The sequence below is a fragment of the Rhinoderma darwinii genome, chromosome 11 (assembly GCF_050947455.1).
Source record: "Rhinoderma darwinii isolate aRhiDar2 chromosome 11, aRhiDar2.hap1, whole genome shotgun sequence".
Taxonomy (NCBI): domain Eukaryota; kingdom Metazoa; phylum Chordata; class Amphibia; order Anura; family Rhinodermatidae; genus Rhinoderma; species Rhinoderma darwinii.
In genome coordinates this window covers 82,596,122-82,668,210 of record NC_134697.1, presented here as the reverse complement: position 1 = coordinate 82,668,210, position 72,089 = coordinate 82,596,122, and the positions used below count along the sequence as shown (strand labels likewise).

The 72,089-nt window shown below is 43.9% G+C and overlaps 1 protein-coding gene across 6 annotated transcripts; it reads left to right on the top strand.

Annotated features, from left to right (window-relative positions):
- Positions 1-16,457: 16,457 nt before the first annotated feature.
- On the top strand, positions 16,458-47,014 carry ERLIN1 (ER lipid raft associated 1). 6 transcript variants are annotated; one of them, XM_075841839.1, is made up of 12 exons: positions 16,458-16,536; positions 26,868-26,981; positions 27,146-27,227; positions 31,545-31,591; positions 31,803-31,864; positions 35,166-35,291; positions 35,468-35,545; positions 35,631-35,685; positions 38,017-38,108; positions 40,417-40,506; positions 42,091-42,170; positions 44,726-47,014. In XM_075841839.1, exons 1-12 carry the CDS (start codon positions 16,466-16,468, stop codon positions 44,918-44,920), a joined length of 1,092 nt encoding a protein of 363 aa, XP_075697954.1. In that variant the 5' UTR covers positions 16,458-16,465; the 3' UTR covers positions 44,921-47,014. The 6 variants fall into 6 exon arrangements, with proteins under 6 accessions (XP_075697954.1, XP_075697956.1, XP_075697957.1 ...); XM_075841841.1 differs by lacking the exon at positions 16,458-16,536 and adding an exon at positions 17,167-17,252; XM_075841842.1 differs by lacking the exon at positions 16,458-16,536 and adding an exon at positions 17,167-17,264.
- Positions 47,015-72,089: the final 25,075 nt, after the last annotated feature.

Here is a 72,089-nt window from a genome sequence, read left to right as displayed (position 1 = left end):
TTTACATATGCACACGCTTGCAGGCCGTGAACCAGTGCACACGCCGTCTAGTGAACACTACAGGACAGAGTGAATGCATGTGCTGGCGTCTCTGGAGAGGGAGATGTCGGCAGGAAGAGGAAGCCCTACAGGAGGCAGGTAAGAGGAGTTTACAGTCCGTGACTGCGACCGCAACAGGCTGGATTAGTAACGAATATTAGAAGGTCATCAGCAAAATCTGCAAGTTGGTGTTGGGTTTTATCAGTGTTTATGCCCCCAATTTGTTTCTCCTGTCTAATAAGACTGAAAAAGGGGTTCAACTGTGATAATAAAAAGAAGTGGTGAAAGTGGGCATCCTTGTCGAGTACCATTCGTAATGGACAAAGGTGGGGATAAGGTGTCATTAACCAAGACTCTAGCTGTAGGAGAGTTGTACCTGAACATAACTGAATTCACAAACTCAGGAGGGATACCATACTTCACCATTTTTCTAGACATAAATAGCCAGTCAATTCTATCGAAGACCTTCTCGGCATCTGTACTGAGAAGGACTAGAGGTAGAGACTTGAGTCTGGCATATTGTATTACATGTAGCAGGCGGGCCGTACTATGTCTACCCTTTGGATGTATTAAAGAGGGAAGAAACGGTTTGAGCCTTTGTAATTTAGCATACAATTTCAGATCGTTGTTCAATAATGAAATCGGCCTATTTGTGGATAACAGTTATCTGAACAGCTGGCATTTGTTTCGGTGAAGGGTCTCCCCTCAAGGCTTGGTTACATACATCTAAGAGTCTTAGTAGGAGGGACTCTTGAAAGGACTTGTAATAAAAGGCCAAGAAACCGTTTGGACCAGGGCTTTTATGAACTGGGGTGCTCTTGAGGGCGTTCTCTAATTCTTTGTGTGTAAATGGAGACATAAGCGTAGAGGTTTGGTCATCATTCAGACTAGGAAGTTTTAGAGAACTAAGCCAAGTGTCACGTAGGGTTCGTGGACCCACTGGGCCGTACCGCCTTGGCGGTATGGCAGCTGGCCCAACAGGGCGCAGGTTAAAGTCTATAGTTCGTATAGGGTACCTGTGGCAGCTTGGACATTAGCAAAGCAGGCTCGGCTGGGACTAGGCAGCAGGCAGACGTCAGGCGTGGTGAAGCAGGACAGGCGTGATATACAGCACAGCACACGACAGCACGGGATACAGGTAACAGGAACACACTAGGAGACCATCGCATAGACAAACTTAGGGTACGATAACAACGCTCAGGCATAGAAGCAATGGGCTGAACCCCTCTTATTGTCCAGGGCACTCATGGGCTAATAGGGCACTCATGGGCTACGGGATCCGGCCGAGGTGAGTGGAAGTGAGCGCTGGCGTCTCCTGAGGAGGAGACTTGGGCCAGTGCTCGCCGACCCATGACTGCGGCCGTCAGGGGGAGAGTGAACCTGACGGCTGGCAGCCGCGGACATGACACCAAGTATTTATGGCCTGTTCCTGAGGGGAAGATGGTCCTCGAAAATGATACAATTTTGGATAAAATTCACTGAATTGAGCAGATATTTGGGCCGTAGTACGCAGCATCTGGCCATTCGGGGACTTAATGGAATGTATGAAGGTTTGAGGCTTCCGTTTTTTGAGTTGTGACATCATAAATTTTGACACTTTATCTCCATGTGCATAGTATTTAAAGTGGGCCGATAGATATAGTTTCGCTGACTGGGCATTTAAAAGTTTTTTTATTCAGTTTTATCATGTTCTAGGAGTTCTGAGGTCAAGGCTTTTTAATGTTTCAGTTCTAGGGAATGGATTTTGTCTTGTAGTTCAATGAGAAGTGATTGTCTACATTTTTTTTACGTATGCTCCCAGCGCTATAACATGTCCCCTAACAACCGATTTGGGAGTTTCCAAAGAATACCTGGGGTAGTATCTGGGTTTACATTTAATTCAAAATATTCAGCAATCTTATCAGATATATTTTGTATGCTTGTCATTACTCAGTAAGGTTTCATTTAGGCGCCAGGTAAGCATTGGTCTCAGGAGGCCAGTAGTCTTAAAATCCAGAAAAGCCGGGGCGTGGTGTGATAGGAAAATACTACCTATACTAGATTTAACGCAGTATTGCAGAAGGTGTTGCGGTGCAAAGTTATAGTCTAGGCGTTGATATGATTTATGAGCTACAGAATAATAAGAAAAATCTCTAGCATCGGGGTGCATAGCTCTCCAAATGTTCACAAGGCCTGATGATGTCAGTCTAGACATAATTTTCCTTAAAGCACTCCCTGATAGGGCTGAGCACTGGGAAGAAACGTCTACACCTGGGTTAAAGGTGACATTGAAATCTCCCCCTAGTATCACAAAACCTTCCGAAAAGTCCTGAAATCCAGTCAAATCCTTTATTATCCAGGAAACTTGGCCAGTATTAGGTGCATATACGTTGCCTATGGTAAAACTTGAGAGCCAATGTTACCTTTAATGAAAATATATCTCCCATTATCATGCACAATTGAATCTCTCAGAGAAAAACGGTGTACTTTTCCTTATGGCTAGGCTAACGCCTCTGGAGGCTGAACTAGTAGAGGTACTAGGAAACCATTTGTCAAACGTCAGATGTGAAAGTCAGGGGGTATGGGAAGTCTTTCTGTAAGAGGGCAATATGTGTTTTTCAGGAGGTTACAGATCTGGCTCCTTTTCTTTGGAGCATTAAGGCCTCTAACACTGAGCATACAGTTAAAGAAGTCATGTGTAACCAAAGAAGTTGGTCAGGTCTACTCTTATAAAGTACTTGGTATATGTTACCATGATGTAAGAGTATATTACAACGTATCAATTGAGGAAAAGGAACAGGTAGGTGAGGGAGGGCAAAGGAAGAGGGGGGACGGGGGGACACCAACATTCAACAAGACACGCAAACTCTTGCTCAAGAAAAACATAAGTAACCAAAGGGTACCGATAGGTCCACGATGGAAGCCATATAGTGGCTATTGTAACGTCTATGTCCACGGTCCGTCGTTCACTCTAGCTCGCAAATGTTTTAGGTCTTGTTTAATTTAGTTGACATCTTGGATAACTGGAGAAAGGTTTCCGCTAGGATATCTTTCATAAATGTTCTGGAGACCGGCAGGTCTTCAGTCATTGTTTGGTTATCCATTTCAGATTCTCTATCACCATCCGAATCCTCCATACCTGCAGTTGGAAAGTGTTTGTGCTTTGCTCCCGCGAATTTCTCGTCCGCTTTGGCGGATGACAGATTAGTTTTCCTCATATATTTATCAATGTCACCTCATCCAGAAGTAGTTTTTGAGTGAGTTACGGTGTCCTTAGGATGGTCTTTGTGCGATTTGATCATTTTTAGAATTGTAGATGATTGGTCTACTCCTAGGCGGTTATGAACAAAAGTCACATTACAGATAATCAGCACCATTTTCAAATTACACTTCTTTTGTAGGAGAAGCAGATATTGAAAGGGCCCCAAAATCCAGAAAAATTAGAGCAGCGCTCTATAGTATTATGGCATTCAAGGTGGCTAGCAGAAATGAAGTTTCTGCACTAGTTTTGCTGACAACTACTATGGTTATCTGGTTGTTTACAGGCAGGTGATATCTCACTTTATCACTAGGGCTAGGCAATATGTGCTGACCACTACTGGTAGCATAAAAATCAGCGTAGATAGTGCCTCACTCAGTGCCCCTTGTAGATGGTGCCCCCTACTGCCCCCAGTAGATAGTGCCACACACAACTCTATGTAGATATTGCCACACACTGCTTCCTGCAGATAATGCCACAGTGCCCCCTGTAAATAGTACCGCATCCCCCCTGTAGATATTGCCATATCCTGCCCCTGTAGATAGTGCCACACAGCCTGTACATAGTGCCACAGTGCCCTCTGTAGATAATGCCACGGTGCGCTCTGTAGATAATACAACAGTGCTCTCTGTAGATAGTGCCACACACTGCTCCTTGCAGATATTTCCAGTTTCCTGTAGATAATTCCACATTGCCCCCTGTAGATAGTGCTACATACCCCTGTATAGTGCCACACACTCCCCTTGTAGATAGTACCATGCAGCCCCCCTGTAGATAGTACCACACACCCCCTTGTAGATAGTGCCACACTCTTCCCATTATAGATAGGGCCACACTCCCTTTATAGTGCCACACACTCCCTCCTTTATATAGTGCCACACACTCCCGCGTCTTTATAGATAGTGCCCCACACTCACCCCCTTTGTACATAGTGACACACATCCCCCCTTTGTAGATAGTACCACACTCCCCCGCTTTGTAGATAGTGCCACAGCAGGCTCCCTTCTCTGCCATAGTATTCCATTGTATTGGCGTCCTTAGGGCGTAGATACAAATGAATACGGCAGTCGCCAGTTCAAGTTGCTGGGACGTGGCCCGACACAGTAATTTGCCAGGATCGTCTCTGTAAATTTGGGACTGTCTCTGCATATTCGGGACTGTTTTGCAACTATGCACAAGTGCCCTTTCCCATAGTAAAATAATGAAAAAAACTGTAATATGGTGTAAAGATTGGATAACAAGGATCTTTCTGAAGAATTTAAGTTGTTTTTTTGTAGGGAATACAGGTGTTAGGGATCTGCCAGGTACTACGTCTAGGTATACTCCTGGGATTAATCAATCCACACCTGAGGCCAGACCTGTTAGACTGACACCGTCTCCCACCAACCAGGGTGGCAGGCTCAGGAGTGGGAGAGCCTATCGCGGCCTGGTCAGTCGGAGTTAGCTCCGCCCCCTGTCCTTTATTACCTGCCGTGTTCTCTTCCTCAGTGCTTGTAATTTTTCTGGATTCCTGGCCCCACTGCTGCTTGCTCCAGCCTGCTTCTGCCGTGCTTCTGCCTTGCTGCAGTTCCGCTTAACCTGCTTCGCTTTGCCCCTGGCTTGCTTCCTTCTCCGTGCTCACGTTGGTATACTCCACTTCATCCTGGTCCTGACTATTCATTCACCGCTCCGTTTCCTCGCGGCGTTCCGTGGGCTACTGCCCCTTCCCTTGCGTGTTCCCTGTTTGTTCTCCCGTGCACTTAGACAGCGTAGGGACCGCCGCCCAGTTGTACCCCGTCGCCTAGGGCGGGTCGTTGCAAGTAGGCAGGGACAGGGCGGTGGGTAGATTAGGGCTCACTTTCCCTTCACCTCCTTCCTGCCATTACAACAGGATGTTCACTATCTCACAAGAGAATGGCCCTAAAACACAATATAAGGAGGCAGTCTTTTTTTCCAAGGTTTTTAACGGGTTGTCTCATCAGGGACAAACACTTGCACATTGCAGCCACCATGGCAAAATCAGCCATCAGCAGACAAGTATCTGTCAATTGAGGAGAAGCCACTTTGAGAATTTTATGTATATGGATCTCTGTGTCCACCAGTATTTCCAGGAACTTGAAAATCACCTCCAGAATGCCTCTCATCTTTGTTACACGTTTCTTGGTCGTCTGCTTGAAGAAATAATCCTTCCTGGGTCTGTAAGGTGCCATTTGCCACCAGTTTGATTGATAGGGTCGATCAATTTTAAAAGTGTTTTAGAAGGTCAGTATTTCTGTCTCTGGTGGGGTTGAAAGAGGGTCAGGGGACCTATGTGTAATGTCAGAATATGGCTTGGTAGAACCTTTCGGTGCCATATTGGATGAGGCAACAGCTGGACCAAGAGGAGGCAGAAGATGGAAATAATGCGAGGGTCCGATTTGTTGCCTCTCTTTTTGCTACGTTTGCTCATGACTCAAGGTGATGGGAGGCCAAAGACCACTGGCTGAAAGGTGAGGAAAAAGGTTACCAGTAGGTAAAATGTGTTCTCAATGCTATTCAACTTATGCTGTTTGGGTCCTTCTTGATAACGGTTTGTGATTGGTAAATGGCTGCTATGCCAACACTCTTTTTTTATTTTTTACATTTTTATAAGTATTGTATTATGAAAATGTAATTTTCGTATTGCAATACCTTATTGATCAGTATTCTTCAAGGAATGAATGTCAGTGCTGGCACAGATTTAGAAAAATATTTAATTACCATGTGAGCACACCCATTTGTAAAGGCAGGAATAGTATAGAAGAAGATCAGTACTAACATGTTGAGTACTGGTAGAAATTTAGTATTGGTAATCTTACATAAAATATATGTTGTAACGATAATTAAAGGGCACAATCTTTATATACGCATGCAAAAAACGAAATACAAGCACATCTGTATAAGTGATCATATCATCAATTTAGGACGAAGTTCTATATAGTACAAAGGGTTACACATGCAATGTGGACCCCGGCTCGAACACAATAATGGGCCCCTAATACGAGTGGACCCCAAAGGTCAAGCAGAAGACAAATCACTTGCCTATTTCTTATGGGTTGATTCACCGATTTGATCTTATTGATGCTATGTCTTGCCAATGACAACAAGAAAGATTACAATGAAATTAAAAAGGACTTACACAGGTTCTGTATGAATGGAAGATGGGCCCTATAAAATAATTGATCCCATTTATGACTACTCAAGTTGAGTTGAGAAGTTAATAATAAGTCTTTAGCATTCGACACAAAGTAAGAAACACAGATCTTTTGTTGTGTAAGGCCCCATGCACACGACCGTAAACATCGTCCGTAATTACGGACCCATTCACTTCTATTCTCCATGGACACCTTCCCGTATATTTATGGGAATGTGTCCGTGCCGTAGAAGCTTTCTCGCAAAAGATAGGACATGTCCTATTGTCATGGCGCGGGGTGTGGACCCACTGGGCCATACCGCGTAGCGGGATAGCAGCTGGCCAAACAGGTATAGTACAAAGTCTATAGTGCAGAAAGGGTACCTGAGGCAATGCAGACAGTAGTGGTGATTCAGACTGAAGATAAGGCTCCGACAGTAGACGGACACCCGGCGGGGTGTGACGCAGTTGATGCAGCGGAAGACACAACTTCACTTCGACTCTAGACGGCACAGAGGCACGGTAGCACAGGATACAGGGTACAGGCAACAGGAACGGGTAACACTGGGAACTGGAAAACACTAGGAGACCATTTGCAAGACAAACTTTAGGTATACAACGCTCAGGCAAAGATCAAGAGAGCAGAGCCCTTTTATAGTCCAGCAGTATTCTGGACTGATTGCAGACTTTCTGCAATCGTGCGCGCACTGGCCCTTTAAGGCCGTGCATGCGCGGGCGCACGCGCCCTGCGGGAGACAGTCTCAGATCCAGGAAGTGAGTGCCGGCATCTCACAGGAGGAAGACGCTGCAGGGAACTCACGTGTCCATGGCCACGGCCATCGGAGGGTAAGTCAGAACGACGGGCCTAGGCCATAGACGTTACAGTATCCCCCCTCTTACGCCCCCTCTTCTTGGGACCAGAGCGGGAGAGAAAGTTTTTCACGAGGACAGGGGCATCGATGTTCTCCTCTGGCTCCCAAGACCTCTCTTCTGGACCGAATCCCCTCCAATCCACCAAAAAAAACGTCCTTCCTCCCACTTTCTTGGGGGCCAGGATCTCACTTACTTCGAAAGTCCCTGACAAGGCCGCCAAGAGCCACTGCGGAACTAGGAGTCCTAGAGTAGCGGTTCAGGACCACGGGCTTCAGCAGGGAGACATGGAAAGTGTTAGGGATCTTGAGGGTAGGAGGCAGCCGAAGCTTGTAAGACACAGGGTTAATCTGTAGAAGGATCTCGAAGGGTCCGAGGAACCTGGGAGCAAACTTGCAGGATGGCACACTCAGCCGGATATTCCTGGAAGACAGCCAGACCTTCCTACCTGGATGGAACTGCGGAGGCATCCGTCTTCTTGCATCTGCCTTTCTCTTCATGCGGTCCACCGCCAGTAGAATAGAAGATCGGGTCTGCAGAAAGTACCTGAAGGTAGAGTCAGCTGCAGGCACCTGGGACATAGTAGAGACAGGAAGAGGTATTCGAGGATGTTGGCCGTAGACGATGAAGAACGGACTGGAGGTGGTGGACTCACTAGTACGGTTATTATAGGAGAACTCAGCCCACGGGAGAAGCTGCACCCAGTCATCATGCCGCCTGGAGACAAAGTGCCGCAGATAGTTCTCCATAATCTGGTTAACCCTCTTGACTTGACCATTGGACTGGGGATGATAGGCCGAGGAGAAGTCCAACTTTACACCGAGGAGACCGCAGAGTGCTCTCCAGAACTTCGAGGTGAACTGGACCCATCGATCCGAGACAATATGCAGGGGCAAGCCGTGCATACGGAAGATGTGTTGAACGAAGAGGTCGGCCAGTCGAGCAGCAGAAGGCAGGCCAGTCAAGGGAACAAAATGAGCCATTTTAGAAAATCAATCCACCACCACCAATATCAGACTGCATTCCGCAGAGAGAGGCAAATCTGTGACAAAGTCCATAGCAACATGCTGCCAGGGGGCATCCGGCACAGGCAGTGGTTGGAGCAGACCAGCTGATCTGGAGCGGGCAACTTTGCTGCGCATACCGTACAGGAGGAGACAAAGTCCATGACGTCTTTGGGCAGCGTGGGCCACCAAAACTGACGGGCAATTAGGTCTTGGGTCTTACAGGCACCAGCGTGACCTGCCAGCTTGGATCTGTGACCCCAGCCAAGGATTCTACCTCTGTTTGCTAGAGGTACAAAAGTCCTTCCCGGAGGAATGTCTCTAACTTGCAGAGGGTTAACAGAGAAGATGCAGGAAGGATCATGTAAAGGATTTGCCTGACACAGGTTCTGTGTCGACGCCCGGGGTTAATCAGCCTTCATCTGCTCCAAGGTCTGCAAGAGTGACACGATCTGTTACCAGTCAGGCTTGCAGGCTGAGGAGAGGGAGAACCTATCACAGCCTGGCCTGACGGTTCTAGCTCCCGTCCTTGGTCTATTTCTACCCTCACTTGCAGCCTGTTCCTTGCCTGTGATTGTCTTGTTTCGTGGCTCTGCGATTCCTGCTATTTACCTTATTAACCGCTGCTTCATATTGACCCTGGCTTGACTGACTATTCTCCTGCTCTGATTTTGCTACCACGTACTCTCCAGGTTTGACTCGGCTCGTTCACTACTGCCTGTTGCTCACGGTGTTGCCGTTGGCAACTGCCCCAACTTCCCCTTTGCTTCTGTGCGCCCTTGTCTTGTCTGTCTTTGCACCTATTGAGTGTAGGGACCGTCGCCCAGTTGTACGCCGTCGCCTAGTGCAAGTAGGCAGGGACTTAGTTGCGGGTAGATTAGGGCTCACCTGTCCGTCTCCCCACCCCGATTCATTACAGATGAATAATATTCTGTGGGGACTCCACAGTATCTTCTGTTTCAAACGACCTAAACAAAGCATCGGCCCTCACATTCTTGTTGGTAGTGGAGTTCGAACCGGAACCGAGCAAAGAACAACGACCACCTGGCTTGACGAGGATTCAGCCGTTGAGCCGTCTGTAGATAGGTCAGGTTCTTGTGGTACGTGAAGACCAGGATAGGATGAGCTGCGCCTTCCAGTAGGTGTCTCCAGTCCTGCAGGGCCAGCTTGATGGCCAGTAACTCCCGATCCCCAATCGAGTAGTTGCGTTCTGCTGGAGAAAACAGCTTAGAATAGTAGCCACATACCTCAGTCTTGCCTTTCGAACCTCTCTGGAACAAAAGTGCACTGTCACCAACAGAGGAAGCATCCACCTGTAATGAAAACTGTAGGGATACATCAGGGTGATGAAGAATAGAGGCTGACGTGAAGGCCTTTATTAAGGTTTTAAATGCGGCTTCTGCTTCTGGAGTCCACACCTTGGCATTCATGCCCTGTTTAGTGAGGGTAGAGATGGGGACTGTCAATGAAGAGAAGTTGGGAATGAACAGCCGGTAGAAGTTGGCGAATCCCAGGAAGCGTTGTATGGACCTTAAGCCTTGGGGGCGTGGCCATTCCAGGACAGTCTTTACCTTCTCAGGGTCCATTTTGAGACCCTGATCAGAGATTATATAGCCCCGGACATGACTCTGATGAGTTACAAGATCTGGGGAAAAAAATCAAAATGTCATCGAGAGACACCACAACACAGACATAGAGGAGATCACGAAAAATGTCATTGACAAATTCTTGAAACATCACGGGGGCGTTACACAGGCCGAAGGGCATGACCAGGTATTCGTAGTGTCCATCACGTGTATTAAATGCAGTCTTGCATTCGTCACCTTGATGAATCCGGATTAGATTGTAGGCCCCCCGTAGGTCTAGTCCCCCCCCCCGTATGCGATCAAAGAGTTCCGAAATCAAGGGCAATGGGTACCTGTTCTTCACCGTGATCTGGTTGAGGCCCCGGTAGTCAATGCAGGGTCGACAAAGAAAAACCCGGCTCCAGCCGGGGTGAGGATTTACGTATGAAGCCCCTCTCCAGATTTTCCTTAATGTAGGCTGACATAGACTGGGTCTCAGGCAAGGAGAGAGGGTATACTGTACCGCGAGGAGGGGATGAATCAGGAACCAAGTCGATAGGGCAATCATATGCTCGATGTGGTGGCAATGTCTCCACTTCCTTCGTGTTGAAGACATCTGAGAACAGAGAGTAACAAGGAGGCAACCCTGCCAATGACTGATGCGGATGGATATGCACCAGACAGCGGTCGAGAAGCTTGGGTCCCCACTTGAGAACCTCTCCAGAGTTCCAATCCAGGACTGGGGCATGTAGATGGAGCCAAGGCAAACCCAGCAGAACGGGATTGACAGCCTTGGGCAGGACGAACAGGGAGATGACGGCTTGGTCACAGACAAAACTGGGTCAGGCAATGGCAGTCCATCTACCGAGGCAACGATCAACGGCCTTTCCAGCAGAACAGTGGGCAACTGAAGATCCACAAGGTCTTGGCAGATGAAATTGGCTGCAGAGCCAGAGTCCAGGTAGGCAGAGACCGGATTGGGCCTCTCGCCAGTGATGATGGTCACAGGAGTGAATAGTTTGGAGGAGAGTTCTCTATTAAATGCAGTATCGCCCAGGGTTGTCTCTCCAACCAATCCTAGGCGTTGTTTTTTTTTGGCTTCTGAGGACAGACGCACGACATGGCCAGCAAGACCGCAATATAAACAGAGGCTAGAGGTGCGTCTGCGCGGTTTCTCTTGAACGGAGAGTTTAAGCCGATCCACCTGCATCGGAGCCTCAGGTGGAGCAGTAGGAGAAGGCAAGAAGGGTTGCTGGAAGTTGGGCGCCAGTCTAGGAAGCCGTCTCTCCTGTTGAACTTCTTGAGATCTCTCTCTGAGCCTTATGTCCACTCTAGCAGCAAGTAGAATCAGGTCTCCCAAGGCAGCTGGGAGATCTGGAGCAGCAAGTTCGTCCTGGATCTCGGGCGATACGCCATGCCAGAAGGATGCTACCAAGGCCTCATTGTTCCAGGACAGTTCTTGTGCCAGGGTCCGGAACTGGATGGTGTATTCACCCATGGAGGCGTCCTCCTGGCGAAGATAGTTAAAAGATAGATGGTAGGCAGATGGTTAAAGACAGTACGTAATAACCGCATGAACCCCTGGAAGTCTCGTGTCCCTGTCGTTCCTAGATTGGGTACGCCCACGCCAGTGCCTTGCTGGCAAGTAGAGACATAATGAAGGTGATCCTGGCTCCGTCCGAAGGAAATGCTCGGGTGTGCAGAGTGAAGTGGATATGGCATTGGTTCAGAAACCCCCTGCACGTACTTGCGTCTCCAGGGAACCGAGGTGGCAATGGCAGCGAGAACCGAGGATCCGAACCGGAGCTGCCAGGAGGTGTAGCAGGAGGGTCGATCGGAGGAGCTTGAATAAGAGAAGCGAAGGAAGTAGCTAGCGCCCCTAGCTGCTGTGCCATGGAGTCTACTGCCACCAGAAGTTGATCCTGTCGGCCTGCATGGCTGGGGAGGGTGCATCTGGCCAAACAGGTATAGTACAAAGTCTGTAGTCCAGAAAGGGTATCTGAGGCAATGCAGACAGTAGAGGTGATTCAGGCTGAAGATAAGGCACCGGTAGTAGACGGACACCCGGCAGGGTGTGACGCAGTCGATGCAGCGGAAGACACAACTTGACTTTGACTCTAGACGGCACGGTAGCACAGGATACAGGCAGCAGGAACGGGTAACACTGGGAATTGGAAAACACTAGGAGACCATTTGCAAGACAAACTTTAGGTATACAACGCTCAGGCAAAGATCAAGAGGGCAGAGCCCTTTTTATAGTCCAGCAGCATTCTCGACTGATTGCATACTTTCTGCAATTGTGCGCGCACTGGCCCTTTAAGGCCTGATTTACACGAGCGTGCGTTTTGCGCACGCAAAAATGTGGCGTTTTGCGTGCGCAAAATGCACTTAACAGCTGCGTGTGTCATCAGTGTATGATGGGCGGCTGCGTGATTTTCGCGCAGCCGCCATCATTATGACACTCCGTTTGGATGTTTGTAAACAGAAAAGCACGTGTTGCTTTTCTGTTTACATTCAGAGTTTGACAGCAGTTGCGCGAATCAGGCAGTTCGCACGGAAGTGCTTCCGTGCGACCTGCGTGGTTTTTACGCACCCATTGACTTCAATGGGTGCGTAATGCGTGAAAAACGCTGAAATATAGAACATGTTGTGAGTTTTACGCAGTGCAGTCACGCTGCGCAAAACCCACGTACTGTCTGCACTGCCCCATAGAGTAATATAGGTGCGTACGACACGCGTGAAAAGTATGCGCGTCGCACGCTCGTATATTATGCTCGTGTAAATCAGGCCTAAGGCCGTGCACGCGTGGGCACGCGCGCCCTGCGGGAGAAAGTCTCAGATCCAGGAAATGAGTGCCGGCGTCTCACAGGTGGAAGACGCCGCAGGGAACTCACGTGTCCATTGCCGCGGCCGTCGTAGGGTAAGTCAGAACGACGGGTCATGGCCATAGACGTTACACCTATCTTTTGCTTTTTACGGACCGAGCTCCCATACTTTATAATTGGAACACGGCCCACAAATGCGAACGACTGTCCGTGGCTGGCCATGCCCGTAATTACGGACCTTGATTACGGGCATGGGGCCTAAGATATACTGTTTTCCCTATGGAATATTTTAGTTGTGTACGATGGCAACCATCTCACTTCAAGAAAATTCAACGGAATGTGTGTGAGTTCCCAATTTTCTCTTTCCCTCCCTTTATATAATGGAGAAAGGTCAGTTGAAATGGTAAACTCATATTTGTGCCATTTGTGGACCAGGTAGAGAGTTAAGAATATGTCCTCTTGCTAAGGGGAATAGTGCTTTGCCAGCATATAACAGAGCAGTACCAAGGAACAACATGTATAGGTAAGGCCCCCTTAGCATCACATTTTTTCCTTCCGTCTGAGGTATATACGTCTGACGGAAGGCTGCAACGTATCCCACTGTATACGCATACTGTTAGATATGCCGCCCGATAGACCCCCCCCCCCCCCGGGCAGAGAGAGAGGGAGCGACCTGTAGTTTTGTGCCCGGGGCAGCTCCTGACGTTATTGTCCATATATACAGTGATGTCAGGAGCTTTACAGTGCCAGAGTTCCTGGCCAGAGCCTCAGAAGCGATCTGGTCGGATACTCCGGCCCCGGGCAAGCTCGTGATGTCACTGTCTATATATGAATAGTGGTGTCAGGAGCTATACAATTGAGCTGTCGTCTGTAGGGGTTCCATCTTATCAAGGTTCTTTGGTATTTACTTTTCCATTTTACTTTACGTAAAATAATCCGTTTTATGCACACTACTTTTCTGTTCTTTCTTGTATTACTAATAGAGTATATAAAAATGTTTTTTTCGAAACTAGACAGCCCCGTTAACTAATAGTGGGTTGGCACAAAGTAAACTCCAAATAATGTGATTTTAATTTTACTCATCGCGCCTATTCTAGAATTGTTAATTTTATTGACCGAAACTTGAACTAAATACCCTTTTACATTGGCCAATGATCAGGCATGTGAACGCTCGTTCCCGATAATTATCCTGCGTAAACAGGGGAACGATCAGCCGATGAATGAGCAAATGCTTGTTCATCGGCTGATCGTAATGTCCCGTCCGGGTTTTTATCGCATCCTCCCGGAACTTTGCACTGCGCATGCGCCAAAATGTACATGTGCAGTGCAAAGGAATAGTAGGCCGCGGCCGGGCATACTTTCACATTCTGCTTAACTTCTGCAGAATCTGAAAATATACAGGTCGCTGCCAAGTGGGGTCAGTGCCGAGAGTGGACCAATCCAGTCACCTGACCTCACGTCAGCGACATGTTGTCAGGTGACTGCACTGGTCCACTTCCCGGCCATCACCGACCGCAAACAGAAGTGGACCTGTCACCTCCGCCGCATCACCACCTTGGCTCCTCCTAACGGTAAGGCTTTATTCAGACAAACGGGAATTACGTCCGTGCAACGCGCGTGATTTTCACGCGCGTCGCACGGACCTATATTAGTCTATGGGGCCGTGCGGACATGTGCGTGATTTTTACTCAGCATGTCCGTTCTTTTGGCGTTTTGCACGAATCACGAACCCATTGTAGTCAATGGGTGCGTGAAAGCCACGCAGGCCGCAGGGAAGCACTTCCGTGCGAACTGAGTGATTCGCGCAACAGCTGTGAAAAGGATGAATGTAAACAGAAAAGCACCACGTGCTTTTCTGTTTACAAACATCCAAATGGAGTGTCATAATGATGGCGGCTGCGCGAAAACCACGCGGCCGCGCATCATATGCTGCTGCCACACGGAGCTGTCAAGTGGTTTTTGCACACGCAAAACGCCGCGTTTTTGCGTGCGAAAAAACGCCATGCTCGTGTGAATCCAGCCTTAAGTCACGTCAGACAGATTGGAGAGTTGTAGCGGTAGGCTACCACTACCGCTCTGTTTGCACTTTGCAGTGTGGCCCTAAGTACAGGGGGGGCTGTGTGGCACTATTTACAAGGTGGAGCTGTGTGGCACTATATATACCAGGGGGAGCTGTGTGGCACTATTTACAAGGAGGGCTGTGTGACACTAATTACAAAGGGGAGCTGTGTGGCACTATATACCAGGGGGAGCTGTGTGGCACTATATACCAGGGGGAGCTGTGTGGCACTATTTACAAGGAGGGCTGTGTGACACTATTTACAAGGGGGGCTGTGTGGCGCTATCTACAAGGGGGGCTGTGTAGCTCTATCTACGAGGGGGGCTGTGTGGCGCTATCTACAAGGGGGGCTATGTGGCGCTATTTACAAGGGGGCTGTGTGGCGCTATTTACAAAGGGGGAGGGGCTGTGTGGCGCTATCTAGAAGGGGGGCTGTGTAGCGCTATCTACGAGGGGGGGCTGTGTGGTGCTATCTACAAGGGGGGCTGTGTGGCGCTATCTACAAGGGGGGGCTGTATGGTGCTATCTACAAGGGGGGCTGTATGGTGCTATCTACAAGGGGGGGCTGTGTGTGGCGCTATCTACGAGGGGGGGGCTGTGTGTGGGGCTATTTACATGGGGCACTTTTTTTGTGTTGAGCACTGAGGGATCATTATTACCATCTGGGGCACTGTGGATTACGTTTGTTTAGAGGATGGGGTATGGGTGGGGAGGGCGCTGGAAAAGCGAGAAACCAAAATGTCTGTGTCAAATTCTGCAGAGAAGGGTCGCGGCTGGAATAAGTCATCACAGTGGTCTGGGCTGGATGCTGAAAAAAAGGGAAAGTCAACGACTCTATAGCTGGGTTCACACAAGCATGTGACGTCCGTAATGGACGGAACATAATTCGGGCGCAAGTCCCGGACCGAGCACACTGCAGGGAGCCGGGCTCCTAGCATCATAGTTATGTACGACGCTAGAAGTCCCTGCCTCGCTGCGGGACAACTGTCCCGTACTGTAATCATGTTTTCAGTACGGGACAGTAGTTCCACGGAGAGGCCGGGACTCCTAGCGTCATACATAACTTAGTACGCTAGGAGCCTGGCTCCCTGCACTGTGTTCGGTCCGGGACTTGCAGCCGGAATACGTTCCGTCCTTTACGGACGTAATGACCTCGTGTGAACCCAGCCTATCTGAGAAAACATCACCTAAGGCCTCATGCACACGACCGTAAAAACTCCCGTTATTACGGGTCGTAATTACGACCCGTAATAACGGGCTCATAGACTTCTATTGGCCATGGGTACCTTCCCGTTTTCTCACGGGAAGGTGCCCGTGCCGTTGAAAAAGATAGAACATGTCCTATTTCAAGCCGTAATAACGGCACGGACAGTCCATAGAAGTCTATGGAGCTCTCGTAATGACGGGTGGCTACATGTGTGCACCCGTCATTACGGCAGCGTTGCTAAGCAACGTCAGTAAATAGTCACTGTCCAGGGAGCTGAAAGAGTTAACTGATCGGCAGTAACTCTTTCAGCACCCTGGACAGTGACTACCGATCAGTATAAACCTGTAAAAAATAAAAATAAAAGACGTTCATACTTACCGAGAACTTCCTGCTTCCTCCAGTCCGGTCTCCCGCCCGTTGCCTTGGTGACGCGTCCCTTTCGACATCCGGCCCGACGTCCTGGATGACGTTTCAGGCCATGTGACCGCTGCAGCCAATCACAGGTCAATCACAGGCTGCAGCGGTCACATGGACTGCCGCGTCATCCAGGGATGTCGGGCTGGATGTCGAGAGGGACGCGTCACCAAGACAACGGCCGGGTAAGTATGAATTTCTTTAACTTTTATTACAGAAAAGGCTGTCCCTTCTCTCTATCCTGCACTGATAGAGAGAAGGGGCTGCCGATTAGTGCAGTGCTATTTTGCCGCCAAAAACGTGCCCGTAAATACGGGTGGAATACGTGTGACACCGGACCCATATTTACGGGCACGGGTTCGTAAATACTGGTGCAAAACGGGTGGAATACGTGTGACACCGGACCCGTATTTACGCCAGTATTTACGGGTGGGAAAAAATACGGTCGTGTGCATGAGGCCTAAGTTAGCGGGAAAGCTACAAGCGGAGCTGTGATTGGTCAGTCACTCCTAGCACACTGCACATGCAATGATATTGTAATATGTCTTTAAACCTTTTTAGCCGTGATTTTTAGGTCAGTTGTCTGAAGACGTATTTGTGAGTTTCCTGTCAGAACCCACTGCCAGCCGCTTCTCCTCCACACATCACATTCAACTTTGCAGCAAGTGTAAATAATAAAAAAAAAAGTTGCCCCTCATGTCCAAAACAGAGTGCACGCCCGATAACACGTGCAACATTACACACGCCGCGTGCCCGACATCTCGTCCAATCAATGAATCTCCCGGAAGTGGCGTTTTGCAGACGGCGGCCGGAACTTGTTTCTATGGTTACAGAGAAGGCCCTCTAAGGCTTCCGTAGCTGGAGGTGCGCCGGAACGCATAGTATGAGGGAGTGAGACCCGGTGAGTTTCTGAGTAAGTAACGTGGGTACGCCTCTGAGTCACGTGGAGCGCCGCTCTCCGGCAGACACAGGTATAGACGGTACGGGACGGAGTAATACTGGAGGTAGCGAGAGACCAGCTGCAGACTGCTGTGATATCGGAGTCGCGGTTTCTGACAGGTCGTGTGTCACGTTCTCGCTTTTTGGTTATGGTGTAGTTCTCTGTGAGCAGGCTGCCGATCCCCCTGAGCTTACCAGTGCTGGCGGTCTGGAGTGCGTGTTGGTCGGGTGGCTGTATGAAGGGCGTCACGTGCTCAGTATTTGCCTGCACAGAGTGCCCTGTGGGTGCTGCCCTTCGCCCTGCCATGTTTTGTTTCTTTAGGTTTGCCCGGCTGACGCTGGTCTCATTGCATCAACCAGCGGCTCAGTCAGCGACATTACGGTGCCAGCAATACACGTTTTAATCCAGACTTTTGTTAAAAATAATCGTCGTTTAACGCTATAATCGTAGTTTTACTATTGTGGGAGAATCCTGCGTACACACAAAATTTCCCATGATCTGAATGTTTTTTCTATGGAATATTGTTCATATCGTAGGTAATATCTTTTTGTGTGAGTGCTTTTTGTTGTCGACCGTTCCGACTTAAGGATTTATTATAAATTTATCGTTTCGGTGGCCTTCCCTCACAATTTTCAATATCTCTGCTTGCTGTTATTCAATAAGAGCCTGTCTTGTTAACAAAGGTACACGACTCGTTTCCAGACCAGAGACTAATAACTACTGTAACTATAATCAATAAAGACAATTGTAAAAGGCAGAAAAACCCTCTAATCTGTCCATCACGTGACCGACACCGTATATTATCCCCTAATAGTAAACTATGGAGGCTCCTATTGCATGACTGCAAGCAGAGATCTTGAAAACTGTTTAGAATTTAATACAGTAAGTTTATTGGAAAATGCTAGAACTTTTATAATTCTACCATGAAAGCTTTATTTGCGCCAATTGTAATACCCGATTCCGTTCTGGTCTCCCGCTAGATCAGACATTTGGCGGTAAGAGATGACATGAGCGTGCTGAACAGTGCAGTATCTATGGCAACCATACGACATGTAGAGTATGTAGGAGTCACACACAAGACTCTACAGGTATCGTACAGTTGTTTAGACTCTTGGGTTATGTTCACACAGGGCGGATACGCTGCGTAAAAGCACACCGCGTATCCACCCTGGGCGCCGCAGGGAATTCCGGATGAAAAACCGCGCCGAACTGGTGCAGTTTTTCAGCCGGAATATTCGCTGCGGAAAACTGCACATATAAAAGGTTCATACTTACGTAGCCATGGAGACGCGTCCCGCAGGCCAGCCTCCCCTGATGACGTTTCATCTCATGTGACCACTGCAGCCTGTGATTGGCTGCAGTGGTCACATAGGATGAAACGAGGAGGCCGGCCTGCAGGATGAAGAAGCGCAGAATTCTGGCTTTTGTTTTTCTGAGTTATAATTTTAGGGGTGGAATCGCAGCTTTTCCGCCGCAGAAATCATAACATTTGCTATTTGCGGTGTGTTTTACCTGCCCGTTGAATTCAATGGAGAAAACCTGCAGCAAATAAGCCGCGATCCCGCAAATACAACTGACATGCTGTGGATTATAAAGCTGCACCACAGGTCAATTTCTCAGCTTTTTTTCAGCTCATTATTTACGCATTATTTGGTCAAATCTTACCCACTCTGCTGCTACTGTATGTTGCGGAATATCTGCAGTATTTACACTACGTGTGAACTGACCCTTACCCTGCGGCTCTCCATTCCTGATATCCGCTGGGATGGGAGAACAGACTGATAGTGACAGTTAAAAGGTCTCTGTCACCACATTATAAGTGTCCTGTCTCCTACATAAGGAGATCGGCGCTGTAATGTAGGTGACAGTAATGCTTTTTATTTAGAAAAACGATCTATTTTCACCACTTTATTAGCGATTTTAGATTTATGCTAATGTGATGCTTAATGCCCAAGTGGGCGTGTTTTTACTTTAGACCAAGTGGGCGTTGTACAGAGGAGTGTATGACGCTGACCAATCAGTGACCAATCAGCGTCATGCACTCCTCCCCATTCATTTACTCAGCGGATAGGGATCCTGCTAGATCCTTATGTGCTGTCTTATACTGACACATTAACAATACTGAAGTGTTTAGACAGTGAATAGACATTCCACGGGATGTCTATTCTCAATCTCTGCACTTCGTTACTCTGTCTGTGGTAGTTACAGCAGAGGAAGCGTAATCTCGTTGTAACCTGTCATTTACCGCGAGATCACGCTTCCTCTGCTGTAACTACCACAGACAGAGTAATGAAGTGCAGGGATTGTGAATAGACATCCCGTGGAATGTCTATTCACTGTCTAAACACTTCAGTATTGTTAATGTGTTAGTATAAGACATCACATAGTGATCTAGCAGGATCCCTAAGTGCTGTGTAAATGAATGGAGAAAAGTGTATGACGCTGATTGGTCACTGATTGGTCAGCGTCGTACACTCACCTGTACAACGCCCACTTGATAGTAAAACACGCCCAGTTGTCCATTGAGAAACTAGCATAAAGCTAAAATCGCTAATAAAGTGGTGAAAATAGATAGTTTTTTAAAATAAAAAGCATTACTGTCACCTACATTACAGCGCCGATCTCCTTATATAGGAGATAGGACACTTATAATGTGGTGACAGAGCCTCTTTAAGGCCCTTTTAGATGGAGCAATTATCAAAGGAATTTTTATGCAACGATCGTAGTAACAGCGAAAATCTTTAGCAATTATTGTCACGTGTAATAGACGTCTTTTGAACGTAAACTACTCGCTAAATCATCACTAGTCGCTCGTTCATGAAAGAATGTCTGCCCGTTTGATAGGAACCTTATTAGGCTGGGGCTACACGGCGACTTTTGCCTCAACACAGCAAGCCAAAGAGCACTGTTTTATCTCTGTTCCGCACTGGCTGCATCGTAGTAATGAAAGTGAGTGGCCACGTTGCGACCCGCAGGTTACCAAAACACAATGGTCGCAAGAAATTCTTCAACCCTAATTTTGGTCATCTTTCTGTAGTCCACCCGTTCCATTTATTAGAGGTTTATGAAGTGGTAGAACTAGCTTTTTGTCTTGTGCTTTTCTGCCCCTTTTGATGCGCTCCTTGATCTTATTTGCCTTGGCAGCAGCTGCCTGACACTGGTTGCTACAGTTAAGTTTACTGTCAACAAAAATTCCTATGTCCGTTTTACTCAGTATTTCCTGTTTAGTAAGTAATGGTGACATGTATTTTCTCTTTACAAGTACATAACCTTACATTTATCCGTGTTACATATCATTTGCCACTTCTTCGACTAAACCTCCAACTTGTCCAGATCCATTTGTAATAGAATACTGTCCTCCTTTGTGTTAATCGTATAGGATCGCTTAAAAAAACAAACAACCAACCAAGCAATACTCACTTGTCCAATCGCCCACTGCTGCTCCGGTGGATCCCGTCAGTCTTTGTTTACTTCTTCTGCAGTGATGACGGTCTGTACAGGCTAGCAATGATTGGTTGCAGCAGTCCTGTGCATGAATGAACAGCACATCATCACTGCAGGGAATTCAACTCCGATCAGCATTGGGGGATTGATCAGGCGATTCTTCTTTATTTCTTTTTTTTTTTTTCTTGTGTTTACTTTCTGGCTTTTACGCCTTCTTCGGACGAACGATGTTCGCGTCATGTGTCTAACCAATTGAACACCGACACATTAAAGTCAATAGGCCAATTCACATGTCTGATTTCCTGCACGGACCAACCGTATAATCGCTGCATGCACTTGTTTAGTCTGAATCTAGACTCGCCTATTCAAGTCAATGGGTCAGTGAAAGAAAACGGACAGCATATTGAAGCCATATGAGGGCTGTCCGTTGTTACTGATGTGTTGCTAGCAGATCCTTAGAAGAAAGCAGAAAGTACCACCAGTCAAAAACTGAGGCACGGAGCGCACTCTGACAATACTGATTGAACTCTGGTGTAGAATCGTCAGTTTTTCCCCTTATTAAACACTGACAAGTTTTACATTGTTCGTCTGAAAAAGGTTTAAATCCTGGACAACCCCTTTAACTTTAGTAGCCAAGCATGAGTGAAATTGCTGCACTGAACATTGAATATACTGTCTTTCAGTTACTGATTGTACAGCAAGTGTAAGGCTCTATTCACACGACAAGGTCCGAGTGTTGGCCGATAAAAACTGCCGTTTTGCACCGTTTTTCCCGGCCATTTTGCATCCGTTCCGATTCCGCACCGCCCCCGTAGGTAACGCCACCCAGCCCCCTGTAGGTAGTTCTACACAGCACCGCCCCCCATAGATGGCACCCGCCCCTACCTGCCTGTAGATAGCGCCATCGTTCCAGGAGAAGTCCCTGACTTCACAATGTCCATATATGGACACAGTGAAGTCGGGGACTTCTCCTGGAGTGGAAACACCGGCCACAGGGTCGGGGATTCCGCTTCAGAAGTGCCTGACGTCATTATTTCCTGTAAATCCACGGACAACCCACTGGTGGCGAGATAGATAGATATATATATATCTATCTATCTAAGTGTTTTTGGGACCCGGTCTCTTGTATCTAAAAGCTGCCGCTCTTCTATAAGAATATCCAAAGACTTATTCTTGTTTTTTTTTTTTGTTTTTTTTTAAATACTGTAAATTGCATTTTCTTAACCAGACTTGGCTTATTATCTAAAGTGGTCGGTTGTGTCGCTAATATTTTGGCTTTTTGAAGATGTGAACATCCCCTGTATGATCTCTCCTCCCGACCTGTCTGCGACGGTGTATTAGGTCAGACCGAAGGAAACGGCTATGTAATATGGCTGCCACTGACGTTTCTGTTCATTTTCAGATCTCCATCTGTTTTCTGTGACTTGTATACACTTGTGTAAAGTCGAAGAAGTTCAGTGTTTGGATTATAGTATAAACGCTTGCTGTAGTGTTCTATAAACCAGTATGCAGGTGTTTACACTACTGATACGTCGAGCGTGCTACAGCTGCATGGGTGCCGGCTGTCTCATCATGGACATTCGTCCACATTTCAGTTCTTGCTTCCAATTTTACGTTTGTGCTGTCGGCTTTCAATATTTGACAGCAGCTCCGTTTGCTTTTAATAGATACAGATTTTGGCATGTCTTCAAGAGTTGTTTGGCTAGGCAGAAAGTTTGCATACAAGAGGATGGGCTTCGGACGGCAGCTGCCTGCTAGGACGGCTGAAATACTCCTGTTGCTCCAATCTGATACAGTGAACTGGTAAGACAAAGTAAGGCCCCCTGCACAGGACCGCAGCCGTGCGCACGACCCGTGATTACAGGCGCGGCCGGCCGCGGACAGTCACCCGCGTAAAGATGTCCTATTTTTTTTATGGAAGCTTTTGACGGTGGCCTTGGACCATAGAAATTAATGGATGAGTATTTTGATCTGCAATTACGGTCCGTTATTGCGGATCGTAATTACGGTAGTGTGCATGGGGCATAATGTAGTGGCAGAAAAAGAAACGGCCAGTGTTGCAATTTTAGGCGCCATGATCCACAACGAAAAATGTGCAACTCCTACCCTACAATGCTAGCAGGAAAAATGTGGGGATTTCAGGGTATGCTGCGGATTTTTGCAGCGGACATCACTTTGTAATGCAGAGTGAAATCCAAAAAAAGGTGGGTTTTGGCGTGCTGGATGATGGACAATCCATATGGCATGATATCCTCATATGTAATATGTTGTTACAAATAGGACCATTTGATATTCAATAGTTCTTTACGTAATGTAGCAATGTATTCATTCTGGAATAAAGTAGGGGAGTGGACCGCAATGTGAACATGCAAGGACCATGGCGTGGAGCGCTGTCACGTTTCCAGGAACTTAACATCTCTCTCTGTTCTGGGAAGATGCCTAAGGCCCTATTCACACTGAGTTTTTTTGACACGTATTTTTATGTGGAAACTGTGTTTCGGTTAAAATTCCCCCAAAAGTGTCTCCCATTGATTTCAATGGGAGGCGGAGGTGGTTTTTCCCTGCGAGCGGAAAAACAGTCTCGTGGGAAAAAGAAGCGACATGCCCTATCTCCGGGCATTTACGTCTCTAACCTCCCATTGACATCAGTGGGAGGCAGAGAAAGCGTTTCTCGTGGCGTTTTTGCCCGTGGCGCTCAATGGCCGTGGGCGGAAAACGCGGTGCAGGCTGGTCAAAATCTGCCTCAAAATTCAAAACGGAATTTAGAGCCAGAATTTTCTGCCTGCAAAAAATCTCTGTGTGAACAGGGCCTTAAGAGTATGTTACCGGGGTTGGATTTGCTCCGGAAAACTCTGCAACAAATCCAACCCAGATTCCGCAGGGCATTTATACAAAACATTTTCACCAAATCCTTAGATTTAGTGCAGGTCTTTAAGCCGGTTTTGCTGCTGCGGAAAGCAGAGGGGATAAAAGAACAAAAAAATGGGAGACACATACAGGCAGAGAGCTCTCTCTGCAGAACCGCCAGCCTGTGCGTGTTCTCACGGGAGGGAATACAGCGCAAGCCGCCCTGACACTGTCTGTAGCTGATTGGACGGTGTCAGAGCGAAGACATCACACCCCCCTGCTATTTAGTTATATAGAAACGCCCCATTGACAGTACAGGGGCTTATTTACATATCGGGCGCCAAATATAACGACACCGATATGTAAATAACGGAGGAAGATGGGAAGAAAGTGTAAAGTCAGACCGTGTTTGTGAAGCCCTGACCGTTACATGCTGCACTTTAAAGAGACTCTGTCACCGCATTATAAGTGCCCTGTCTCATACATAAGGAGATGGGCGCTGTAATGTAGGTGACAGTAATGCTTTTTATTTAAAAAAAAAATATTATTTTTTTTTACCACTTTATTAGCGATTTTAGATTTATGCTAATGAGTTGCTTAATGCCCAAGTGGGCGTGTTTTTACTTTAGACCAAGTGGGCGTTGTACAGGGGAGTGTATGACGCTGACCAATCAGTGTCATGCACTCCTCTCCATTCATTTACTCATCGCATAGGGATCCTGCTAGATCACTATGTGCTGTCTTATACTGACACATTAACGATACTGAAGTGTTTAGACAGTGAATAGACATTCCACGGGATGTTTATTCACAATCTCTGCACTTCGTTACTCTGTCTGTGGTAGTTACAGCAGAGGAAGCATAATCTCGTTGTAACCTGTCATTTACAGCGTAATCTCGCGAGATCACGCTTCCTCTGCTGCAACTACCACAGACAGAGTAACGAAGTGCATAGTCTGTGGTAGTTACAGCAGAGGAAGCGTAATCTCGCGAGATTACGCTGTAAATGACAGGTTACAACGAGATTACGCGTCCTCTGCTGTAACTACCACAGAAACAGTAACAAAGTGCAGGGATTGTGAATAGACATCCCGTGGAATGTCTATTCACTGTCTAAACACTTCAGTATTGTTAATGTGTTAGTATAAGACAGCACATAGGGATCTAGCAGGATCCCTATGCGCTGTGTAAATGAATGGAGAGAAGTGCATGACACTGATTGGTCACTGATTGGTCAGCGTCATACACTCCTCTGTACAACGCCCACTTGGTTTAAAGTAAAATTACGCCCACTTGGGCATTAAGCAACTCATTAGCATAAATCTAAAATCGCTAATAAAGTGGTAAAAATAAAAAGCACTGCTGTCACCTACATTACAGCGCCGATCTCCTTATGTAGGAGACAGGACACTTATAATGTGGTGACAGACTCTTTAAAGGTGATGACCAAAACATAATATTGTAACAAAGATGGCGTATGGTGAAGGGATTCATACGAAGTGGCCATTTTCATGTTAGTTCACTTCATGTTAGACCTCAAAGGGATGATCACGACTCAGTCTGCTGTTCGTTACGTTGCTATACCAGAGATTGGCGCTACCATCGAAAGGACTGGATAACTTCTGTCAATAACTGGCGGGCACTTTACCAGTGGGGTCTGCCTTAGTTTGAGAAACATGCGCAAAAACGCAAATCAACAGTAACCACGTGATGTACAGGTTTTTTTCTATACAAGAAAATCTGAGTTCGTTTTTGTTTGGTAATTTTGTCTGTCCCATCTCATCATATACCCTGGTGGGCTCCCGCTCGGCACCTCCTCTATATATTTCTGCTGTTAAGGTTTCTTTCCGGGTTTAGGCTTAAAAAAAAAATACATGCAAAATCTGCACTGTGGGAACCCAGCCTAAGGGCATGTTCACATAAAGTTGACTGCCAAGCAGAAAGACTATGCCTTGAAATTACTTCAGGATTGTTGAGGCAAATACAAGCGTTTTTTGGACACTTTTTTTGTTTTGTTATTCCTTTGGTGTTTTTAATTAAAGCTTCTCTGTCACCACATTATAAGTGGCCTATCTTGTACATGATGTGATCGGCGCTGTAATGTAGATTGCAGCAGTTCTTTTTTTTTATTTAGAAAAACGATAAATTTTGACGGAGTTATGACCTATATTAGCTTTATGCTAATGAGTTTCTCAATGAACAACTGGGTGTGTTTTACTATATGACCAAGTGGGCGTTGTACAAGAGGAGTGTATGACGCTGACCAATCAGTGACCAATCAGCGTCATGCACTCCTCCCCATTCATTTACACTGCAGATAGCGTTATAGCTGTATCACTATGTGCAGCCACATACACACACATTAACGTTACTGCAGTGTCCTGACAATGAACATACGTTACCTCCAGCCAGGACGTGATGTGTATTGAGAATCCTGACCACTTGGCTGATACAATCCCGACACTACAGCACAGCAGGCGTAAACTGTCATTTCAAACGAGATTACGCTTGCTGTGTTTTAGTGCCGGATTGTATTAGTGAATTGTCAGGATTCTGAATACACATGACGTCCCGGCTGGAGGTAACGTATGTTCATTGTCAGGACACTGCAGTAACGTTAATGTGTGTGTATGTGGCTGCACATAGTGATATAGCTATATTGCTATGTGCAGTGTACATGAATGGAGAGAAGTGTATGACGCTGATTGGTCAGCGTCATACACTTCTCTCCACAACGCCCACTTGGTCATATAGTAAAACACACCCAGTTGTCCATTGAGAAACTCATTAGCATAAAGCTAATATAGGTCATAACTCCGTCAAAAATGATTTTCTAAATAAAAAACACTGCTGTAATCTACATTACAGCGCCGATCACATCATGTACAATATAGGCCACTTATAATGTGGTGACAGAGACGCTTTAAGCAATTGCAATAACCAAGAGCGTCTTTTGGTCAAAAGGTGCGTCCAAAAACGCTCCAAACGACCGGCATCTTCATTTCTGTCTTCCATTGATTTCATGAGGCATATGACACGGGCACGCTGCATTTTTTTTTTTTTGGGGGGGGGGGGGGGGTTTTCTCCGTCTACCACCTATTGAAAGCAATGGAGGGAAATTTGGGGCGTCGTTTTGGCACAGATTCTGAGGCGGTTTCCACGTCAAAATCTGCAAAAAAACAAACAGTCTGAACTGATCCTTAGACTGAAAGTAGAGTGTAATCGTTTGCAACCTAAATCTCCATACACCGCTATTACATAACTTTACTTCTGTTTCGTATTCAGAATGACTATGGCTCAGCTGGGAGTGGTGGTTGGTGTGGTGACTGTCCTAGTTGCCCTGATCTTACATTCGTCCATACATAAAGTGGAAGAAGGTCACCTGGCTGTGTATTACAGGTAAATAATACACATTAAAAACAAACATTACACGCCTGACCCCTGAGTACTTCATGCAACAGAGAGGAAACACATAACCAGGCTTTCATACTTCCCTTTTATTTATTATGTATTTTTTACTTCTTTACTTATACCAGTTTTAAGTTTCTATTTCTCTTTTTTAGAGGTGGAGCGCTGCTAAGTAGCCCCAGTGGACCTGGTTTTCATATCATGGTCCCTTTCATCACATCTTTTCGATCAGTACAGGTAAGTGGGCCCTATGTTTGTACACACAGGTGTTACAGGAAATGTATCGCTGTGAAATGATATTATTTGAACTGGGTATTTAATATAGATGTTTTTTTTTTTTATATTGGTCTTATTTTTATGTCACTATTCACGTAAAATAATCTTTAAAGGCTATTCTATGGGTTCCTTCGGAATCTTTTACTTTTTCATTAAGAAAAACAAACTGTAATTTTACTTTTATTTGTTTAGTAAAAAGTGCCCCATTTCATAGGGTATAGATATTGCAGAATCCTTTTCACCCCAAAGGTGTCCATAGCCTTTAAATATTAGTTTTCACATTGTCCCCCAGAGCACATGCAATAAGCTGACACTTGCTGTTTTCTATATCTCACTTGTCAGCTTTGCTGTGTTGACTGGGTCAAGGTCAGCAGAGAGTGGGGTAATTAAAGGGGTTTTCCCATCTTGGATGTTTATGGCAATTCCACAGGATATGCTATGTTTTTTCTGTAACTCTTAGGCTGGGTTCACACGAGCACATTAACGTCCGTAATGGACGGACGTATTTAGGCCGGAAGTCCCGGACCGAACTCGGTGCAGGGAGCCGGGCTCCTAGCATCATAGTTATGTACGACGCTAGGAGTCCCTGCCTCTCTGCAGGACAACTGTCCCGTACTGTAATCATGTTTTTAGTACGGGACAGTAGTTCCACGGAGAGGCAGGGACTCCTAGCATCGTACATAACTATGATGCTAGGTGCCCGGCTCCCTGCACTGAGTTCGGTCCGGGACTTCCGTCCGAAATACGTCCGTCCATTACGGACGTTAATGTGGTCGTGTGAACCCAGCCTTAGGGTATATTCACACACTGAACCAAAAACGTCTGAATATATGGAGCTGTTTTCAACGGAAAACGGCACCTGATTTTCAGATGTTTTTTGAGCAACTCACGTTTTTCGCGCGATTTTTGGGCCATTTTCAGAGCTGTTTTCAATAGTCTATAAGAAAACGTCCCAAGAAGTGTCCTGCACTTCGTAGCCGAGGCTGTTATTTTACGCGCCGTCTTTTGACAGCGACGTGTAAAATTACAGGTCGTCAGCACAGTACATCGGCAAACCCATTGAAAGTAATGGGCAGATTTTTGCTGACTTATTGGAGCCGTCTTTTAAGGCGTAATTCGAGGCGTAAAACGCCTCCATTACGCCTGAAAATAGGTTGTGTGAACCCAGCCTTATAGAAGTGAATGGGCGTTATTGAAACAGCGTAGCAGGTCGAGCTGCAATTTTTTTTGTAATTTTTTTTTCGCCTATTCAGTTCTTCATAGTCTATTATTAAAGAATAATGTGAAGGCTCTTGTGTATACCTGTTTTAGGTGATGTGCCATTTATAGGTTGTCTATTTTCGGCCTTTTTTCGGGCAGTAAACGGCTGAAAAATCGTAAGCAGAACGCCTCCAAACATCTGCCCGTTGATTTCAATGGGAAAACGGCGTTCTGTTCCGACGGAGCGTTTTTTACGCGTAAAAAAACGGCCGCGAAAAAGAAGTGCAGGTAACTTCTTGGCCCGTTTTTGGAGCCATTTTTCATTGACTCGATCGATAAAAGCTAAAAAAAACGGCCGCGAAAAACGCAATGAAAATTGCGAGTGGCTTAAAAAAAAACAACTTCTGAAAATCAGGAGCTATTTTCCCTTGAAAACCTCCGTATTTTGAGACTTTTTTTTGAGTTTGCGTGTGAACATACCCTAATGCAGTTTACATTTCCCATGATCCTTATGGCTTTTCAGAGGAAAGGGGGGCGGCGTCCCATCACACTGCTTGCTCTGTGCAATAAGTGAAAGATCAGCAGTGACATAGAACCTCTGTACTATGTCACTGCAGAGTCTGTGTATTCCTATGTGATGCAACTTCAGCCTGTCTCCCCTGCTTGGGTTTTTCTATGTCTGCATCATGCGTGTAAGAGATGAGGAGAGCAGTGTCAAGCTGTATCTCCTATAAATACACTGGACTCTGCACACAGCACTTACAGATAGTATAGACCGGCATTGTGAGTCAGGAGAGGTTTATAGCTAATCATTGTATGGACTCGCCTATTATATCACTGCACTCCTGCTCCCTTAAATAGGGAAGAAATAATCTCTTCAGTGGCACTATATGAATGGGGGGACAGGACATACAGGGGAATAAGGAGTGTGGGGAGGGGTCTCAGAGCATCCAGGACGGATGGTTCACAGGAAGTCAGACTGGACCTCCTGTCTACGCATGAGATCATGGTGTGTTTTGGTGATCAGACTAAGATCACATGACACAGTTGCCCATAGGGGTGATAGATATATATATATATATCTATGTGCGCGCGCAACGCCTTTGGTCTAGGGGATACCTTTTTGGTTTAAAGATCACACTGCTGGCTATAGTATACGAGCCTATCTACTCAGAAAACGAAGCCACATGTCCGCCGCAGATAACTGCACCACAGATAGGACTAGTGTGTGCTTCATAGATATAGACATGCAATTTACAGCTGAAAGCAGAATAAACTGTATACCTGATGCTTAAACTTGTGACAGTCTTTATATTTTGAGATGTTGCGCTACGTGACAGAGCTGGCCTGTCTGGGGTCATTGAACAGTCTGCTGTAGCTTTCCAGAATTCTTGTATGTACAGACATTCTCTATGAACAGCACATTGACAGAAAGCAGGCCGCTGCATACACCATGTCTATTCCACCAGCAAAGTGTTCAGGGCTGCAGCACAAATGTAACCCTTTAAGGCCTTTTCAGACCTAATCATTAATGACCAGCTGAGTTTTTTTGTTTTTGCCTCTCAGCCATAACTTTATTTTTTTTATTTTTTCATTGACGTAGCTGTATAAGGCCTTGTTTTATGCAGGAGAAATGTGTTTTTTCCTGTGCCGTTTTCTGTTATTCCATTCTGTTTTTTGTTTTTTTTAATTTATTCCATTCTGATATCGTGCTAAATTCCCTGCTAAATTAATTCTTCTGGTTTTTATGATTATGTAGATACCTAAAATTTGTAGGTTTTTTTGTTTTTATGTAATGTATGGGCAGCAAATTATATTTTATTCTAAATAATGATTTTATTTTTGATTTATTTATTTATTTTCATTTTTTTTTAAATGTTATTAACTTTTTTTTACTTGTGTATTCGCATACGCCTGTATATATTACACGGTGTCACTATGATAAAAGCTGCTGTTAGGGCAGCACTGTGTCCTAACAGCAGGCCTACTGAACAGACAGCTCTGGGGGCCTTTCTAGTACCCCAGAGCTGACTGCAGTGGTTTCCCCTAGTCTCCGATCACGTCAGTGTCTCCCATGACACGATCTAACAGGGGAGTCCCTTATGATCATACTGTTGTCAGGACCGCAGCGATCAAAGGGTTAAACAACTGGGGTCCGTGTTTCCTTCGATCCCAGCTGTATTCTCTAGGCTTCTCGAAGTACAGGAGCTGTTGGTAACCTCTCCTCAGAGAATGAGCGCTCGCAAGCATTTTCAAAAGCAAATCCGAAAGACGTCACTGTAGAACCGCCTGCCGTCAGCAAACGGTGGGCGATCGAGGGCTTAAAGCCGGTTGTTAATATTATTGCTTTGCCTCCACCTATGATGGGAGCAATTCCAATAATAAACCGGTGTCACATTTCCTGCTTCCAAACTCAAGCGTAACAATAAACGGTTAATACTCTGTGGTTACAGGAGCAAACATTTTACCCTCTTTCTATTTTGGAGCCTGAGGTTGACTTACAGAAGCAGTATACAGTGTAATAGGAAGACTGCCGGCAGCTGTTTATCCGGATCATAGGTGGAGGAGGTGCACCGCAATGGTGACTGTTTAGCTACAAATACCTGTTCGCTACATAGGTAACCTTTGCCCTAAAAGTTAACAGCAATGTAACACTTGGCCGGCATATCGGGAAGTTCTCTCTAAAATAAACGTCTCCTTTTGACTGTTGGATCAGCACTGTAGACGGTGCGAGCTCAGGGGATAGATCAACTGTTTACTGCGGACAGGAATGAAGTCTGCATCAATGTATCTACATTAAAAAAAACAACACGTCAAAATGCTTTTACCTTTGTTCCCAAATACATGAATGTGGTGCCCGCTGGTGTGGCACAGGGTTTATATTAGTCTAGGCATGAGCTAGGTCTATGCCCAGGTTATAAGGAGTACAAATGACCAGAGTACATTTATAGCTCGTAGTTTTAGTTGTCAAATACCTAGTTCTTCTGCTGTGGATCCTTGGTTGGGTTAAGGAGATGAATATCTACAATATGTACCGATTTCAGGATGTGCACTTATGACGTTTTTGTTTGTTTTTAGACAACTTTACAAACTGATGAGGTGAAAAATGTACCGTGTGGTACCAGGTATGTGCATGTACCTTACAAAGTTATACTTACACCTTGCAGACGTCAAACAGTAATTTATGTCCACGCCGTCTAATGAAAAAAATTGTAATGCCCGCGGATTATGTGTATTATATATTTATTTATTCTCCTTTCTTACTTTCGGTGTCTCGCGCTCCTTTTTTTTTTTTTTCCTTTAATTTACTGTGTCTTTTTCTTTTCTTCGTTCCAGTGGGGGTGTAATGATTTACTTTGACCGGATTGAAGTTGTTAACATGTTGACTCCTTCTGCAGGTCAGTACTGCCTTGTCTGTGGTATGTTTTTTGTTTGTGTAAGGTTAAAGCGTACCTCCAGGAATTCACAGAAATACTCCCTAATCTAAAAAAAAAAACAGTGCTCCTTGTTTCTTAGCTTCATTGACTTGTAGATGGCACACTCGGTTCATTTTAATATGAGGCAGAAGACCCTTCCATTTTACTTAATCCTTGCTGATAGAGAGATAGATAGTTCCACTGTATCTGTTAGGGTATGTGTACACAACCTATTTTCTGTGTCTTATGATGTTCTGTGCCGACGACCTGTAAAATTACGCCCGCCTTAAAGAAATGCAGGACACTTCTTGGAACGTAATTGGAGCCGTTTTTCATTGACTCCATTGAAAAACAGGTCCAATTACGTCCGTAATGGACGCCGCGAAAAACGCGTGCACTTGTAAAAAACGTCTGAAATTCAGGAACTGTTTTCGCCTGAAAACAGCTCCATAATTTCAGACGTACTTGGCGTTGTCGTGTGCACATAACCTAACACGGCAGACGATGGAAAAAATACTTGGAGGAAGGAGAGGTCTGCAGCACAAGTGGCTGAGCTTTGAAGGTAAAGGCTCCATATAGGTACGGGGAAGCTACAAGCACTCACTTTTTTTTTTTTTTTTAGCTCAATAAATCATAAACTGATTAGTCTTATTAAAAACTGAAATTTTTTCATATTTTAAGTAGTGGTTACTATTATCGGTCGTCCTTGAATTCCACGATCGGCAGCTATTCTTGGACCGTTTTTCTCTATCTCTGACGTGCTCCATCGTGCAGCGAATAACACCCATTTTTAGGCTGCAGGAAGTGGGTCACGCAGGCAGATGGTGACCCATGGCTGGTACAGAAAGAATAGTAAAGCACAGGGGGTCATATAGCGTTATGTGACGCAACGGAAGGAAGGAATGAAAGGTTTTGATTTAAGTAAAATTAACAAGGTAGTACCTACAGTTCTGTGATAAGGAGATCTTGAACAAATTCTCTTGTCTCACGGTGAAATTAATTGAAACGTTACGATTAAAAGTTTCAAAGAGAATTAAGAAAAACATGACCATGGAGATCCTCTCGAGTTAGACAGAAGATCTAAAGATTGGTTTTTAGATTAGCCTTTTATAGGTCTTTTTTTTTAGGCTAACTGCCATCAAGGAATGGCCTTACAAGTTAGTGGTCTCATAAGAATTGCGTACTAATAACACATCCTTTAACTAGCAAGTATAAGTTTGTCTAGAATATCATGTCTGTCTCCAGTAAACTTGGCAGTCTTCCATCAGAACAGCCTTGAAGGCCTGGTAAGGAGGCCAGCAGTCTGATAATAGAATAATGTTTGAGGACAAACCTTAGCTAGTAAGATTATATAAAATATATTTCAGAGGCTATGTGTGTGTGTGTATGTATGTGTGTATATATATATATATATATATATATATATATATCTCATAATCCTATAATATTGGCAATTGATTATTAGCTCTAATGATGATTTTTCTTTATCACCATGTGTAGGGTCATAATCACTGTCTATTGATATAATACAATTTTCCACCAGAGTTTTTTTTAAATCCATAGTTATAAATGAATTGATAATGTGTTACCATACACAGTATATTGCATATATAATCAAAATAATCTCACTTCCTAGTTTATAACTATACCAAATATGTGTACTTTGCCCAACTTGCATCAGCTCTTTAACGCCCAAGGACAAAGGTCATTTTTTTTTTTTCTAGCATGCTTCCTGCGGGTATGTTGGATGAATAAACAAAGCACCTATGTGCAGATATTTTTATTATAGGCGCAAGAGTAGACTTTTGTGTACGTTTTGAGAGAACTTTTTCTCTGTGATCTGGATTTGTTATTATTTAGATGTAATAGTCCTTTAGGATGGTCCTGGCGGTATGTGTTGGTGCTAGAATTTCAGCTTTTTAGAAATCGTTCTTGGATACCACTTTGCTCCTCGACAGGTGCAATACCATAATTAAATACTCCGTCACCCCAGCTAGAATTCTCTCCCCCAGCACAGCGGACCCCCTTCCATTTAGGTGCAAATCATCTGCAGAATACAGTTTGTACCCCAATGAAAAGTCAGCCCAGGGCTCTAGGAACCCATAGCCTTCCCCTCTACACCAAGACTTAAGCCATGCATTTAACTCCCTGAGTTCCCGCTGTCTTTCCTGGGATGCGCATGGCACAGGCAGTATTCCTGAGAATACAACCTTGGAGGTCCTTCCCTTCAGCTTGTAGCCTAGTTCTTTAAAATTATTCTTAAGGCTCCTCCACCTACCATTTATTCTGTCGTTGGTTCCCACCTGAACCACAACAGCTGTATCATCACCAGCCCCTCCCAGTAATTTATCCACCCGTTCCACCACATGCCGAACCCTGGCACTAGGGAGAGCGCAAACCATTTGGTTGAGGCGGTCTTGGCGACAAATTATTCTATCCGTCTTCCTGATTATAGAATCCCCTACAACTACTAATTGTCTTGTCTTAAACGGTCACGATCTAAGTAAGCTTCAGTCATGACCGTTAGAGCAGGATCCTAGATGTCACTAGACAGCCAAGCACCCGCTTCAGCCTGCAAGGGACACCCGTACAGGACTTAGTGACCGCCAACATGCCCCTTCACGGCAGCCTAGTCTTGACTGGTTAATCGTCGTTAATATTATCATCATTGATATTATTAAATCATAAACCCTCCTTTATTAAATGGACTATTCACTTGATGCCAAGTATTTCCAACCCCTTGACCGGTACCATTGTAAAGAAATAATCAATGTTGTTCGCTCGTCGGTGGTTATAATGTTATGGCTAATCGATGTGTATACACGTTACAGACACTTTTTAGAAACTATAAAAACTTTTTAGAAACTATAAAATGAAAAAATGGCTGCAGCGAGAAGGTTTTTTTTTACGCCAGAACAAAAAGACATGTAAATAAATCAGAGGCAAATGCGTTCAACCACTTGTGACTCATTGGATTGTGCTTGACATAATTTTTTTTTCTTTGTATGTGCAGATTCCACAATCTTGAGGAGTCTTTATTTTTATTTTTTTTATCCCCCCCCCTGGGGCCATGATCGCTGTATTTTGCTTGCCTTTTATAAGTAATTGAACATTGATTTATTTTTTTTGCATAAAAAAGCGATACAACGTGGGGGGAGCTTTAGGCTGGTGCCTAGCGGAACAAGGATTGAGACCCTTGATATCGGTGCAGTGAAGTGTCAACAGTGCCTTTTCTGTCTCGTAATCAGACTTTTACAAAAACGTTTTTTTTTTTTCCCCCCAGTATATGATGTCGTAAGAAACTACACAGCAGATTATGACAAGACTTTAATCTTCAACAAGATCCACCATGAACTGAATCAGTTCTGCAGTTCACACACATTGCAGGAAGTGTACATTGAGTTTTTCGGTGAGTTACGCAATCATGGCCCATTGGTCCGAAAAAGAACGTTTGTCTCGGAAAATGAATATTAACAACGAAAAACTAATTACATTATTTTTGCTTAAAAAAAACCAGATGCTTTGGCTAATACTTTATAACCTGCTATTGTTTTTCTACATTCACGTTTTCTAATGTCTCTGCAGATCAGATAGATGAGAACCTGAAACTGTCACTTCAGAAAGAACTCAATTTCATGGCCCCTGGACTCACAATACAAGCAAGTTCTGGTTTATAAGACCTTCTAATGACTATCTAGTATCACTATTTGGTGGACATCAATACTAACCCTTATTTCTCTCAAGGCAGTGCGTGTTACAAAGCCAAAAATTCCAGAAGCTATTCGAAGAAACTTTGAACTAATGTAAGCGACGAGTCCGAAATATGTAAGGGCCTGTTCACATCACCGTTCGCTTTCCGTTCCGGGGTTCCGTCTGAGGTTTCCGTCGGGTGAACCCCGCAACGGAAAGTAAAAGTGAAACCACAGCTTCTGTTTCAGTCACCACTGATATCAATGATGGCGGAAACATGGCAAATGGTTTCCGTTCGTCACCATTCCGGCAGGTATCCGGTTTTCCCACTGAATCAATAGCGCAATCAACTCCGCTATTGATTCCGTCGTTAGAACGGAAACCACTAGCGATGTTTCCGTCGATATTGATATCAATGGTGACTGAAACGGAAGCTGTGGTTTCACTTTCCGTTGCGGTGATTTGAACAGGCCCAAACACGATTTTATATGTCCGTCCATAAAACAGATTTGTTTCAGTTGTAACGGTTACACACGGGCAGATTTTCTCCCGGTGACTAGCGCTGATTAAGATAACAGTGTGTCGATCGCCATCGGTTTTCTCCATTTGAGCAATGATCGGCATGTATGGAGGCGAATGAACGTTTACACAATCCTTCATCTCCATACATTTTGCGTTTTGTCGGCAGCACATCCTCGGTTTGCAACAAGCGACTCGTGTTTGGCCACAAAAAGGAGCCGATCAACTGACAAATGAGTGTTCGCTCATTGCTGATCGCTGCCCTGTCTACAAGGCCATGATCGTGAGCGTTTGTTTGCCCAATCGTTGGCCCGTGTAAAAGGACCTTGATACGGTCTCCAGAAAGATATTTAGTACAGCCCCTCTCTGAGAGCAGAGGGTAGCAGGAGAGACGCATGCAACGCCTGATTTGTGTGTGTAGTGCTGCTATCCTGCCTTCTCTAGTACTCCAGCAGTACAATAGACCAATCATTAGTCCTTAAATCACCAGCCCATTATCAAAATGAGGCTACGTTCACATCTGCATCGTGCTGTTCTGTTCTGCACCACCAGAGAAGCAGATCAAGGGAATAACTGAACCAACGGTTCCGTTGCACAAGGGACGCCGCCGGTTGCCGCTGGAACCCATTTTCTTTAATAGGTTCCGTCGGGTTTTCCGTGATCTTACTGGACACAATAGCGCAGCATGCTGGGCTATTGTCTCCGGTAAACCCTGCCGGATCTGCGACGGAGGTGCCTAACCGAACCCCCTGATGCAGATGGGAACTGGGCCTACACAGCTAAGCTGAAAAGTGAGATACACAAAAGAGGACATGCCTGTTGTGTGTGTGCTCACAATCCTTCATCTCCATACATTTTGCGTTTTGTCGGCAGCACATCCTCGGTTTGCAACAAGCGACTCGTGTTTGGCCACAAAAAGGAGCCGATCAACTGACAAATGAGTGTTCGCTCATTGCTGATCGCTGCCCTGTCTACAAGGCCATGATCGTGAGCGTTTGTTTGCCCAATCGTTGGCCCGTGTAAAAGGACCTTGATACGGTCTCCAGAAAGATATTTAGTACAGCCCCTCTCTGAGAGCAGAGGGTAGCAGGAGAGACGCATGCAACGCCTGATTTGTGTGTGTAGTGCTGCTATCCTGCCTTCTCTAGTACTCCAGCAGTACAATAGACCAATCATTAGTCCTTAAATCACCAGCCCATTATCAAAATGAGGCTACGTTCACATCTGCATCGTGCTGTTCTGTTCTGCACCACCAGAGAAGCAGATCAAGGGAATAACTGAACCAACGGTTCCGTTGCACAAGGGACGCCGCCGGTTGCCGCTGGAACCCATTTTCTTTAATAGGTTCCGTCGGGTTTTCCGTGATCTTACTGGACACAATAGCGCAGCATGCTGGGCTATTGTCTCCGGTAAACCCTGCCGGATCTGCGACGGAGGTGCCTAACCGAACCCCCTGATGCAGATGGGAACTGGGCCTACACAGCTAAGCTGAAAAGTGAGATACACAAAAGAGGACATGCCTGTTGTGTGTGTGCTCACAATCCTGAAATATTTATGGTTACAAAGTAATAAAACACCAACATGTAAAAAAAAAAAAAATATATATATATTTTTTTTTTACAACAGTAATTTGAATATATAATTTTTTTTTATACATTCACTTCACAATTGCATGTATTTTCTGTATATTAGTGTATAGTACTGTGGTTTACAGTATGCGTGGCATAGGCTGTCTGGTAAAAAAAAAATTGGACAGTACTTGCCACTTTTTTTTTTTTTTTTTTTACAGCTGTTGTATAGACAACCAATATAAAGTATATTCCCTCCCCAAAAAAATAAAACCATGTAATGGGGAGTGTGCTGAAGGAGGCTCTTCTTGGCTCCGATATGTATATAAAATGTGACTTCGATATGTTCTTTCCTAGGGAGGGTGAGAAGACCAAGCTTTTGATAGCTGCACAGAGACAAAAGGTAGTAGAGAAAGAAGCCGAGACGGAGAGGAAAAAAGCTGTAATAGGTAATTCTAAGCCTGTAAAATAAGATCCTTCAGTCTATAATAATTTTCTCAAACACGACCATGGTACAGTGTCTATGTAGTCTGCCATGCTTTTTAGTGTTGTCATCTTTGCTCTATTAGGTGAACTGCTGTAAAATTCAGTGACCGTATAATTAAAAAATAAAATGTAACTGAAATCAGCGGATGCCGTATGATCATGTAATATGTTTTCCAGAACACCACACAAGCTCACTGCGGTAGACGTTTTGACATTTGGGAGGTGTACCCGTTCTTGGATGCTTGCAGCATTGGGTTTGACACTGATGATATAGTTACATAGGTTTAAAAAAAAACGGGTTCATAATGTGTAACCCCTTGGTTGTCCACCAATACGCCTTTTCGCGGGAGTCACTAAGGGGCTTTAGGCTAGGCCGTCGCCAGTCTAAGCCCCGCACAGGTTGGAGCCAGGGCTCTGCTGTATCATGGCAGCCAGGCTCCTGCTCCAACGGCCGCGATCAAAGTTTATTTAGTTCGCAGCCGTTTAACACGTTAAATCTCGCCGTCAATAGCACATTTAACTTGTTTACAGAGGGAGTGCGCTCCCTCTCATCCATCGGCGGCCCACAAATGCAATCGCGGGTCTCCAATGGGGTGTCATGGCAGCCGGGGGCTTGATAAAAGCCCCCAGGTCTGCCCTGGACATATGCCTATTAGGACGTGCCGGATTTAGATTTACACTGACAGGCAATAATTCTCTGGTATACGAACTATACCAAAGCATTCTAGCAGCGATCTTAAGATCGCGTAGTAAAGTCCCCTAGTGGGACTAATAAAATAAGTAATGTGAAATAAAGATTATTAATAAAAAGGACAGTAAAAAAAAAACTTTTTTTCCCCATAAAATGGTTTTATTTAGTAAAAGTGTAAAAAAAATAAAAGTACACATATATGGTATCGCTGCGTCCGTAATGACTCCATTAATTAAGTTAATATGTAATTTAAACCGTAAGGTGAACACCATAATAAAAACCGCAAAAAACAATGGCGAAGTTGCTATTTTTTTCCATTGCCCCCCAAATAAGTCAATATAAAAATGTATCAATAAGTCCCATACACCCCAAAACAGTACCAATCAAAACTACGTCTCGTCCCGCAAAAAAAACAAGCCCAAAAAAAGCACTACATTGACGGAAAAATTAAAAAATTTGTAAAGCGACGATGCAAAAACAATTTTAGTTCAAAAGGGTTTCTATTGTGCAAAAGTCGTAAAACATAAAAAAAACCTCTACATATGTGGTATCGCCGTAATCGTACCGACCCATAGAGTAAAGGTAACGTGTTATTTACGCCGCACAGTGAACTGCGTAAATTTTAAAACGCATAGAATTTCAGGTTTTTATTCTAATCCCCCCCCCCCCCCCAAAATTTAATAAAAGTTAATAAAAAAATGTACCCTAAAATGGTGCCATTAAAAAGTACAACTAATCCCGCAAAAAACAAGTCCTCATACAGCTATGTCAACTGAAAAAGAAAAAAAGTTATTGCTCTTTGAATGAGACTATAGAAAAACTAATAAAATAGCTTGGTCATTAGGGCCTAAAATAGGCTGGTCACTAAGGGGTTAACCTTTCTCAATCAATTACCCATCATTCATTGCTTGATTAGTTAGTAAATAATAATCTAGCTTTTTTTTTTTTTTTTTTTTTTAATCCGGACGTAGTATCTTCTATTACAACTTCTTGGGGTAGGGCATTTCATAGTTTGACTACTCTAACTGTAAAGAACCCTTTCCTGAGTTTGTCTGAAACGTCTTTCTTCCGCATGCAATCAATGTCCTCTGGTCCTTTGTAGAGTCCTTGGAAAGAACAGATTATGTGCTAATCCTTTATATTGACCACACATATACATGTTATAAGGCCACCTCTAAGGCATCTTTCTCCCAAGCTGATCAAGAGTCTAGGAAGATGAGATACAATGGTCTGTCCACTACTGACCTCCATTCCCTTATTACCTGTGGATGAATGCCGTCTGGGCCAGGGGCTTTAATTTGCTCAGGCGCAGCTGTACTTTCTTGTGTTAAGCAGGTAATATTGGGTAAAAAAAACTTTTTACTGTCCCCCTCAATATCTGGCACTGGCAGATCATCAATGAGCACTGAGGGAAAGTACGTGTTGAATGTGTCAGCCCGGCCTTTGTCCAGATGATGGATCTTCAGGTTACTTCTTTGCTTGCACTGTTCACCATCTGAGCAGCTTCACTGGTGCTATTCGACAAGCATCTGTTTACTACTGGGTGACGGCACAATTCACACGACATTGTTTCTTGGCAGAGGCAGAAAAAGTTGCGCAAGTGGCCAAAATCCAGTTCCAACAGAAAGTAATGGAGAAAGAAACGGAGAAGAGGATTTCTGAGATTGAAGGTCAGTCCGGTTACTCTTTAATTCATGTTTGTGATGCCTTTTGATTTTTAAATGAGCAGGTCTTCGATGTATGTAAAGTGTATCTGGCGTCCCACGATACATGTGTAAAGGATGCACGTAACATTGTGATGCTATTAACGCTTTCATCGTTCAGCAGTCTAAGTGAACACTTGCCTCGTACAGGCCCAATCTTTGAGAGCCGCATCCATCTCTAGAATGGGGGTCCCTCGACCCTATCCCCGCCGGCCACCGTATTACAGGCAGCACTCAATGGCAAGATGGCCAGGATTACAGAAACAGCCCAACTCGGCTGTATCTGTAATCCCAGCCACCGGGTCCCTCACCAGGCAGAGACCGGGTCGTGGGACCCCCATTCTCGAGATAGGTGTGGGTCTCTGCTCTGGGACACGATCCTATCAAACATTTATGGCACAACCTATAGATATTGCATAAATGTCTGAGATGGAAATATCCCTTCAGCCCTTTATTGGCTATTCTTCGAGACAGCAGGCACTTGTTACAGAAGGCAGAAATATTATTTCATGGTTTTACTTGATCGCTATATACACAGTATGTGTGTGTGTGTGTGTGTGTGTATATATATATATATTATATAATGGAGCTCTGCACTATTAGGGCTGTATACATCCTTCACTGCTTATGTTCCCTGCAAATTCTCAGAGAACCTTTTTCACCTCCCCATCTGAGTGCAGCGTGTATTAGGCCCTGCTGCACAAACTTTGTGTCACTCTTTTTTTTTTTTCTATACTCCTCCATTATTTTAGATATCGGAGCCGTTATATTTGGCGCCTGATATGTAAATAACCCCCTGAACTGTCAATGGGGTGATACTTTTATTGTAAATGGCATGGGGGCGTGTTACTTTTCGCTCTGACACTGTCCAATCCGCTACGGACAGCGGCTTTTGAACGCCCCATTGACCTTTACGGGGGCTATTTACATATTGGGCGCCAAATATAACGGCACCTATATCTAAATAACGGAGGAGGCTAGGAATATAATTTAAAGGGACACGCGGTCTGTGCAGCCCTGCCTATTACATGGTGAAAGGTTCTCTAACTTCATAAGATTAACTGATTTATCTAAATTAATCATAATGTACGATAACTCGTGTCTTAAAGCAAGCAGATGTCGCTATGACTGTCAAACTCCAGAACCCCTCCAGTAGTCATATGGGGGAGAGGTAGTCGGTGACTACGCTGCTGCTGCTGCCGCCTGTAAATCTTTTGGCTGAAAAGCCTCTGTATTCTACTTCACCAATAAAAAAAGGAATCACACAAATCTAGTTCTTGTCTCTATGGATGGTTAACACCGTGCGACCCTACCAGCCAACCTGTATTCTATCCAGTAACAAGCCGCCATTGTTAGGGAAGGTGCAGCCGAAGTACATGAAGCTGAGGGACCGCAAATTGATGGACGTGTGCTTTTTTGTTTTATTTTGTTTTTGGTTTTTTTAAGCCTACTATGTCATGTTTAGTAATAAAAATATACATAATCAAGGGCTGGACTTAAGTTTCATAATGATTTGAAGTTATTTACTACAATTTTTGTTTTGCGCCCAAGACACCGCTTATCTTGCCAGGGAAAGAGGAAGAGCTGATGCTGAATATTATACTGCTCACAAGCTTGCCGAATCTAATAAGGTGAGAATTACACTTGTGTACATACAAAACCAATTTCCTGACATGTCTATATAACTCATATCAGTTTTTATAGTCATACATTTCTATAATTTCAGTGGAAAGACCAGGTAAATTTGTGTTTTTTTTTTTTTTGTTTTTTTTTGCTGTCTATTTGTTTTTTTTTGTTTTTATTCCACTAGGGTTTGGGGTGGCAGGAGTAATCTGATCAATTTCACTTGACATCCCCTCTACATCTCTACTAAGTAACAGGTTTCCGTTTCTTTAGCATTAATGGCTCCGCAGTTCACCGCCTCATTTCTTTTTGTGAGACGGTTAGAGTGTGAGCTCTGTTACATTTTAGGAAGAGTTAAGTTCTTGATCACCCCAAAAAGGGTGGTTAACCCTTCATCAACCCATCCTCTTCAGCGGGGGTTGTGGTCCTTGGATCTCCCCTCCAACATACAATTTAACTCCTTTGTGCATGCAGCGTTATACCACCTGATTGCTGCGCAGCGCTATAGATTTTTCTTCTAATTAATGCAACACCTGAAAATAAAAAATGGATGACTTTTGGAAAGCGGGGAGGAAAAACGAAAACGAAAAACCGATAATTGTCCGGGTCGTTAAGGGGTTACATAGCTCATGCATACATAAGTTCATAGTCTTCTCCCGACTACTGGTGAAGTCCTCTTTCTCTAGCTAGACTTGGGACAGGGGGTCTCCACACCTAACAAGTTGTATCCTCGCTGGTTGAGGACCAGGTAGAGTTGATTAAGTTCTTTATCAGTTCTTTGAAGTTATGGTCCCAAAGCTTGCGGCTGCTGTGGTCATTTCCCATTTCTAGTTCTCTAACTTTCAGTGTTCTGGATAAACTACTGTGGATTGTGAAATGAAGCCACACAATGTCCGCCACCTGTCTCATGATTAGTGGCGGTTCTATTCTGGTGTTTGTGGTTGGAAATGGTGATTTGGATGCGCTCCATATCTGTGACAACACTGAAATTTGAGCGAAATCGGGATTGCAAATTTTGTCACGAAGTCACAAGATTACTGCAGCTTTGGGCCTGTAAAATGCTCTCACGTTTCTTACGGATTATTCAGATGGGTGGCGTTAAACTTGTCAGAGTTCGGTCGGTGAAAAGCTGATTTTCCATCAGTTGTTTTGTTTTTTTCCTTTTTCTGCCATTTCCTTTTTTTTTTTTTTCCATCCGGGTAGCATCAGTGTGCCATCCGTTTTTCACGTCTGTAAAAAAACCTGAATGTTCCCAATTGTCCCAACCCACGGAAAACTCACCCGGACTGGTCACAGGGCCGCAGAAACACCATTGTGCGAATTTTTGAGTTCTGACAATGGTTTAAATCAGGACTACGCTGCTGTGGCTTCTCTTCCTGGTTTCACTTCTCAAGTGTCTCCCCGGTAGCCGTTTGTGAAAAACGTAACGGACGGCCTCCATTTTTCACACAGCCCCATCGACTGACTTCTTTTGGGCCATGCCTGCGTAGAAAATGGACAAAAATAGAGCATTGCTGCAATTTTATTTTTTATTTTTTTCGTCACGAACGGATGGTCCCTGAACTGAAGTCTGACTATACTGAGTTAGTGTTCAGTCCGGGTGACTAATGCCACTCTACTCATCTGTATAACCCATCTGCCATCCATAGGCTATAATGCCATCCATTTAACAGATATGTCATAAAAGCTCGTGACTTATACGTTTTAAAGGATGCTTTTGACGGTTGCCAAAGGACACTACTTTGACTTTTCCAACGTACACGCTAAATGTAGGTCTAAAATGTGATCCGGGCAGGGGATAATGTGTTATAGGTGTTACAGTGGGGAACCTGCAGCTGGAAACTACTATGGGGCACTACTGTTAGACATTGTACTACTTGGCATGACTCCAATGCGAAAAGCTGCAAGTATGTGTTACCCTTTTAGCTTTTTTGGCAATACTTATGTACAAAATCAAATTTACTTTTTAAGGGCACGTCTCCAGTCTAGAAGTTTATTTAAATGAATTGGATGTATGTACAAGAGAATAATTGTGTTTTTTTTTTTATATATTTTTCTTTAAAAACTTCCCTGTGGCAGCCATATTGGAACCACACCCTTCCGGTATTGTCCATATAGATGGCACAGCAGGGTGTTTATTGAAGTTGCAATTTATAGGAATTATCGGAGAAATATCAAAGAAATTACTATTCTAGAAAGTGATAGTATTGCCGCCCCCCCCCCCTAGAGACCAGGGAGTGACCGGGGAGGTGCATACAGAGAATTCTGTGTGTATAGTGTTCCTATCCCGCCTTATCTGGGCCTCATTAAGTCTCCTACCCCCTAATGATGAGATGACTGCTAATTCTGTTCCAGTCTATACAGCAAAGCTAACAAGTTAGCTACAGAAGAAAAAGTCTACCTATTGTGACTATTCTAGTAGCCAATGTTGCCATATTTATATAAAAAAACAAACCTGATTTAAATGTCATTTTCTAAAGATAAGTTCCCGTTGGGACACTTACCCTTTTTGTTTTGTGTGCGCACGTTTGTTCATTTCATTTGTGTTCCACTATTCCCACAGTTGAAGCTGACACCGGAATATCTTGAACTGATGAAATTTCAAGCCATATCAGCAAACAACAAAATTTACTTTGGAAACGATATCCCAAGCATGTTCTTGGATTCTTCGTCTACCGAGGTGCCGCTCCTGCAGCAATACGCGGGCCTAGCAGATGGTCAAAGTAAATCTCACAAGAGTAAAGGAAGGAAAGTATGAGCGGCTCATAAAGGAATATTCAATACAGCCTCGTGGACCCGAAGCAGAAGCTACGGGGATTTATCCCAAACAAGCACAAGAGATCTCGGGAGAGCAACTACAAAGCATCGACTGCCACGCACTATGCCCCCCCCCCTCCCACCCTATTGAAAAAAAAATTTTTTTGATTTGTGCTTCCAATAGTTTGTTTTTTTTCCGTTAAGAGACGTAAACTTTGGCATATTTGGTTTTGGATGTAGGAGAGGCGGCAGCATGTCGAAACCTGTTGTCCTGTTTCAATAGGCAGCTGCACTTTAAGCAAACACCGTTTCTTGATCGTAAACGCATTACATCTTTTGGCAAGCGAGAGAATGATTATGAAAAGCTCCTTCCTGTATACGTAGGGCAAAATCTGTACCTTTTTGTAGTTGAAATGTAAGAAAAAGGCAAATTGTTGCACTACAAGGACATTCACCTCTTCAGAGATCCTGTGACTTAAGGATTGTAGGTCCTGAAGAGTGCGGGGACTCCATCCTAGGTCTTAACCAATGACTTCTATATGCGATGCCTGCCAGAAAGAGTCCATAAATAGCTTTTTCTAACCGCAGTAAACTGGCCTAACATTTTTTACATGGAACATTATCAAAGTCTTACGTTGTCAACTCTTATACAGCTTCTTTTCTAGTTAGGTTCTAACTTGTTCTCTTTATATTACAACATAATACAGTCCCGTCATCACTTGGCAGCCTCCTGTGCCTGAAGGGAAGGTCCACCTTCACCATAATTTTTGTTATTGCTCCAACGCCTCGAAAATTAAAGCAAAGTAACTTTGCAAATAGTATTAATTAAAGGTATCCTATTGTTTTGGGTCTACAACTCTTGTGCTTGGTTCACACATTTGTTGCGGATTTCCCACCGACCTTCCGCAATAAAGTACAGTACAATGTAAGTGAATGGGGCTTTAACAAACTGCATAGAAATTTGTAGCGGGTTCTAGACATGCCCGATCTGAAATACGCACCAATATCCGCAACCAAATCTTCATGAAACACGTGCAGAGATTATGGTCTATTCCATGGCATCATTTTTATGCTACGTGTGAGGGATGTGTCTCTACGGTAACAGATTACAAACAAACCCTGTGTAGTCTGATCTTGCAGTCCTATTTCATGCCATCCGTTCCCTGCTTTTTGCAAGGATACATTTGAACAGTTAGCAAAAAGTAAGGGACAGGTGACAAGAAGCGTGAGTGCAGGATCAGACTTCACAGGGTGTGTTTGTAGTCTGTTACCATGGAAACACATGTCTCCCTAAGGCCCTTTTCACACAGTGTTTTGTTGAGTGTTTAGCATCCGTATTTGTAAGCCAAAACCAGGAGTGGGTGTAAAGTGGTACAAACCTCTCCGTTATAGTATTTCAATGTTTATGTTCCACTGCTGGTTTTAGCTTACAAATACTGAGGCAAAGTAATCAAGTGTGAAAGTGCCCTATACGAAGTAGCTTCACTTACATTTTAGATGGAACAGTAAAAAAAAAAAAAATTGCTGCAAAGCATTACATGTCCTTTAACAAAACTTTTGGTGCTTTTTCTTCAATATGTTCATGCATTTTTTTGGTAAAAATGACAATATTTTCCTGTCCTTTTTTCACAAAAAGGTGGCAAAAACCGCAATGGAAATGCTACGTGTAAACATCCGCTTGTATAATAACCTCTTACTGAATGTTTTATTTTGTCGTCTTTGGGTTTGGGTATTGTTCTTTATACAGTGTAAAATACAGAAACCTTTACTGCTCATTTAAATGGGGTGCCACGTTACATTACATAACGCAGTATGTGAATATGATATATATTATGCGTTACTAACATATTGGGTGAATAATTTCTAAGCTTCTCAATAAGTATATACAATGTGGTATCTTCACTTGCCAAAAGGAAGAGCATTCCAAATCTTACATTTTCCTCTAGGATTTTTTTTTTTCCAATAGAAGTTTATCATTGATTTGAAATTTTTGACATACATTTTTAGAGTATCTGTCCCCAAAATGCTGTTTTTTTTTTTTTTCTTTTTGTCCCAATCCATTTAGAATTATATAATAAAAATATTCATCACTGTCCGGATTACTTTCTTGCTGTAGCTTACATCGTGATCCACCTTTATTTTATCGGAGAGGACCTGTCACTAGGTCCCAGATTTCAGTGCTGGTTTTTTTTTTTTTTTCACCTAGACCCTCCTGTTCCATAGATATGGCCCACTTTTTTGGTTCCCTATATGCTAATTTGCTGTAGTTAGCCCACAGGGCAGAGCTAGCTTCCTTACCTCTGATGCTGACCAATCAGCTTGAGGGTAGTTCACGCCCTGTTGGCTAACCAATGCAACAGTGGGCCATATCTATGGAATGGAGGGTACTGGAATTGCTTGTTCTGTTTCCGTAATGCACATTGTTGTGTTCATGAGGCCTCCTGTATGTTCACTAGTGCAGGCATTCCTGATTTAACTTATATTTTTTATAGCGGAGCTGAAAATAAAAGCTGTTACGTTGTTTACCATGGGCAACGCCTCTCGTTCTTGTCTGCACTCGTTTTCATACATGAGCCCCATTCACTTCTTGGTAAATGTTTCCTAAGAAAATCTTAAAGGGAAACTAAAAAGTAAGCGACATCATTTAAATGAATCTGCAGAGGGTTATATATTGGTAGAGAATATAGCTTGTGCAGGACTGTATTCTGTGCAAGAAGTCTTGATGGATTGTGTTAGATCACAGATAAAAGAACTACTACCACTGGAGGAATAGCCCTGTTTTGTTCAATACTGTAAAAAAAAAAAAGATGAAAAAAAGGGGGTTGTCGCCTACATAAAACTGTTGGTGCAGATTTGTCACACTAAGGGCCCCTTTTACATCGGCCAATTATCTGGCAAACGCTCGTTCATCGACTGATTGTATCGTATGAAATAGCCCAAATATCATTCCCCATACATAGCTCCTTGTGAAAAGAGCAAACGTGCACCGATCAACACGTTCGTTGTACCAGCCAAAATGAGCCGGTGTGAAAGGACCTTAAAAAGGTTTGGGTTGTTTGTACAAAATGTAGACTATTATTGCCTTTAAATGGATTGTCGGAGCGTATGGATGGGGTTATTTAAACCCCTCTGGGTATATAGATGTAATTGGGAGGAGTCTTCTCTTCAGGACTCGCCTCTATTGGCCAGCGCGGAGAGTCTCTGCAGAGAGCGGTTCTCCTGCTGGAGGACTTGGCTCATCCATGTATTATAGGGACCACCCAATGAACTAATCATGCGCTGTGTAAATGCTTCACGAAGCCACTGAAGATGATGGCAAAATACATCTGTTCTCTGCTAAAGAACAACCAGACAACCCCTATAACGGTCAAAACGCCTCTCAGGGCTCACGCACAGCTATATTAGGGCTCTGTTTTGTATGGAGATGTAATAGGGCTTCCGTAGAGGTACATGGGGGGGGGCCTCTACTTCACCTTCGTGTTCTTCTGATTGCATTTTTTTAATCTCCGATTTGCTTACGAATCCAGACAAATTGTTTTATGGTCAATCGAACTCCATATGGATGACAGTAGTCTTCTGGAGAATAGCTCCATACATATGCCAACCGAGAAGGCATATACTGCAGCCTTGTGGCTCTGGATACTGCTGTATGGGTTCCCTTATTCATGTGACAAAGCTACTGCCCCATTAAAGTATTTTGATTATAATGCTGGACGAGTTATGAGTTTATCAGACTTTCACATCCCTTTTGTAATCAAATTAAATATTTTGACTGCCATGTTCACAGTTTTTTTTGCAGGCAACAAAATTTCAGGAAAAAAGCAGTGAAAACCACTTTCTCTGCCTCACAATTGATTTCAATGGGAGGTCAGATTGAACCGCGTGTTGCTTATTTTTACTGCGAGTGTTTTGTTTTTTCCCTGCTCGCGGGGAAAAAACTCATCTGCCTCTCATTGAAATCAATGGGAGACCTATTTCAGACGGTGTTCAGCTTCCACATCAAAAGCAGTGCCAAAAAACAGTGTGAACTAGCCCTTAGGTCTTGGGGTATGTTCACACGCAAGATCAAAAACGACGGAGCTGGTTTCAAGAGAAAACGTTCTCTGATTTTCAGCCGTTTTTGTAACCGAAAACGTTTTGTTTTTCAGATTCACAGGAACGAGTGCCCTCTCTGACATGAAAAACGGCCTATTGAGTCTATGGAGGGATCCGTGAAAACGGAAGAAAATAGGACGTGCTCTGTGTTTCAATGGACCCTTCACACGGTCTGTTGAAACAGAACGGCCTCATTGAAATACATGCGTCTATGTGATGGCTGTTGTTTTAGCGCCCGTCGCACAGACGTATACAGCGGTCTTCTGAATTCGGCCTAAGGCTGGATTTACATGTTGCGGGCAAAATTATTTTTTTTTTTTTTGCCACGATTTTCGCAAAATCAAAGCTAAAATGTTCAGTATTGTGGCGGTCACAGGGAAAAAAAAAGACAAACCAAAAAAAAAAAAATTTTGACCGCGACTCGTTAACCCAGCGTTAAAGTAGTGGGGGATCCCAGTGATTTGACAAAGGATAGTGTTTGCAATACGCTACTTAAACACCGAGAAAATAACCCTTTATTTGCTGCGTTGTATCATGAATATTTCCTATATATGCGCTTGTGACTTATCTACTCTGTTATTACGTGGTATTTTAGTATAATGACTCTGGTGCTGCAACATTTGTGTTTCAATCATATGCTGGCTGCAAATACCGTCCCTTGAACGGTCATGGAAATGATACCACTCACATTTCCAAAGTCTGCCACTATTTTATATCCTTCAATAACGTCTCTATATGCAAAAATTACTTTTTGACTTCGAAAATAAAGTAATTATTTTGGTACCCAATGCGGACTCTTGTTATTGAAATCAAATTAACTCGAAAAAGATTTGTCTGTCGCAGGAAGAGGGTGAATTAATAGAAAGTTTTTATCAAACCCTTTGGTTTTATTTTCAAAAGACTGTAAATAATAAATATAAGGCCGCGTGCTCTCTACTCTCTCCTCTCTACGCGCGCTCTACTCTCTCTACGCGCTCTCTACTCTACGCGCTCTCTACTCTACGCGCTCTCTACTCTCTCTACGCGCTCTCTACTCTACGCGCTCTCTACGCGCTCTCTACGCGCTCTCTACTCTCTCTCTACGCGCTCTCTACTCTCTCTACTCTCTACGCTCTCTACGCGCTCTCTACGCGCGCTCTACTCTCTCTACGCGCGCTCTACTCTCTCTCTACGCGCTCTCTACTCTCTACGCACTCTCTACTGTCTACGCGCTCTCTACGCGCTCTCTACGCGCTCTCTACGCGCTCTCTACGCGCTCTCTACGCGCTCTCTACGCGCTCTCTACGCGCTCTCTACGCGCTCTCTACGCGCTCTCTACGCGCTCTCTACGCGCTCTCTACGCGCTCTCTACGCGCTCTCTACGCGCTCTCTACGCGCTCTCTACGCGCTCTCTACGCGCGCTCTACGCGCGCTCTACGCGCGCTCTACGCGCGCTCTACGCGCGCTCTACGCGCGCTCTACGCGCGCTCTACGCGCTCTCTACGCGCTCTCTACGCGCTCTCTACGCGCTCTCTACGCGCTCTCTACGCGCTCTCTACGCGCTCTCTACGCGCTCTCTACGCGCTCTCTACGCGCTCTCTACGCGCTCTCTACGCGCTCTCTACGCGCTCTCTACGCGCTCTCTACGCGCTCTCTACGCGCTCTCTACGCGCTCTCTACGCGCTCTCTACGCGCTCTCTACGCGCTCTCTACGCGCTCTCTACGCGCTCTCTGCTCTCTCTACGCGCTCTCTGCTCTCTCTACGCGCTCTCTGCTCTCTCTACGCGCTCTCTGCTCTCCGCTCTCTCCTCTCCGCGCTCTCTCCCTCTCAAACACAGTGAGGCCTACTCCATCCTCTGACTCCACGCTATACCGTATACATTTCTAAACACAACACCTTGTGTACATACAAAATACCTTTATAACTATTGATGATTAATATTGGAATAAGTGTGTTTTCCCAGCAATCACTTGAATCAATTTCTGTTGCAGTCCAGGATCTCCGCTGGGGAGGATTACTGCCGAGGGACCTGCGTTCCTTTTAGTTGCAGGATTGGGTGGGGTCCCGGAGGTCAGACCTTCACCAACCAAAAGGTTATGGCATATCCAGTCTTTCTCAAACAGATCTTATGTTAACAAAGTAAAATTCCCCACTGTAATGTTTAAAGTGACTGCAAGGTGGAGCTTTATTTTAAGCTGCTTTAGGGTAGGAACACACACACGACTTGTTCGGGGTGGATATGCTGCGTCAAGCTTCGCAGCGTGTCTGCGCAAAACACCGCAGGGATAGCCATCCGAAAAATCGCACCACATTGTGGTGCGTTTTTATGGCTGAATTTCCGCTACGTTAAGCAGTGCCGGAAAAATAATAAAACGTTCAAACTTGCCCCCTCCCTCTTCTCTGCTCGCAGTCTGGTCTCCTGGGACGACGTTGCAGGCCATGTGACCGCTGCAGCGATCACATGGGATGAAAAGTCATTCCAGGAGGCCGGACTGGAGAAGAAGCAGGGAATTCTCAGTAAGGGTATGTTCACACGGCAGCCTCCGTTACGGCTGAAATTACGGAGCGGTTTTCAGGAGAAAACGGCTCCAGAATTTCAGACGTAATGGCATGTGCAGGCGTTTTTCGCTGCGTCCATTACGGACGTAATTGGAGCTGTTTTTCTATGGAGTCAATGGAAAACTGTTCCAATTACGTCCCAAGAAGTGACAGGCACTTCTTTGACGCGGGCGACTTTTTTACGCGCCGTCTTTTGACAGCAACGCGTAAAAAAGAATGACCGTCGGCACAGAACATCGTAAGACCCATTCAAATGAATGGGCAGATGTTTGCCGACGCTTTGGAGCCGTATTTTCGGACTTAATTTGAGGTTAAAACGCCCGAATTACGTCCGTAAATAGGGTGTGTGTGAACCCAGCCTGTGTATAAAAATTTTTTTTTTTCTGCGCCGGAATAGTTGTGACACACACCACTACGTTGCGGGTTTTCCCATTAAATTCAATGGGAAAACCCGCAACAGAAGAGCTGCGATTCCGCAGCGTTAATTGACATGCTTCGGTTGAAGAAACGTTTATTTTTTTCCGGTGGCATTTTTCCATAGTGTGGGGATGAGATTTGTTGAAGTCTCAATCACTTCTAATTTTTGCTTTCCACCACTGTTGCTAACCGAAGCAATAATGTTATCCTAATTATGTAATATAAAATGTTCTCATAAGAGAAAAATCTAAATGTAACTTTTAACTTGCAGTTCTTAATATAGCCACTAGGTGCCACACTTTGTGCACATAATTCTAGTACTAAAGCGCTTTACTTTACACATAATTATGACGACTAAGAGTCTATTCACACAGTATTTTGACATGCACAAAAAAATCTTCATGCTTTTTTTTGGACATTTTTGACACTTGTTTTTTATTTATTTTTTTCTTATTTTTATATTTAGTTGGTTATGGTCATTAAGCAAATGCAGGTTTTTAGCCAATAGCTGCGTCAAGAAACCCTCTAATCCAACGGCCCTTTTTTTTTTTTTTTTTTCTGAGCCGAAAACTGCTCCAAAATAGGGCATGATGCTATTTTTTTTATTATTATTTTTTTCCTGGGAGTGGTCAAAACCGCAGGAAAAAAAATAGATAAAAAAAAGCTTGTACCTTCCAAAGAAATCAATAGAGGGAGATTTAAAGCATTTTTTGGTGCTGGTTCCGACGTGGTTTCCTCATCGAATTCAGCACCCAAAAGCGCAGTGTGAACTGGGCCTAATAGTAGCGCCAAAATTAATCAATTTGATAAGCAGGCATGATCTTCTAACAAGTGTAAAAAGTTTAGGTTGTAATCCCGGGCTCCACAGCGATAATATACATTGCAATTTTGACTGATCTAGCGCCCCCATCGATTAATATTACTGTGAGAATGTAGTTTGCCTAAGAGTAAAGCCACATACACATGACCGTATAATGGATTTGTGATATATATATATATATATATATATATATCTCTCTATCTATCTGTCCTACTGTACATTTTACATACCCAGACTAATATGGATGCATATGGTATTTTTTTATCCCATGAGATATAGAGCTTCATAGTACAGATTTGCAGCTGCATGAGCCTTGGACTGTCTCAGAGATCTGTCGGCCGACCTGCTATTCCCTACTCTCCCATACATTTGCAGGCTCGGCCTAATGTGCATGCATTGTCAACAGGGAGAAGAAAGAATGCTGCTGCTGGAGTAGGCTTATCTCCTGTGCCCCGACAGCTTCCAGTGGGGGAAAATCGGGACACCACCAAACACATTAGATGGTCGGCTAAAATCGGCTGCTTCATCCGACATACCACAAATGTGTATAGCTACCTTCTTAGTGAGAGGGGAGGTGGACAGGTTGTGTGTCAACATTGTGGAGTGAAGGTTTACTTGGCCACACTGCGGCTGACCGAAACCACCCTCTGCTGGGATCGATGGTCACTGTCCGAGTGGGGTTTTTAGGGCCACCCCCCCCATCTATGCAGAACATTTACAGTACACATCCGCCTTTAATTTCATTGCAAGCTTTGTTGTTTACACACAAGACGGATCACAATCTAAAAGGTTCTTAGCCGTAGCAGCTGATATTGGGCCCAGAAGCTGACGGGTCCCACTTAGAAGCAGCAAAATTGTTGCTTTTTGTGGAAACAAAACAAAGTGGTGGCTTTCGGCTATCAATCATTATATCCTTTGTGCAGAATATCTACCATATGGCGCTATTACCCATTCCATGATGTATTAGGGTATGTACACACGCACTGGGTTCAGACGTAATTCGAGCGTTTTACGCCTCGCATTACGCCTGAAAAAACGGCTCCATTACGCCTATAAACATCTGCCCATTGCTTTCAATGGGCTTTACGATGTTCTGTTCCCACGAGGTGTAAGAAGTGCATGTCACTTCTTGGGATGTTTTTGGAGCCGCTTTTCATTGACTCCATTGAAAAACAGCTCTAATAACGTCCGTAAAATACGCAGCGAAAAACGCGAGTAGTTACAAAAACGTCTGAAAATCAGGAGCTGTTTTCAGGTGAAAACAGCTTTGTAATTTCAGACTTATTTTGCTACTGCGTGTGAACAATACCCTAAGGGTATGTTCACACGCACTGGTTTCAGACGTAATTCTGGCGTTTTACGCCTCGAATTACGCCTGAAAAAACGATCCTAATACGCCTACAAACATCTGCCCATTGCTTGCAATGGGATTTACGATGTTCTGTTCCCACAAGCCTTTATTTTACGCGTCGCTGTCAAAATACGGCGCGTAAAACGACGGCTCATCAAAAGAAGTCCAGAACTCTTCTTGGGACGTTTTTGGAGGCGGTTTTCATTGACTCCATTGAAAAACAGTTCCAAAAACGGCCGTAAAATATGCTGCGAAAAAGGCGAGTTGCTACAAAAACGTCTGAAAATCAGGAGCTGTTTTTGCCTGAAAACAGCTCCATATTTTCAGACGTTTTTGGTCACTGCGTGTGAACATACCCTAAATAGAAGCGACTAATTACATTACTGCCATTCAATTTACTGGCAGAGTAGGGGGGCCCTTTCCAGACTTTGCTATGGGGCGCTTTCATTTCTAGGTTTTGCCGCTATATAGGTTATTTGAAAATCAAGACATTAGAAAAAGACTCTAGTGACACAGGTTTAGCTCCAAGGTCAATGGCAAATGGTGTGGTATTCTGCTGGACAATCGGTGCCCATTATTGTAGAGTCTGGGCCAATTAGAAAATCCTCCGGTATTCTAGTGAGGACAGCCTGGCCCTGTCTGGGGTGATTTGTTACATTATCCCTTTCTACCATCCCTTGGTTGAACTTGGTGGACATATGTCTTTTTTTCAACTGTACTATGTAACTACACTCCTCAATGTTGAAATTGCAGCACTAAGAAGGAAAAGTTTTGGAATTGTGGAAATCACAGGATTTGTAGACATGTTAATGATACGCAAATTATAAAAAAATGTAAACAAAATATTCCAAACATCGTGATTTATTCAGTATCGAGTATGAGCGCCACACGCAGAAATACACGCACTTACACGCCTCGGCATGGTATTAATGAAGTTATTGACCCCTTCAGGATTGAGCCTGTTTTGGCCTTGACACAACCGATTTTTTTCAAATCTGACGTGTTACATTATGTGGTAATAACTTTGGAAACTTTTTACCCATCCAAGCCGTTCTGAGATTATTTTCTCGTGACATATTGTACTTTGTTAGTGGAGAAATTTGGTCAATAATTTCAGTATTTATTTGTGAAAAACACAAAAATTTAGAGAAAATGTGTAAAAATTAGCATTTTTCTAAATTTTATATGTATCTGCTTGTAAAACAGATATTAATACCACACAAAATAGTTACTAATTAACATTTCCCATACGTTTACTTTGTTTCCATCGTTTTTTGAATGTCCCTTTATTTTTCTATGACATCACAAGGCTTAGAACTTTAGCAGCAATTTCTCACATTTTTAAGAAAATTTCCAAAACCTATTTTTATGGACCAGTTTAATTCTGAAGTGGCTTTGAGGGCCTTATATATTGGAAACTCCCCATGAATCACCCCATTTTAAAAACTGCACCCCTCAAAGTATTCAAAACAGCATTCAGGAAGTTTCTTAACCCTTCAGACGTTTCACAGGAATTAAAGCAAAAATTTTGCAATTTCATTTTTTTTACCCAAAAAATGCAACTCAATATTTATTGCCCAGATTCTGCAGTTTTTAGAAATATCCCACATGTGGCCCTAATGTGGTAATGGACTGAAAAGCAGGCCTCCGGAGCAAAAGAGCACCTAGAGGATTTTGGGGCCTCCTTTTTGGGGCCTCCTGTCAGGCTTGAAGAGGTCTTGTGGTGCCAAACCAGTGGAAACCCCCCAAAAGTGACCCCATTTTCGAAATTACACCCCTCAGGGAATTTATTTTGGGGTATAGTTAGCATTATGAATCCTGAGGTCTTTTTTGCTAAATTTAGCTTTGCAAAAGAAAATCTACTTTTTTTTTTTGAAAAAAACAGAAATGTAAAATTTTTAAAAGGAATAAAAAAGAAAAAGCACCCTAATATTTCTAAAGCAATTTCTCCTGATAAAGGCAATACCCGATATGTGGCCATAAACCGCTGTTGGGACACACGGCAGGGTTCAGGAGGGAAGGAGCACCATTTGGATTTTGAAGCTCAAATTTAGCTAGAATGGTTTTTCGGTTGTCCTGTCGCATTTGCAAAGCCCCTGAGAGACCAAAACAGTGGAAAACCCCAAAAGGTGACTCCATTTGGGAAACTACACCCCATAGGTCTTTTGAAGAATTTATTAGAATTCGGCAATGAAAATGAATATCAACATTTTTTCCACAATGTTGAATTTTTTCATTTTCACGGGATAAAGGAGAAAAAGCCGCCCAACATTTGTAAAGCAATTCCTCCCAAGTACGGCTATACCCCACGTGGTCATAAATGGTTTTTCCATTAGAAATTTACCCTTTCAGGACTGAAATTTTCTTGCGTTTTAGTTTTTCCGTCCCCACTTTCCAAGAGCCATAACTTTTTTTTCTTTTTTTTTGTCAATAAAGTGGTGTGAGGGCTTATTTTTTAAAGTACCATATAATGTACTCGTAAGCTGAAAAAAAATTATTTGCGGGCTCAAATGGGAAAAAACTGATTCCTCTATAGTTTTTTGGCTTTCGTTTTTATGACTTTCAACGTGCAGGAAAAATTACAACTTATCTTTACTCTGTTGCTCAATGCGATTACAGTGATGCCAAATTTATACAGGTTTTTTTTATATTTTACAACTTTTACAAAGAAAAACCTATTTGTTAAAAAAAAAAATTGTTTTGTTTTACCACAATCCGAGAGCCACAACGTTTTTGTTTTTTGTCGATTGAGCGGTGTGCGTGCTTATTTTTTGCGGAACGAGCTGTAGTTTTTATTGGTACCAATTTTTGGTACATACAACTTTTTGATCACTTTTTCTAAAACATTTTTTACAGCTAAGGGGACTAAAAAAAAGTGAGATTTTGGCATTTTAAATCCTTTATTTTTTACGGCGTTTACCGTGCAAGTTAAATAATGGCATACTGTAAGGGTATGTTCACACGAGGTCATTACGTCCGTAATTGACGGACGTATTTCGGCCGCAAGTACCGGACCGAACACAGTGCAGGGAGCCGGGCTCCTAGCATCATAGTTATGTACATGATTACAGCACAGGACAGTTGTCCGGCAGCGAGGCAGGGACTCCTAGCGTCGTACATAACTATGATGCTAGGAGCCCGGCTCCCTGCAGTGGGTTCGGTCCGGTACTTGCGGCCGAAATACGTCCGTCAATTACGGACGTAATGACCTCGTGTGAACATACCCTAATAGTTCAGACTTTTACGGGCGCAGCATTACCAATTTTGTTTATATTCTTTATTTTTTACATTACTTTAGAGGAAAAATGGGAAAAGGGTTTTATTTTTAACTTTTTTCATATTTTTTTTTCCCCACTACTAACTAACTTTATTAAAATGTGTAAAAAAGTTAATTAGTCCCCCCAGGGGACTTGAACTAGCGATCGTTAGACCTCATAAAATATAATAAAATAAAATATTAATCGGGTTTTCCTGGGTATGGCGATGCCACACATGTGGACAGCATGCAGTTCGGGCACGCTGTAGCGCTCAGAAGGGAGGGAGCACCACCGTTTGGCTTTTGGAGCGCATATTTTTTGTGTCACCATATAATGAGAGCCATAATGACTTTTTTCATTTTTCAGTCAAAAAAGGCACATGCGAGTTTTTGATCACTTTTTATTCTATATTTTGCAGTGTTCACCGTGTGGGAAAAATTACATAGTTTTATAGTTTGGGACACCACGGTGATACCAAATATGTGTTCTTTTTTAACGTTTTCATTTTTTCCCTATAATAAAAGACTTATTATAGGAAAAAAAAAAGGCAGATTTGAATAAATTTTTTTTTCTCCACTAAGGGACTTGAAGACCTGCAGCACTGATTGCTGCTATAATATATTACACCAACTACGTAGTCTAATATATTAGAACTGTCATGGTGACGCTGACAGCCACTCTGACAGGAAGCATACGAGGACCAGCTGGAGGCTGGTTCTCATAGGCTTCAGTACATGGCAGACCCGGAGGCCATTGTCTGGTCTCCGGTTGCCATGCCGACCATCGGCACACCCCGCGATCGCATCATGGATTTCCTGTCCTCCGGATGGGATAGTCCTGTTAAGGAAAAAATAACTTCTCCATGGGTTGCAGACCCCCATTACCATTTCTCCCTAGGGGTGTTCTGGAAGGTATAAGTCTCCTCTGGAGGGAGCAACCTTAAGCCTGGGTTTGGTTATCCTTCCTATCCCAGTCCATCGCTTCCCTCCCTGGTGGTGGTTAGCGACCCCAACGGGGAGGAGCTCCAGGTGTCCGGAGTAGAGAACCTCCCCAGCCAATCCAAGGCCTATTTAGGCCTGAACGATATGGAGCCTCAGTCTCCAGCATCTCCTCCCATAATGAAAACGCCAGGAGAAGCAACAGGCAGTGCTGACCGCTTGAATGCCACAAGATCCTCCATTCCGGTACTTGAGGAGAAGGCAGGACTATTGGGTAAGACAAAAAAAAACCTCTTTCTTTGCTAATACTGTTTCCTTCTCTTGTACATATGTTTAGGACAGGGAAGGTCCTAGAAAGAAACTGGATAAAACCCGTAACAAGGAGTGCGCAGTTTTTAATAAAAAAACAACTAGCAGCCTCTTATAATAAAAGACTTTTGCCAGAATTGTTTCGATAAGATCATCACGGAAGAATCTACAAATCTGGCCTCAAGCATTAAAGAGATTGTGAGGGCAGAAGTTAGGACCTCCCTAAAGTCCCTAAAGAAAAAGAAGGATCTTCCATCCACCTCTTCTAGTCAGGTAGATTTATCTGATTCCTCTGCTGAAGAAGATTTTCAGCTAGAAGAAGAAGTAGAGCTGAGCTCTTCAGATAATTCCTCAGACGAGGAGGGAAGGGTTTGTTCTTAGCGGAAGACGTAGACCAGCTCCTTAAAACCGTAACAGCAACTATGAATATCGATCACCCAAAAGAACCTCGTTCCATCCAGAACATAATGTTTGAAGGTGTAGGGCCCAGGAAACAGAGAACCTTTCCCATTCATAAGAACGTATTAAGCCTCATTAAATGGGAATGGAAAAATCCAGATAGTATTCCCAAATTTCTTAAAAGGAAATATCCCTTTGAAGAAGAGGTCTGCAAGGACTGGGATAATACCCCTAGACTTGACGCCCCAGTGGAAAAAATATTGAGGAAGAATGCTCTTCCATTTGAGGATCTAGGCTCTTTATCCGATCCCATGGATAGGAAAGCGGATTAGTACCTCAAGAGAACCTGGGAAGGTTCTACGGGGGCTTTTAAGCCAGGCATTGCAGCCACTTGTGTGGCTAGGTCTCTAAAGATATGGCTAGCGCAATTAGAGCTTCCTTTGATATTAGATTTTCTCCAGGCAGGATTAAATAAGAACCCTGGGTTAGGAGATTCCTGACAGCCTCCTCTAGACTTAAACCCCAGATTAGATCCTCAGTTCCTCCATATACTCTTAAATATTGTTCTCCAGGCCATGACAAACCCACTGTTCGAACCACTGGACTCTATAACCATAAAGATGCTGACACTCAAAATGACGTTCCTGCTAGCCATTACATCGGCCCGTAGAGTAAGTGAGATTCAGGCCCTTTCTACTCTTCCTCCATATACTCTACTTTTAGATGTCAGGGTCATCTTATAAACCTTACTGGGGTTTCTACCTAAAGCGGTCCCTCCGTTTCATCTAGACCAAGAGATTATTCTCCCCTCCTTTTGTAATTCCCCGAAAAATATGAGGGAACAGCAGTTTAAGGAGATGCCTAGTCCAGTACCTAAGAATCACTAAAGATTTAAGAACCTCCGAAAATTTGTTCGTCCAGTTCCAGGGTCCCAACAAGGGTTCGACAGCCAGTAGATCCACTATAGCGAGATGGATTAAACAGGCCATAAATTTAGCTTATGTAAATCAGAATCTCCAGCCTCCAGAGTTTTTCGGAGCTCACTCCACCAGGGCCGTGTCCACTTCCTGGGCTGAGAGAGAAGAGGCATCCTTAGATCAGATATGCAAGGCTGCTACATGGAGCTCTCCTCCTTCCTTAAAGGAACAGTGTCATCACAAATTATTTTTTTATATGTTAAAGATGTTAGTGCTTTATTAAAAACGTTTATATTCATTTGTGTGTTTGTGTTTTACTTTTTCTTATTTTTACACTTTTTCTTCCCTATGGGGGCTGCCACTTTTTGTTCCATTTCTGTGTGTGTCGATTAACGACACATACAGACATGGAATACGGCAGCCACAGTCCCATAGGGACTGCGAACGGCTCCCGTCCCATTGACTGCAGTGTACGGCGTCTGTGTGGGAACTGCGCATGCGCCGCTCCCACACAGTCCTATTCGAAATTGGCGCCGTCCGGCGCCATTTTCCTGTGGACCGGAAGTCAAGGCCGGACAGTAATATTACTACTTCCGGTCGCGGCTTCCGGATTTGTGCACTTGCACCAGCGGCAGCAAACGGAGCGGACGGGCCGGAGGGAGCCGCGGCGGCAGGAGCAGGTAAGAGATTTCAATGTATGTTCGTGTTTGTGTGTGTTTACTACTGTATGTAAACCTACTACACTGTGGGTTAGCTCAAAAAATGGCGACACACAGTGTAGGAGGTTACATCGTTCAAACCCCTCGTTTATCCCGGCACTAGCCAGGATAAAGGAGGGGGGGATGCTGAGAGCTCACTAGAGCGAGGGCTTTTAACCCAATGTTGCAATGCTGCAATTTTGGGAACAGCTCCATCTAGTGACCAAAAATGGGTAGTATTATAAATTAGAAATAATTTATAATATTACCTGGACTCGTGCAAAAAAATAAAAAAAATTTGAACAGTGTTTAATCACCCACACACTAAATGTTTAATTTTAAAAAAAAAAACATGTTTTTCTGGCAACACATTCCCTTTAAGCATTACCGATTACAACTGCATACAGCCTCTGACTTGGCCTTTAGTAGAAAGGTACTGCAAGCTGTGGTCCCACCCTAAATATTGATTTCAATTGTACATCTCCAGGTGTGCTGTCATAGGTGAAAGGGTAAAAGATTGATTACTTACCGGTAATCGGTTTTTCATGAACCTATGACAGCACCCCTCAGTTACTCTCCCTAATTCTTGTAGCATTATAGTCCTCATAAGGTTGCCAACATGAATACAAAGGGATTCCTTGTAAATAATGTATATGTGAAGGTGTGAGGTAATTGGGTGGCGCAAGAAAAAAATAATAATAATAATAAAAAAAAAAAAAAGAAATATATATATATATATATATATATATATATATATATATATATATATATATATAAATATAAAAATTTCATCCTGAGTCCTTCCTAAGACTGGGTGTGTGGAGAGGTGTGTACTTTTTTTTATATCCTCTCTATATCCTAGACTTCCTGTCCAGTGAATGGGATGTCTCTCCAGGGGTGCTGTCATAGGTTCATGAAAAACCGATTACCGGTAAGTAATCAATCTTTTCCTGTGTGGCATTGCATTCAAAGGGAGGGCATTGTGGCACTTTATACAAGGGAGAGGGGTTGAGTGGCACTATATACAAGGGGGGCTGTGTGGCACTATATACAAGGGAGCGTTGTGGCACTATATACGAGGGGGGTGCTGTGTGGCACTATGTACAAGAGGGGCTGTGTGGCGCTATCTACAGGGGGCTGTTTGTGGTGCGATCTACAGAGGGCTGTGTGTGGTGCTATCTAAAAGAGGCGCAAAGGGGGCATTATTACTGTGGGCGCACAAAGGGGGCACTGTTACTGATGGATCGCTTTTATTGTGTCGAGCACTAAGGGATCATTATTACCATCTGGGGCACTGACGATTACAAGTTTGTTTAGAGTATAGGTGTGGAGGGTGCTTGAAAAGCGAGAAACCTACATGTCTGTGTGTCAAATTCTGCAGAAATGAGTCGTGGCTGGAATAAGTCGTCACAGTGGTCTGAGCCGGTTGGAGAAAAAAGGGAAAGTGAATGACTCTAATCAGAGAAAACATCACCTATGAGTCACTAGATATAAATGTGCTGTAATCACATATCGTATGCAGAGCTCCTGTGTATAACTGGCATCTTCCACTATATGGTCACTACATGGTGGTAATATTTGTCTTTGTATAGTGGTTTTTATTCAGTAACAGTATGGGGGTATTATTCAGTCACTATGTGGTTATGGTGTGGCGGTATTATTCAGTAACAGTATGGGGGTATTATTCAGTCACTCTGTGGTTATGATGTGGTGGTATTATTCAGTAACAGTATGAGGGTATTATTCAGTCACTCTGTGGTTATGATGTGGCGGTATTACTCAGTAACTGTATGGGGGTATTATTCAGTCACTATGTGGTTATGGTGTGGCGGTATTATTCAGTAACAGTATGACAGTATTATTCAGTCACTATGTGGTTATGGTGTGGCAGTATTATTCAGTAACAGTATCAGGGTATTATAATGTCACTATGTGGTTACGGTGTGGCGGAATTATTCAGTAACAGTATGGGGGTATCATTCAGTCACTGTGGTTATGGTGTGGGGGTATTATTCAGTATCAGTATGGGGGTATTATTCAGTTATTATGTGGTTATGGTGTGGTGGTATTATTCAGTAACAGTATGGGGGTATTATTCAGTTATGTGGTTATGGTGTAGCAGTATTATTCAGTAACAGTATGGGGGTATTATTCAGTCACTATGTGGTTATGGTGTGGCAGTATTATTCAGTAACTGTATGGGGGGTATTATTCAGTCACTATGTGGTTATGGTGTGGCGGTATTATTCAGTAACTGTATGGGGGTATTATTCAGTCACTGTGTGGTTAAGATGTGGAGGTATTATTCAGTAACAGTATACAGATAATATTTAATCTGGTATAGTGGTATGATATAATAACTGTATATATGTATAGAATTTTTTTTGTGTGAGAGGGGGGACATAGGCTTTGGGTCTTGCAACAATCCTGTACGCGCAAGAAATCAGTGATGCAGTTCTCTGCACACCGGCTTCTGAATTGACTGCATTATTGATACAGTAAGGGTGTGTGCACATCTGCGTCGGGGTTCCATTGATGGCTTCTGTCAGACCTTTCCATCAGGGGAAGCCATGAATGCAAACCAAACTTCCAGTCGACTGCGCTATTGATTCCGTTCAAAAAACGGAAACCTTACAGAACAGAGACAAACGGAAACCATTTGCAATGGACACATTACCATTGAAAACAATAGTAGTGCAAACGGAAGCTATGGTTTCCGTTTGGTTTGCGTTCATGGATTCCCCTGAGGGAAAGGTCTGACAAAAGCCATCAATGGAACCCCAACGCAGATGTGAACAGGCCCTAATTCAACATAAGGGGCCCCATTTTTAACCTTAGCCAGGGCCACACTTTGTCTAAAACCAGCTTAGTAGCTTTTAATTTATAGCTTAAAGGGGTTTTCCCATGAGGGACCTTTATGACATATCTACAGGATATGTCATAAGTGTCAGAGAACGGGGTCCCCTAATCCCCGTTCTATCTTTTTGTGCTCATGCTGCCTCCCAGCCACTTCCTGATTACATGGTGGGGAGTTACGGAAACAGCTGAGCTACGCTGTTTCCATAACACCCATAGTAGTGAATGGCAGTTACTGAAGCAGCGTAGCATGGGAGCTACGCTTTTTCCGTAACTACCATTCAGTTCTATGGGGCTTACGGAAACAGTGTAGCTCAGCGAATAACGCTGTTTTCTTCTTCATGGTCGGAAATCAGCCGAAACACAAAGAGGTAGAATGGGATTTAGGGGGCCCCGTTCTAAAGATAGGTGCGGTTCCCAGAGGTGGGACCCGCATCTATCTGACATTTATTACATATCCTGTGGATATGTCATAAATGTCCCTCATGGAAAAAAAACCCCTTTAATGACAGACAGAGCTCTGTCCCTTAAAAAGATATATGGTGCAGTGTCTGTGACTACAAAAACCCTGCCAGCATGCAAAAATTAGGAACACATAAAATCAGTCTTAGGCCCTGTTCACACAGAATTTTTTTTTGCAGGCGGAAAAATTAACTTCAAAATTCATTCAGGAATTTGCTGTAGTTTTTTTATTTTTTATTTTTCGCTGTGTTTTTTGGCTGCGGTAATTGAACAACCGTAATAACCTGAAGAATTAATCTAATGGGTTATTTAGCGTGAAACGTGAACGGGATAAAAAAGAAACAAGAAGAACAATTGCGAGAATCACTTTTTCCTATTTTCACGCCGTAAAAAAAATTTTTTGTACCCACAGATTGTGGGGGAAAAAAACACTATTTCTCTCACATAAAACAAGGCCTCATACAGCGGACTCATTGACATACGTCAATTAAAAAATAAAAAAGTTATGGCTGCTGAAAGGCAGAGGGTCAAAAACAGAAAAATGTAGCTGGTCATTAAGGTCTTTTCAGGCCCGGTCATTAAGGGGTTAAAGTCTGCATTTTGGTTTGTGGCGTTTTTTAGGTAAATTTGTGATCAGCTGCTTTTTTCCAAGCGCAGCATGCTCTGGGAATATCGTTTTTCAGGCATTTTTCCCTTCGGCTTCTCTATAGGTATTCATGTTACATTCAAAAAGTTCTAGTGTTTTTTGATGCAGTTTTAAACGCCAGAAATTTTCTGTGTGTGAAGGAGGACTTGCATTCTGCATTTGGAAAAAAGCGCCACTGACAACTACATTTCCCCAAAAACACCACAAATCAAAACGCAGTTGTATGTAATGATTTTGATATTTTACTATAGACTTTAATGTAACATCTGGCCGCACTAAAAAATGCATCAAAATACTCTGCAAAAAAAGAGCCATGAAAAACTCAGTCAAACACTGTGAGTGAATTCGGCCCTAGGCCTGGTTCCCAGGGGTCGGATACGCTGAATAAAAACTACGCAGCGTATCCGACCTGGAACCCTGGAAAACTGTGGTGCGGCTTTTCGAGCGGAATTTCCGCTGTGGAAAGCAGCGCTGAAAAAACCCCAAAAACGTTTATACTTACCCCCTCCCTCTCTTCTGCGTGTAGTCCGGCCTCCTACGATGATGTTGCAGGCCACGTGACGCTGCGGCCTGTGATTGGCTGCATCGGTCACATGAGATGAAACGTCATCCCAGGAGGCCGGACTGCTGGAAGAAAGAGAGAGTTCTGACTAAGTATGAATTATTTTTTTTCCTGAGTTGCGATTTTTGCGGCGGAATCGCTGCAATTCCGCTGCATATGTCGCAGCACTTGGCTTTCTGTTGTGGGTTTTGCATCCCCATTGAATTCAATGGGGAAAATCAATGAAAACGAAGCATGAATTGACATGCTGCAGATTTACATTCCGCACCGCAGGTCAATTTATTAAAGTTTTCGCTGCGTTTCTTTTCCGATGCGTGGGCATGAGATTTACTAAATCACATCCTCTTTGCTGCTACTGTAAATGCCGCGGAATTACCCAAAATAAGTCTGTTGCAGAAATTCCACAGAGTTTACGTTGCGTACGTGGGAACCCGGACTTACTCTGGATTTGTGCACAGAATTTAGAGAACGTTTTGGTGGTGTTTTTATTGGAACATTAATAACCCCTTAATTACCGGGGATGAAAAGGCCTTAATGACCAGCTACATTTTTCTGTTTTTGTCTCTCTGCTTTTCAGCAGCCGTAATTTTTATTTTTTTTCATTGACGTGGCTGTTGAGGCCTTGTTTTATGCGGGAGAATTTTTAGAATTTTTTTTTTTGCTATTTATTTTTATTATTATTATTTTTATGGCGTGAATATAGGAAAAAGCGATTCTCCACATTTTTTTTCTTGCTTATTTATTATCCCATTTATTATGTTTCACACTAAATAACCTGTTTAAGTCTTCAGGTTATTACGGTCGTGTAGATAACTTAAAGGAACAGTGTCATCACAATTTTTTTTTTAATATGTTAAAGATGTTAGTGCTTTATTAAAAACGTTTATATTTATTTGTGTGTTTGTGTTTTACTTTTTCTTATTTTTACACTTTTTCTTCCCTATGGGGGCTGCCATTTTTTTTTCCATTTCTGTATGTGTCGATTAACGACACATACAGACATGGAATACGGCAGCCACAGTCCCATAGGGACTGCGAACGGGGCCCGTTCCATCCACTAACATGTACGCCGTCTGTGTGGGAACTGCGCATGCGCCGCTCCCACACAGTCCAATTTGAAATGCGCGCCGTCCGGCGCCATTTTCCTGTGGACCGGAAGTCGCGGCCGGACAGTAAGATTACTACTTCCGGTCGCGGCTTCCGGACTTGTGCACTTGGACCAGCGGCAGCAGACGGAGCGGACGGGCCGGAGGGAGCCGGGGCGGCAGGAGCAGGTAAGAGATTTCTATGTATGTTCGTGTTTGTGTACGTTTACTACTGTATGTAAACCTTCTACACTGTGTGTTAGCTCAAAAAATGGCGACACACAGTGTAGGAGGTTAGACAGTTCAAACCCCTCGTTTATCCCGGCACTAGCCAGGATAAAGGAGGGGGGGGGGGGATGCTGATAGCTCACTAGAGCGAGGGCTTTTTACCCAATTTTGCAATGCTGCAATTTTGGGAATAGCTCCAGCTAGTGACCAGCAATGGTAAATATTATAAATTAGAATTAATTTATAATATTTCCTGACTCGTGAAAAAAAATAAATTTTTTTTAACAATGTTTAATCACCTACACACTAAATGTTTAATTAAAAAAAACAAAACATGTTTTTCTGGCAACACATTCCCTTTAAATGTGTTGGTTTTTTGTTTTTATGTAATGTAGGGGCAATAAAATATATTTTATGCAAAATAATGACTTTTTTGGGGACATATTTTTTATACATTTATTTTTTTTGTTACTTTTTTTAAATCCCATTAAAAAAACCTTACAACTTTATTTTTCACTTATAATGTATTAGCATGCTCTTGTACAGTATACTAATAATACATTACACTGTCACTATGACACAGGCTTCTGGTCCCTAGGGCTGACTGCAGAGGGATTCCCTGGTCTTTGATCACATCACCGGGTTTTCCGATGACACGTTTAAAGAGGGGAGTTCCCTTTGATCATGCTGCGGTCTCGGACCGCGGCTATCAAAGGGTTAAACAGCTGTGGTCGGAATGTTTTCTGACCCCAGCTGTATTCAGGAGGCTGCTCTAAAATCAGGAGCTGTAAGTTACATCTCCTGCTTAGAGGATGAACGCTCACAAGACCGCTCATCAGCCTCTACTACAGCGACGCCAAAAGACCTCGCTTGTAGATTTAGCACTTGCACCGCCTGCCGTCAAAAGATGGTGGGCGGTCATTAAGGAGTTAAGTGTGACCAGATATTTGATGCTAGTCAATAGGAAAATATGAGGTTCATACACATTAGATTTTGTTTTGTGCCACTTCTATCTTTTTTTTCTTTTGCGTTTTTAATCCTGGTGGTGTTTTCGAGACGGTTTTCCCTGATAGACATCAATTGTAATAAAAACTGTGCCAAAAAAACACAACTGCCTGTGTGACTTAGGCCTTATTCACATCACTATTTTGCCTTTCGCTTTTGCCAGAAAATCTCCCGACATGCACACTAAACGTGTACATAGTGCATATCCGTAGCCATCCGCAATTTTGCACACGCCCTCAGACTTCTATGGGTGAATCCGTGCTACAATTGCGAACAGGAATAGGACATGTTCTATATTTTGCGGATCGTTTCTACTCCCCGGACACACATCTGTAAATATATGGAAAAGTGTCCTATAAAAATTAATAGGTCCGCAGATTATCAGTAATTACGGATCTGTAATTATGGATAAAAACTACGACGGTCGTGTGCATGGGGCCTAAACAAATGCCATCCAGGAGAAATATAGGGCAGCACCAGGATATGGAAAATGGGACGCAGACTTGCAAATAGGGGATGTCCTCCAATACTGCATTGTGCAAAAGAATTCCAAGGGCGATAGAATCCTTTAAGGGGTTTTCCGAGATAAACTTTCCTGCTGATATTGAGTTTTTTTGTGGTGTTTTTAAAATGCATTGCCTCCTGTGAGGACTAGCTTGCTGTGATGTTGCATCCTAATGATGTGATATCACTAGGCTGCATAGTCAAAATTTCATAGGCATATAAAGTCGAGCTGTCGCTGGACAATGTGACCATGTGAAGCTGGATGCAGCCGCACTGCAGACTAGTTGTCACAATGAGGCGTGGAAGACTGGTGGAAGGCTACCTGTAAATAAAGTGAGTATAATAAAGGGTAAGTATATTACAGGTTTGTGGCAAAGGAGGGGGCTGTGACACTGGGAAAGCCTAGAAAGACTCCTTTAAATGGACGCTAACTTTTCAAACAACTTATGCTTATCTAATAGTATGCCTGATGTTAATCAACTTTGTAATTGACTTACTGCTAAAATGTAGTTGTTTTGTGCATGCAAATTCTGTGTGAAGTTACTTCCACTAGGTGTCTCCCTTCCTGTAATCTGCTGTCCATCCCCTGTTGTCAAGTAAAGTCTGTCCCTGATTACAGAGCAGAATTGACGTCTGCAGAAGGTGTGGGGGTTCTTTACTGCCTGCCTTTACAAGTATATAGAGAGGGGAGGGGGAGCAGGGTGAGGGAGCAGAGAGAGAAAGGGAGTCAGCAACAGACACGCTGCAGGGAGGGGTGAGCCATAGGAGGCAGCAGGAGTAGAGTGACAAAGACACAGAAACCTAACCAGCGGCTGCAGCAGCATCTCTGTCCCCCCCGTGCTGGATTATCAGCTACACTTCTCATTAATACTGTATAATATTGTCCATTATACTGCAAGTTCTATATACGTGATAGAGCAAGAAGTGCAGGATTATCCTCTTCTATGTGTGCAGTGTGTATAGAACACATGATAGTCATTAGGCTCCGCCCACTGGTACAGAGACAACTAAGAATTAGGGTATGTTCACACGCAGTGTTTTCAGATGTAATTCGGGCGTTTTAAGCCTCGAATTACGCCTGAAAAAACACCCCTAATACGCCTACAAACATCTGCTCATCGCTTTCAATGGGTTTTACGGTGTTCTGTTCTCACGAGCCTTAATTTTACACGTCACTGTTAAAATACGGTGCGTAAAAAGACGGCCGCGAAAAAGAAGTGCATGTCACTTCTTGGGAAGTTTTTGGAGCCGTTTTTCATTGACTCCATGGCTACAAAAACATCTGAAAATCAGGAGCTGTTTTCGCCTGAAAACAGCTTTGTATTTTCAGACGTTTTTGGTCACTGCGTGTGAACATAACCTTAGAGAGAGCCTGCAGATGGGAAACCTGCTGAATAATGCAGAATACAAGTCATATGATGGCCAGAAATAGCCTTATTCCTCATGTACACATATATGACAGCTTATTTTGAAAAGTCCCCTGAAAAATTAGATACGCTTTAAATAAGCACTGGGTGTGGGAAAAAAATAAAAATGAAAGTTTTTAAATGCAGTACAAAAAAGCGTATTGTGGGCTGTATTGGGCCAAACTATTGCCCGGGTGCACAGAGAATTTTTAGTCTGCACCTGCAAAGGCTACTTGTCAAGTGCAAGAGTAAACTGTGCTGCTCAACACAGTTAGGGGAGATTCACACGAGCGTTGCGTTTTTGCGCGCGCAAACAACGCGGCGTTTTGCGAGCGCAAAAACCATTTGACAGCTGCGTGTGTCATGCGTGTCTGATGCGCGGCTGCGTGATTTTCGCGCAGCCGGCATCATAGAGATGAGGCTTGTCGACGCCCGTCACTGTCCAAGGTGCTGAAAGAGCTAACTCTTTCAGCACCCTCGACAGTGAATGCCGAACACAACAGCGAAAAACCTGTAAAAAAAAAAGATAAAGTTCCTACTTACCGAGAACTTCCCGGCCGTTGCCTTGGTGACGCGTCCTTGGTGACGCGCCTCTCTTGACATCGGGCCCCACCTCCCTGGATGACGCGGCAGTCCAAGTGACCGCTGCAGCCTGTGATTGGCTGCAGCCTGTGCTTGGCCTGTGATTGGCTGGAGCTGTCACTTGAACTGAAGTGTCATCCCGGGAGGTCGGACTGCAGGAAGGAGACAGGAGTAATCGGTAAGTTAGAACTTCGGTTTTTTTTACAGGTTCATGTATTTTGGGATCGCAAGTCACTGTCCATGGTGCTGAAACAGTTTAACTCTTTCAGCACCATGCACAGTGAATCTCTCCCGACGTCGCGTACCGATAATTTTTTTGCCGGGATCGGCCAAAACGAGTTTGGCCGAACCCGGTGAAGTTCGGTACGCTTGTCCGGCTTCGCTCATCGCAAAGACACTCCGTTTGGATGTTCGGAAACAGAAAAGCACGTGGTGCTTTTCGGTTTTCATTCATCCTTTTCACTGCTGTTGCGCGAATCACGCTCGTCCCACGGAAGTGCTTCCGTGTGGTGCGTGTGATTTTCACGCACCCATTGACTTCAATGGGTGCGTGATGCGCGAAATACGCAGAGTTATTGAACCTGTCGCGCTTTTTGCGCAGCAGACAAACGCTGCGCAAAAAGCACGGACTGTCTGTACTGCCCCATAGACTTGTATTGGTCCATGCGTGCCGCGTGAAAACCACGCGGCCCGCACGGACCGAATACACGCTCGTGTGAATCCCCCCTTAGGGCTACGGATCTTGTGGCCGTGGGTAAAGCCAATTTATGTTGGATGACCCAGACAGAAATCACCTGTAGTTTTGCTAAAAAAAAAATGCAGAAGAGCAGAAATACTTAAAAAAAAAATGTAAAAGATTATGTTGTAAGCCAAGCCTATAGATGCTTTGTGCATTGAAGTGAATGGAAGAAGGCTGCAGTACTGTGAACCACCACTACAAGTGTGTCAGCGATTCACAGTAGGAGCAGATAAGGAGTGAAGGGGAAGCAGTGATCATGCGAGCGCTGCAGCTTCTTCAAAACTGCTGATTGGCTGGGGGTCCCGGTAGTTGAACCCCGACTGATCAGATATTGATGGCCTATACTGAGAATAGGCCATCAATTTGTAGGGACTGGACAACTCCTTTATTAAATGAATAACAGAACTCGGCAAAGTGCATAGATATGGTAAGAGAACCAGACAACTGAACAGTAATCCCATACAAGCATGTCTGTGTGATGCTGCAGGTGGAATACAGGTGAATAGTGCTGATCAGGGTCCGTCAAAAACGCATTAAGTAACATCAAATCTAATGACTTGCGGTTGAAATCTTTTCTGATTGCAGTTGTTTGCTTTCCCCTTTTTTTCTCCATCTGGCTTAGACTATCATGAAAGTTTTCCATAGCAAGGCAATAAAATGCAACCGGGAGTGTCTTATAAACAGACACAATCCTCATGCCACCCTCTTAAAAATAAATTGTGGTTTTAGCAATAAAGTGTGTATCCATTGTATAATGAAAAGTTATACGATTTTCCAATATACCGGTGGTATCAGTTTTTCCACAGTGTTCAAGATCTCTGCTTGCAGTCATTCAATGGGAGCCTTTATTATTTACTTACAAAGGATAGAAATCTCCATAGTCATGTAATGGTCCTAGAGTGTTATATCTCTCTTGTAATGAGCCAAATGACCAGGACATGAGCATTGATGAATGCAGAAAGACTGGATCCTGATGCATGTGAACAATTTGATCCAAATAGACTTTAGCCACTTCTACCCAGGATACTGCTGGCTGCAAGAGAGGTTATCTGGTACGACACAGATGTTGCAGAGATAGAGAAGTCTTTACACCAGTGTCAGGGATCTCGACACCAAGCCGGGTCTGCCTAAGTGACTGTTGGCTCCACAGCCTGTCTTACCGTGCCGCTATGGGTCTTTGAGAGGCCACCATCTACCACAGCCTGGCCCGCCGATATGCCTAGCGCAGGTTTGCACCAGTCAGTTAGTGGCGGAATCTCTCTGCGCCTCCGTGGATCACGGTGGTCACTACCTTTCACGGATCCCAACTTCCCTTGGCCGTGAATGTGCAGCATGCACGCCGCGTATTTCTCTGC

What these genes read in the sequence shown, in the direction of transcription:
- ERLIN1 (XM_075841839.1), top strand. Translation starts at nt 16,466, where the DNA reads ATGGACTGCCGCGTCATCCAGGGATGTCGGGCTGGATGTCGAGAGGGA. An exon ending in CACCTGGCTGTGTATTACAG is followed by an intron (nt 26,982 to 27,145) that starts GTAAATAATACA and finishes TCTCTTTTTTAG; the next exon opens with AGGTGGAGCGCTGCTAAGTA. An exon ending in AGTGTACATTGAGTTTTTCG is followed by an intron (nt 35,292 to 35,467) that starts GTGAGTTACGCA and finishes ATGTCTCTGCAG; the next exon opens with ATCAGATAGATGAGAACCTG.